Raw genomic sequence first — 58,892 nt, 5'->3', positions numbered from 1 at the left:
CTTTCAGCAGCTATGCGGTCTAAAATGGTGATGGAGACAAATGGAGATAAGGGTCATTGCCAGCTGCCAAATTAGAAAAATCCCAAGTGCTGTATATTTCTTTTTTTGTCGATACGATAATTTTTATCCTACACCCATTCCTATTCTACATTAAGAAAAAATGATGAATTCAGATGAGTTAATTAAAGATTCGAAGAAGACTGAAGCAACGCCGAACCTCCAGAGCAGGTTCTCCAAGCCCAACGTACAACGTACATGGGCATGGAGAACTTTTGACAAGAAGGTTTAAGTTGTGTACATATTTTGTGATAATAACTAGGGAGGACGGATTAGTCGGGCGCCGGACTCGGGTCGCAGGGGATTAGTCGGATCCCGTAAGGATTGACCCGGATACCCATATATAAAAAAAAAAAAAAAAAACTAGGGAGGACGGCGGAATGGATTAGTCCTCTAGGGGTATAAAATAGTAGGTTTAATTGGTATTGCCAGAGACTCTTGATTTTTGATGCCTGAAAACTGCAGCCAACTTTCGGCAAAAGAAGCAAAGGAGCCTGTACTAAGATTCTAATTAGCATCTCTCCACCAATTATTTTTCGTATTCCAGCTTTGGAAAAGAAGTTTTTAATTGTCCTGTTTAGAAGATGGGACGAGAGATAGAAAATGGGAAGCAGTGGAGTACATTGAAATTTTCTACTAGGCCAATTAAATATTGGATAAAGAAGATATAAGAAGGTGGGGACAAGGATGATTACCTACCCTAGTATGATTTCGACATAAAAACAGCCCGCTAGGAAAAGATTGAAGACCAAAACAGCGAAAAGGACTTTTGCAAGTTGCGCAGATAAATAGACAAAGGGATAATTTCAAAAACTTCTACTGAGATTTCTGATTATTTCATTGGCCTCCCTTCAAGTTTTAAAAATTATACTAATCTCCATTGAGGTTAATTATCTTGTAATATTTAGATCCAATCAACAATTAAATAGTGACATTAGGAGAGCAAAAATAATCTAATTTTATTGTTGCTCCTCATCTACTACATTATTTAATTAATTTAATACTAACCCACACAATTTTATCATTAAGGATTAAATCACATATAGTATATCATTTTATACATTTACTTACTATAAGATCCAAATTACTCTTTTTAGCTACATATTCATTATCAAACACGATCAACAACAAATCATCAAAAAAATTTGTAACCAAATATTACATATAACAAACTTTAACATCATAAATATTTTTGTCAACATATTAAAGTTAGTTGCTAAGATTTTTATGGTATTAAAATTTGCTCTTTGTAATATTTTTGTTATAGATTTTTTTGGTCATTTGTTGTTGATCTTGTTTGACAGTGAGTTTATAACTAAAAAGAGCAATTTGGATCTTACATTATGTTAAATATATATATATAATGATATACTATTTTTGATGCCATATGTAATTTAATCCCTGATGATAAATAGCAAATTTTAGTATTTTCTTTAATCTTTAGACTGGTATTAGATTAATTAAACAATTGAGTAAATAACGGGTAATGATGGAATAATATTATCTTCTCTCTTCTCATATCACTTTTTAATTATTAGTTGGACATATATGTTATAAAATAATACATTTTAAAGGAGGTTAACATAATTTTTAAAATCTGGTGAGAAGCCAGTGAAATAGTCAAAAATCTCCTGTAAGGTTTATGAAATTATCCCATAGATAAATGTAGTGAACGGCTACCAAAAAGTGCATGAATTGGAAAACAACATAAGAAACAAACAACTATTGCCTCATTGCAAAATTTTGGTATAAAATTTGCGAGATGGCCGTATGTGATTATGTCAATAATGGGATGAACAGCCCAACATTCTTGTAAGTACATTAGATCGAGGGTGGTTTGTTGTTTTGGGGGATAGGCTTTCATCTTTCTTATTCAAGTTTTAGAAAGCCAAAATCACCGTGAAGAGTAATTTTACATTCTTATGTTGAGGATAACACGTTAAGGTTAAGCACAATTAAAGACAGATGCCGCCAATTTTAAACAAGTCATCAAACCCATAATCAACATTTCAGCCTAATTTGGGAGCTTAAGAGAGAAAAAGAGAAAAATAAAAAGAAAAAGAAAAGGGAAAAGGGAAAAGAGAAAAAGTAAGGTTGTGAGACAAAAGAAAAGTTTCGAAAGGAAATAGCAGAATATGATTTGTTTCTGCTTTTAGTTTTTTCTTTCTGTTTAAGGTAAATTAGAATTTTCTAGAAGCATTTTTAAATTGACTTTTAGTTTTCACTCCACTTCTCTCCAACATCTTTTTTTTTTTTTTTTTTTTGAAGAAACTGGGAATTTCATTATATGATAAAATGTATTAGGACACCTGAATCTTATCTACCTTTAACAAAATTACATCATCAATAGAGACCGACAAATTATCTTAAAGAATAGGTCTAATATAAGACGGGTTTTTTGAATGTTAGACAAATACCGCAATCAAGAAAGACAATGAATGTATTTGGATAGGAGATTATTTAGGATAATTTTTTTGAAAAAAAGAGTATCATAACATTTTTTTGACATGATGAAAATAAAATTTGAAAAATAAAAAATGTGCTAATAAATTTACGTAGATAATCTGAAATGATGGTTCAGATTACTTGTCATTCCGAGAATAAATTTGGTGGTGATTTGACTTTGTCGGCAAGGATAATTTGCATCATATAGTAGATATCCAGTCTAAAATGGTACGAGGACAAAATTTATTATCATCCCGAATAAGTTGATTCCCTGCTTCCCAGTTCCCACATACTATCAAATAAGTTGATTCCTTAAAAGCCAATGGGCTGCCAATATCAAAGTTTGGATCCCGAGCAACAAAATATTACTATCAACCTACCCAAAAAGTGCATGGAAACAAACAACTATTGCCTCTGAGCAAAATTTCTGGTATAAAAATTTGCGACATGGCCAACGTCCTTGCAAGTCTGAAGATCGAGGGTGGTTTGTTGTTTAGGGGGTAGGCTTTCATCTTTCTTGTCTTCCCAAATAAGTTGATTCCTTGCTTCCCAACAAGAGAAATGCTTCCTGAACCAATCCTTAAAAGCCAGCCAATTGGCTACCAATATGAAAGTTTGGGTCCCCAAGCAACAATATTTTTTTAAGTATTGAACAACCTTCCAAAAATCTTCCATTTTAAGGTTCTTGCTTCATTAAACTCCCATACTATCTGAGACTGATCAGAGTATCTCCTGTACTTTTCTTTTCGTCCAAAGAAGATGTAAGGATAGATTGGTTCAACGGCCAAGAAGTAGAGATGGAGTTTGCCTAGTTTTGTTATTTCATAGCCCTCATGCTGACCATCAAGGGGTACCCTAATCTTTACCCCAGCCAATTCTGGTTCACTTGTGAACTCTGTATAAGCTGACCAATATAATTGCTAGGATATCAGTACATAAGATAGGAAGCAAATTAACGTTGCATTGCAGCAGATGCATCAACAAAAATCTACCAGAATCATGGTTCAAAGACTCAGGCCAAGTCGTCACCGAAACAGTGCCTTCCGTTCCGATACTGGGGTGAGATGATTCCGAGATAATGGATCACCGAGAACTTGGCCGAGACGTCTTCGAGACGAATAGAAACGGCCGAGTCGCCCCGAGTTATTTCGAATCAACTCGAATTTTTATTATTTTTGCTAATTTTTTTATTATTTTTGTTTATCATATTTTTTACAATTTTTAGAATGTTAAATGTTTCAAAAATTTGGATCTCGCCGAGTTGACAACCAATATGCCGAGATTGACCATAATCGTCAACTAAGTTACACAAAGTGATTGAATAATAGTAGTAGTTATGTGAATTGATGCCACTACTCACAGAAAGTAATTGGCTAAACAAACTTTCAAGAAATTGAAACATTTCCGCACTTTATTTGAATAAGTTAAAGTAGACGCTGTCTGATAGATTTCGTTCAATCAACTGGAATCCTGTGAATGGATCTGATTCTAGTATCATCTTCCTTGTTTATGCCTTGCTTGCCAAGCTAGTTTCAATCCAATCATTGGTGTCCAAAGTTTTCTGCGGCTATGTCGGTAGCATGTCATAGCAAATTCCCCGACTAGCAGCACCCTGATTCATCCCTAATCAGGCCTCCTGCCCCTGCATAATTTACCAGGATTTCCAATAGTAGCGCCATCTACATTTGGTTCTCATCACCAGCCATTTTTTGGTTTTTCCCAGCTGACTGTTAGGTTTCAATGCCTCCCGTGCTTGTTTAGCTCTCATTAGGAGCATTGCAGCACCAACTTGCAGCTTCTTTGCACTTACACAGAAGATGCTGTGATACCCAGCCATGCATTAAATGCTTCTACGTGCCATGTTTGATGTACTTGCTGCTATTAGTGCAGATATTGAAATGAAAATCATCCTTTTTTATGAAAGAAAAAAATCGTGTTCATAGTTTCATAATTTCGAGCAACTGGGGACCGTTGATGGATTGCTAGCCAATTTTGATGGAATATCATCATTTAAACGGCATGCCCTGTTAGTAGAAAAATCCGTTGGGTTGACAAAAACCTCAGAAAAATATAACTGCCAAACAAAGAGTAACAATAGGCCCAACCCTAAATTATGGTGCTGCTTTTATAACCTAATCATGAATTAAGTGTTAATAATGTAATTACTTACTGCACATATTGGTCATTTGATGGTATCTGTTCGAATTGATTAGCAATCCTTCAATTGTCCTTAATTGGTCGAAATTATGAAAGTACGAGAATAAATGTGTTTTAACTGAAATTTTAAGGATGAAATTGGCCCACACTGCAAACGTTAATTGGGCATAAAAAGTTGTATTTTTCCGTTGTAAGATAATGTGATCTAAAGAGCAATTTATGCCGGCTATATAATACAACAGCATGGTCTAATGCATCGGCAGCCCTATATGCGGCGGGATGCGTTCTTCTTGCCACGGTTGAGGTTTGACATTAAGCGACAAAATCGGATCCGTTTGATAAAACTGAATCTGAATTCTGAAGTCTGAATTCTAAAATCTGAATACTGAAACAATTAATTTGCTGAATTTTAAGCACTGAAAAAAATATATGAATGTCTGAATTTTAATGCTAAACCTATTTATACAATTTGATAAATATTTATAGATGAATGCTTAATAAGTTTAATTTGACAATTTTGCCCTTATATACTTTCATTCAAAAAAAAAAATAGAATCTATGATTTAATTAGTTTAAAATTGTTAGGTATGAAAATGACAATATTTATTTTTAAATCAAATTAATATAAAAGATTAAATATATTATATGAGGAGTATGGAGAATATGTGAAAGTCATTAAAAAGGGAGAAAAGAGAAACTAAAAATCGTTAGATAGAGAATATTATGTTGTTTAATTAGATAAGAATTATGAACATAATTAACAAACAAGGGTAGATTTGATAGATAAGATAAAATAGCTGAAGTAATTCTATTGATTCTTATCAGAATTAAGCATTCAATTAGGATTCTTGTGCTGAAAAAAATACACACAGGTTCAGCACTGCTTAACAAGTTCAGCAAATAGATTTTCATTTATCAAACACTCAAAACATCTGAATGTCTGAAAAAATTCAGATTCAGCACTTTTTTATGTTATCAAACAGACCCTAAATCCTCAACCCCCTCTCCCCCCCCCCCCTCCCAAAAAATGTTTATGACTAATTTAGCTAAAATGAAAGTCTAAGCAGGGAATACATTCTACTTAAAAAAATTAAACAAGTTTGGATACACACGTCTGAATTTGAAATTATGTTTTCCAAATATGTCTAGAGCAAGGAGTTTTGGAGGTTGCTAATTTGCCAATTTCGAGATCTAGAAATTTTGCTGACACAATTTATAATTTTACATTCTAGACATATTTTAAGCACACTTGTAGATTTTCTAGATAGATTATTGTAGCAAATTTTAAGGCTACAAGTTATTCCATAAAGGAGCTTCAAATAATAAACATCATATAGGAAAATTTGATCAAAATGATGGGAAATCTCTGTATATGAAGCTTGTGTAACTACTTATATTTGGAGTCAATAAGCTTGAGTATGATAGATAATAATAAAAAAGTTTCTAGAGGATAGGGACATAAGGTAGAAAATTAGAAATATTAGACCAACTTGAAAATTTTGATTAAGCCAACTAAACATTTCAAAAGGAAGATAGGAGGTGGAGACAAGGATAATAACTTACCCTATTATGATTTTGACATAAAATAGCCCATCAGGGAAAGATTGAAGACCAAAACAGTGAAAATGACTTCGACTTTGTACGAATAAAATAGATGAGTGTAGATTTCGTCTGAATTACGTGTTTTTAGACCCATTTTTCATAAATTCTACTGTAACGGTATATACGAAAAAATTATTGCATGAATTAGAAAAGAACAAAAGAAACAAGCAACTAGTGCCTCTGCACAAAATAGGATGAACAGCCCACAATTCTTTATATGTAATCGAGGGTTTTTGGTCTAAGGGAGTAGGCTTTCATTTTACTTGCTCATGTTCCACAAAGACAAAAATCACTGTGAAGAGTAATTTTACATTCTTATATACCAAAGACAATAATATATCTTGAGGCCAAGCACAACTAGCAATCTAAAGCCAATTTTAAACATGTTATCAAAACCATTTTTAGTTATCTAAGATGAACATTTCCTCTATTGTCTGGAAGTAAGAGAGGAAGAAAAAAAGAGAGAGAGGAGAGAACTAGTTCCTTTGCTTTAAATCCAAGGAAGCTGTTAAGGAGAGATATTAGTACAATGGCCAAAGAAACACAGATGGGACCAATCAGACCAACTAGTAAACTCTTGTAAAACCTTAACCTGAAGCATGGATTAAGTGCCTAAACTATGATGCATTCGAAAGTATTTGTTCCATTTCGAGAATGAACAATCTTCATGCATGCAATGTAAGCACATGATCTGTGAATTCTATCTAACAAAGTAATTTTTTTTCCCTTCTTGTGAAGCAGAAGGAGATCCACAAACTCATGCAACAGGTAAAGAATTCAAACAGTTTTTTAAGTGTCACAAAAGACAGTTGAAACCACAAACATTGCGCTTATTATTGTGATTCCAATATCAGAATGAAGAATAACAACGAATCTATGCACATAATTAACAGATTTCTTGACAAATTCCGTCAAAGAAATAACTCGATATTTTTTTTTCGGTCCCGGGGGGGGGGGAGGGGGGAGTCCTCTTCTAACTTTCAGCAAGGGAGAGAAACAAAACAAAATAATGGCAGCACAGTCATAGCAGCCATATTCTAAAACAGGGAAGAAGCTCTATCTACCATTGTAGCCTCTCAAAACTAACTTGAGTGTACAGCTATTAACTTTAAGAAACCTATACTTCATTGTACAAACAAGGCCCCTGGACTGCAGATCCACAAGAGCAACAATTTGCCTGGGATCCAGCACGGGTGCACAAAAATTTGAAATAGAAAGAACCAATTTGTACAGGTGAACGCCATTCACATGAAGTAGCTGAGGGACTTCTTTCTTCTGGAACCTCCTTCACCATACAGTTCATTCCACTGTAGAAGCTCATTCATGTTTATGGACTCCGATGAAACACTAGCACAAACCTATAACCAGAGTGGACTTAGAAAATCACTTCACAACACAACCAAGACGTTATTATGTATGTTACAGTTCTAGAGATAATCTCACCCTTTCATGAGCAAACTTGAAGTCTTCCATGTTCAAGGGCCGAATATCACCGCTGCTGCTCAAAGCTGGTGGAGGTTTACCTTCTGCCAATGCAGCAGCATGCTCCTGTGACCAGACCATAACCAATCAATTTCTTTTAAAAGATCAGCAAACATATCTTTACTTCCCAAAATCTAAATGGCCCCAGCATAACTCAATGTATCTAAGAAACAGGATTGAATCCTTGAAACTGATGAATCCTAGCAACATGTACCAGAAATAAGATAATATGATGTCAACCGCTACTGCATCAAGTTTCAACATCAGGAAGAAATTTCTGGTGTGAGCAATTTAAAAGGAACCGCTAAAAGTTCCTAAGCTAAGTCGGCAAGAGGTATCTTGCACAAGCCTGGACAAAATCTCATGTTTATAGCAGCAATAAGATAGAGAAATGCACCAGACCCAGTCAAAAAAGGACAAACCAAAAAGTTGAACTTCTCTAACACCAGAAAAGGACAAACCTTTTTCTCCTTTTCCAAAATCTCTCTAATAGGCCTATGTGCAGCTGCAACACATAGATTCTGCAATACATAGGTTTCAAGTTAAACATATCAGAGCCCTTGTAACCATCACACTGAAGTGCTGATTTTATTACATAAACTGGATAGAAAGAAAAACCTTGAGGTCACTTCCGGAATATCCATCAGTCATATTTGCAACTGCATCCAGATCAACATCAGGAGACAAATCTTCCTTGGCTAATATGACTTTAAGAATCTTTGCTCTGTTAGGAGCATCAGGCAAATTGACCATCAACCTGCAAAAAAAAAAAAAGAAAAAAGGAAAATCATTACTAGGTACACAAAGCATCAGAAACACCACAAGCTCATCAATATCAATAAACTGCAGAAGCTATAGATGATTAGTAGTTTACCTGCGCGGAAGCCTTCTTATAACTGCTTCATCCAGGTCAAAAGGCCTGTTTGTAGCAGCAAGAACGAGAACTCGTTCCGTGTCTTTTGTTCGCAGTCCATCCCAGTTGACCATAAATTCATTTTTCATCTTACGCATAGCCTCATGTTCTCCAGGGTTTTCCCTCCTCCCCAGCATGCTGTCAACCTATTCAAGCAATTCAAAATAGAAAAAGATCAGTAAGTTATCAAATTCTTAAAATTTGAAAAAATGCACCGTATAGCTTTTGTTGGAAACCTACTTCGTCGACAAAGACAACACTTGGTGCAATTTTACTAGCTAATGAGAAGACAGCCTTGACATATTTCTCACCCTCACCAAACCACTGCAAAATTAAAGAAGTGGAAACAATTAAAGATATAATATGCACAATGATAAATTGCAGTAGTTGCAAATTACAAGTTGCAGCTTGGACATTGAAAGTGAAAGCATTATCCAACAGTAAAATCATCAAAAATGACAACCATAAAAGTAGAGCATTTTAGTTTTAACCTTCGACGTAATGCTTGACATGGAAATATTGATGAAATTTGCACCAGCTTCAGTTGCAACAGCCTTTGCAAGCATAGTTTTTCCTGTACCAGGTGGCCCAAATAGAAGTATACCCTTGCAGGGCTGCAAATGAAACAATGAAGCAGCAGTTCATGAAATGAAAATGAAAATGTCCCCGAAGGCCCCAAAAAAAAAAAAGAACAGAAGATAGAAACTATTGTATTCACATAATTCACAAATAAAGGGCAAACAGAAGATAGAAACAGTGTTGTATTCTGCAACTTGCAAATAAAGAAAAGCTTGAATCAAACATTGTTATGGTTCATCAATCACAACTTCTACAGAACCAAACTAAGAATTTCTGGGGAGGTTAAATACACTAACAAATAATATGACCTCTCTGTCAGTAATGTGCGGCATGTGACACAGAGAGAGTCAGAGTCAATCACATCTAAAACTAAACTAAACTCCCAAATTCTCATTCAAATAAAAATTACGGCTAATAAAGGGTATGCAAATGAAACCTTGGTCAATTGACCCTTGCAGAATAGTTCAGGCCTTTGTAAAGGAAGCATCACCAACTCCTTCAGTGTATCCTTGACATTTTCTAGTGCTCCAATATCATCAAACGTCACTCCAATATCACTGGGAGGTATAACATCTGCTAGAAGTCTCTTCTCAAATTCATTCTCGGTCACAACATCCTATTATAGGAACAAATTTTAGTTCAAAAATTCCAAATGAATACCTTCTCAAGAGTACACAGCGAGAGCAGTACAGAATATTAGCACATCATGAGATTGTTTTTTCAGGCCTATTCCCTCATGCAAGGAGTTTGAAATAACAATTACCTTGAGTGACTTTTTCAAGCTCTTGGACTCATTCTGGATGGCTTGTAGAATTCCAATCCCATGCTGAATGCTGCTAGATTGGCCAAAACTGGTGTCACCCCATAATACAATGCCCCAAACAACAAATTAGAAAAGGCAAGTCATATTTCTGTCACCTCTCAGTTGAAAAAGCAAGCCTGGATTCTGAATCATTTTGTGTGTTCTGCATCAAATGATGGCTTAATGCCCATCCGACTATCTTCTCCGCACCTTCAGTAACAAGCCAAGATGAAATTTTAACACACATTTAACCTCATAATAAACTGACTCCATTGATAAGTTGATAAACACAAACATGCTTCGACTATTATATGCATAAATACATCTCCTGATAAAAGGGTTAAACAAAATACATACTCTCTATTGTCAGTGTTTGATCCTTGATGCACAGTGTCTCAAGTCCATCACAGTCCAATCCAGTCCGAGTCAAAACCTATACACACAAAAAGACTGTTAACTATAAATCTTATTAAATAGGCAAACAAAATATAATGATTAGAAGGTACAAGGATCAATGTTTGAGTATGTTGGGGGATGTGAGCAGATGGGAAAACTGCCAAAATTTGCCAATGTAGACTACGTCTATGACTGATTTTGGCACCAATCAAATCGCACAAATGTTAATCAGACAGGCAATTAATATTTTGATATGCTGCAAACAATCCATGAGAAAATTTGTTGTTCAATAGCAAATCATGGCCACTTAGCACAATAATATCTGTTTTAGGCAGGTTGACAAGTACACCAAGCACGGAATCTCAAGACACTTTCTATCACATTCTATTCAAGGCTTCAGAGATTTCTGAAAAGAAAAGTAGAAGAAAAAGTATTCAGCATTCAAGCAGCAATTGAAGCATTAAGACATTAAATTATTTATGCGATTCCACTTTCATTGGCCTGAATTGCACTGTATTAGAATCAACTTAAACACGTTTTCTCCATTTCCCTGAAGAAAGGGCAGTATCTGCCCATGCAAACCACAAACATTATTCATTTGGCCACGTTACTCTTCATGGCTTATTTTCTTAATTTCTTATCCATTTATCTGCAACAACTGAATCGGTAATAGTAACTCTTTCGTTTTTTGACTGGAAAAAGTAATAAATTTGAAGATTTCACAAGTTCCAAGGCACCATATCAGCATTTAAATATTCCTAGTTCCTCCCAACCTAATAATTGCAATTTCACCATCCAACTTGTACAAAGATGAAATCTGAGGTTTGCTGGAAATGGATGGATTCAATTACCAGGCTTGGATATTAAGAACCAACAAAACTTAAATAAACAAGGAGATACATAACTCCTTGTCTAGTATAGGTTCCAATGGTTCCAGCTAATCCTTAGTTAGCAGCACCAACAATACCTACTAAACAACTATAACGAATTATATATGTACAGATTAATAAACTATTTACAAATCATGAAACCATTTTATTCATATTGAAAGAGTAAAGGAGATCCATCAAACGCTATTGACCAAACAGAAAAGAAGATTTACAATTCATCAGAGGGATTCATGGCAGAACCAATTATTAGTCCAAAGAATTAGTGGCCAAGATTAACTATGTGTTAAGTTGATAGCTGGTAAAAAATCCACAATCTATAATATATAAGCAGAAAGTGTAAATGTTATCTTTCAGTTATGTACACTTTGATACTAGTGAATGTATAGGCACTGCATTAATGTACACAGACGTATACGCATAGGAACATGGGTTGGTCGTGCAAATTATTTTGAATAATCATTCAGATCCCAAGGATTTGAAGTTATAATTTTTAAAAGATGCAGGAGGTTTCACAACCAAACTTCTGAAAAACTATATCTACAAAATTATATCTTCTGAAAAACTTCTGAGAGAGCAATAGTTCTTTGCTTGAAAAGTAACTGCCAGAGAATCCATGATGGACAATGTGTCATAAGCATCACAACAATGATCCTATATCCGGTTCAAAACAAGATAAATCCAGACAAAGTTGGGTCTCTAGATTTACCAAAACCATGAGTTTTTTTGTTTAACGCTTTAGAATTTAAACAGCTTATCTGCAATAGGAAGTTTCACAAAAATTATGATATGATGAGCCAAGGCAGCAGTTGGTAAATATTTTATATAATCCTGGAAAATTTTCTCACTGTTCGCAAGTTGTTCAAGTTTGCTTTCATTTTGAGGGTTTCAGCATCTCGCTCCAATTGATGCTTCCAACTGGCTTGGAGAGCTTCATCCTACAATGGTTACACACAATCAGATTACACAAATTGAAAAGCAAAAGAATTATCTAAAGTTTTGGCCCAGACCTGAGGCATGTTAATGGTCACTTTGTTGGGGAAAAGTTTTGTCAGAAGCTTCGTTGCCTTGGGAACATCCTTCCCTCTGTCATGTAGCCTTCCAAAGTTATCCTGAGGTTATCAGAATTTTCATTTACATCAGATATAGCACTTATTTAGTAGGAAAAAAAAAAAAAGAAAACCTATAATATAAAAGTGCACACAAGCAATTCAGAAATTATATATAAAGCAGCACAAGATGAAAGGAATTATGGAAAGTCCAGTCCCAGGGTTCCAAAATGACGATCAGTTTGCATGCACATGACAACTAGTAGGAACATCGACCAAGGAACACAAATGCATAATACATCAATACTAACAACCAAAGGTGGAGTTTCAACTTTAAACAGAGAAAGGGTTCAGGAAATGCAAAAGACATCTATTGTAAATCAAAGGAGCAAAAATTCCAAAAAGCAGCCTAACAAATAATCATCTCCTAAAAAGCTTCTCTACAGATAATTTAATAGTAGGGTACAATTTGTTTACTAATTACTAGCTAGACGTACATGCGCACGCAAAAAAAAAAAAAAAAAAAAAAAAAACCTGCTTTCATAAGTGCACAAATTGCACCAATAAATGGTAAAATATATCCAAGTTTCTTTTTGCCATCTTAACTTCATTTTGTACCTCAAGATTTTTTACGTTGCAAAATGGTTCTTCTGCAGATATATGGTGTTCATGCAAACCTAGAATAGGCTTGTTTATGCTACTACAATTAGGATTTTCTATTTTCTTCATCTCTCATTTTACATTGTTCTCTTTTCATTATTCTTTGGCTTGTACTTTTTGTTCTCCATTCTTCTTCAATAGAACAGTATTCCAGAACCAAAGAGTTGGGATGACAACAATAAGCTGGTGCACTCAGGCAACTGACTTTTCTGCTACACATCTTCTCCCCTCGAAGCATATACTAGAAAGCATTATCAAAGACCAACAGGAAAAACCCAAGCCACTTCGTTCATTGGGGCATCACTATTCCTCAACTGAGATGACCCTAAACCACCAGTAAATTTGTTCAAGACACACAAACGTTATCAAAACAGGAACTCTCAAGTTTCAACAACAACCAATCTAGATCTCCATGTTTACCAGTACATTACAAGGCTTTGACACCATAAAATCCCATAAATCCAATATTATTCTTCTTTGAAGTACTGTCACCATAAAAGAGGTACAAAAGCCAACTGAGACCTCACTCTAAACGAGGTAATTATCAAGCAGTGGCTTATGTGACAAATACTTGGTGCTTCTCTAGTAAACTATCTGTCCTTTATATTGCATTACCATGATTTAAGTTTCCCATACCTTTCTGGCAGATGGAATAAATTATTACAAAATTGGCATTCAGAAAATAGGACACTAATGGCTGAAAGTATGCATCAGAGTGAATTCAAAACTTTACAAGGGAGACAGGAATAATAAAACCTCCAATAGAAGCTCTATTTGTAAATCTCAAATCCTTTTAATTTTTAAAAAGTTTAAGTTATTCCACTTTACATGCAAAGGAACAATCAGACCAAAGAAACTACAATTTAAAGCATGAAGCAACTTCAACTAACCCGAGCAACATTTTGAATGAATGATTATAATAAGCCAAAGATACATTCACAAAGCTTCAAATCCGAAAAATGTACATCTTACCGGAAACGCCAAATCAAGTAAAGCAGTTTGATTGCTCCCAAATTTTGTGAAAAGCAGACCTCCAGGATGTGACTGCAGGAGGTATAGAAGGTGAATATACAAAAAGAGAAAAGTTAAGCCCCATTCTCAACTATAAGCTAGTAAAGAAGCATAGACTGTTGACTCATCTAGGCAAGTAAATTAAGTTTCAACTCTGAGACACATGCGCACAAGCCAATAAAATCAGTCATAATAAAGGCTGCCTTTAGGCAATCAAAATCATTTTATTTTGCTGATAGGTAAGTGAGAATACATCGTCAAATGAAACACATGTTTATTGTACAACGAGATCATGCACCCTCGGCATCTAGAAAGATATCCTCTTTCTCACCACTAAACATCACTTAAGTCAACAAAACTGCAATTCTGCAATTGTTTTGAGATCAATTTCTTACTCTGTTTAGATACATATCTTTTTCAACTTTGCGGCAGAAATCATTAAGAACATTTCACACACCTCAAATTTACAAGGCTTACAAGGACTACCTTTACCACAACTTTCCAAGCAAGTAAGAGAGCATTTCCTCTTATAGCATCAACAAGGAAAATGATTCCCAAAGTTGAAAAGAAGCAAAGCAACAACCATGAGTCAAATTAAAACACAATACTACAGACGGAAATTGAATGGATCTACGAAACAATTTGTTTTTGTTCTACAGCCCCACTCCAAATGTCCAAAGGAATCCCAGGAAGCAACTGGAGAAAATGAAAGTTTTAAGAATGGATTTGCTAAAAGCCTAAATAGCAAACATTAACATGTTCTTATTTTTGTTTCATTTCCTCATTTCTAGTTGTTTGGCATGTCCTTCGCTTCCACAATTTAAGGCATAAACTTTTTAAGACAGAAGCGCTTAAATAACCAATAATCAGTTACTTGCACTCCTGTTCCTGATTGTAGGGGATTAATTATTGTTTAACTGTCATGTAATGTGCCTTTTTTATGTTCTCCATGACAGGAAATATCCTTTCTAAACAGAACTAAATTTCTGAACATAATGCCTGAAATGCTAGAAATTAAACTCAAATTTTCTTCTGCTATTTCTACCCTCTATCATTTCTTTGAATTTCTAAGTAATTCAATGCCCAAGAGAGATGTGATTTAAGTTAATATACCTACACATTCAACATTACAAATTATTACAAGAACAACAAAAGAAATAGAAAGGCAGAAAGAGATATGATCTATGGCAAAAGAACGACCATCTGTGTACATAATACACCTTCAAAACCTCTTCTAAAAGTCACTTTCAAGATCCCACACAGCTCACCCATATACTACCTTCTTTGTCTTATCAAAATTAAATTCATTGTAAAAGACTTTAAAAAAGTGAACCCAGCTAGCCCCACATAGTTTTCTCAGGAAAAAACACACAACCTAAGGGAAAAAAAAATCACTCCGGATGTCATGCTTCTTAACGGCATAATGCCTCAACAAGGCACTATGGCACATATAGGCCATTACAGTAACAAGTTGGATAAAAAAATACAGCCCATTGAAAGTCAGTACACGTAGTGACATCAGTACCTTTTCCTTACGATTGTCAGTATGTGTATGTGAACCAATAACAACAACATTGTTCGGAAGCTTCTCAAGCTTGGCTTTGAAAGTCGAGTATGACTCAGAATTCCCCACCATAGACTTCTCAGCATCTTTCATGAACAAAATGAAAGGGGAATTTCGGCTCTCACTAGAGACAGCCTAGCAAAACACAGACAATTTTCAGTGATGAAAAACTGTAAAAAGCGATATTACTAGAATCTGATTCACTTGATATCCATTTAATCCTACCTCAAATAATGTGATAATCAGTAACCTGTCCAGATCTTCTGAACCCGTGGCTTCCAAACGGAGTTCATTGGCTATAAGTAGGGAAAGACAGAGAGAGAGGGTAAGAATATTGTCAAAAACCAAATCTAGCTCGCACATTTTATGGAAATCAGGAGACATTGAAACTTGGGTTCATCTGTTAATGGGTATCAGTTCTAGTTGGACATACCATTGCAAAAGAATCCATGACCCATGTCGCAAAGACCTCCTAAGTCAACACCATCTGTTACAGGTTTATCAAATCTTACGCCAATTTTTGACAAGGGATTATCTTCAAAAGGCAACATAACCTTCCCACGCGTTCCAAAAACGGGGCCCCTAGAAATTAGGCCAAGAATTAATGGTCATATACAGCAAACGAGCAGAGATTGCATGCAGTAGAAACTTTAAAACGACACGACAGAGAAGGAACCAACATTAGCATAAATAAACACTCGTGACAAATCATATGAAAACCAATAGCAACATAATTACGCAATATAGAACTAGAAACAGAGATGCAAGAAATGCTAAGTAAGTTCATGGTTTACAATTTTGAAGCCAACTAGGCACAAAAAGGGAAAGAAAAATAAAAAATATATAATTGTTAGCTGCACTAGTATCCATTAAGTTCTGCAACAAATACAATTTTCATTTGGTTTAAAGAACCCAATTTGTCTCTCTGGTTTACATTTTTATAATTACACAATTCATTTTCAAACAAAAACTCTCTCCGCTGCTTGAAAGACAACAATTAAAATCTTTGGGCTCCACATGTCCAGAAAAGTTTGGCCTCACTTTTCAGAACTCTACTAGGCTGCATTTACATGTTAAGATAAACCATACTTTATTGATAGTCTTACGATCTTTCTTTCTGTCATTATTTATTGAATATATTTATATTGTCTAAAGCATCACTTCATATAATATGAGTGACAAAGCATATCTTCTTAACATAGCCAGATTAAAACCCCCAAATACTCCATATTAATCCAGCTTGCTGCAGCATCAGTATAATTAAACTCATCACTCATCACATATCTTGATAGAACTACACATTACTGGATTTGTAACGCCCAGGGCCCAAGACGTGGCCCAACAACCTTTGAACGGAATCCACGGGCTCAAAATGGTTTACCCAGGTTGTTAGATACCCCATGGGCTCAAACTAATATTGAAAGTCATTCCCCTCTATCCCACTGATGTGGGATATCACAGGACTACAGCCTGGAAAAAAATGATTCACCAAGCATGAGATTGAGAAACTATGAATTGAACTGTCAGACTCATCCTAGATTAGACTCCAGTATCAAACTCAAATGATAAAGAGCACTTTTATCACTAGAAATATCAAATAGAAGGCCAGAAGAGGAGAAAGAAAAGGAAAAAATGTGGTGGACAGAGTTCATAGCAAAACAAAGAATTAGGCTTGAACTTGGAAAATTCTAGTGGAGCTTCTTTTGGAGTAAATTGAACACCCAGTTGATGTCTAGCTTCCCTAATTGTCATCTTTGACAGCCAGCTATTTCATTTAGCCACAAAGTCATTACCACAAAAAGGAAAAGAAGATCACTGCTTTATAGAGACAGGCACATGTGAAGAGAAAAGTTCCCTGCAATCACAAAGAGGACCCTAAGCAGCCAAAAAACATAAAAAAATAAAACTTCGTTTAGATAAACAATCATATTGTACATAAGAGGAAAATATCTGGATCTAAACAGCGTTGTTTTTCCAACCAGAGCAACTTCTATAATTACAATCAAGTATATATCTAACAAAGACACCAGTCTAACAGAAAAGACAGAAACCTCAGTGAGCAGAACACCAATTAGTAAGAAACACCACCAATAAAGACAGACAAATCAAGGAATCCACTTAAACTAAATAATGAATCACTGAAACAATGTTTCTCATTTACTAAAAAACAGAAGACAATTTAGAGATGAATTACATGCTAAATTTACCTTGTAGGAGATGAATACAAGCTACCAGAAGTGGAACCAATAAATCTCACTTTATCACCTAGGAATCCAGATTTTCAGTTATGTCAGGTGAAAAATACAGAATAAGTCCTAAATTCACATGGTATTGCATAGCACATTAATATGGAACTAACTTATAAACCATAAACTAATATACCAATTCTAAACGATGGATTCTTAGATGTCCCAGCTAAGGTAGGTGAATTGTCGGTCTCTGACTTTAGTTGGGACTCCAAGCCAAGTGTTGTATCTACTTCACCAGATGAAGCCATGATGCCCTTGGTCAAGTCAGAGGTTCCAGAAAGTTTTTTCACAATATTGCAGATTTTGTCCACATTGTAACCCTCTTTCAGTAGTTCAGCTTCTTTAAAAGACAAACCCTAGAGAACAAAATAGGTTTAATCAATGACACCAAATGCATCTTCTCAGAATGCAGATGATAACAATATGAATGATATCAGGGACTAACTACTATAAAAAACTTTCAGTGTCCTGAAAGTTAAACTGATAATGTAAAAATATTGGAAAAACAAACTGTAGAAATCATTTATGAAAAGATCAAACCCGAAAAAAAAAATCTTATCTAAATAAATGTGTCTTACACCCAAAAACAAGTGGCTATCAAATATAAGCAATTTAGCCCCATAATAACGAGCAAGTGCCTTGGCCAACATCTCCTGGTATATTTCAGATCCTGATAAAGCAAATATAAATATAAGTTCCACGCTGACAAACAAACTTTGACGTGGCAGGAAAAAGAAGAATGTAACAAAAATAATCCGCAGAATATTGTAACAGACCTGCAGGACCAGAAAGTAAGATTCTTGGATTCACAGTTGGAAGCTCAGAGGTGTATTTAATTTGTTCCCTGTGCTTCAGCTGTATATATGTAGCTGCAATGAGCACATTTTTTGTACTCTCACTGCATGTTGAAAAAATTACCATAAACACAAATTAGAGATAAGCCGAAGATAGATGGAAGAATGGAGTCAACAGCAAGTGAAGTTTGTTTTACTTAGTAGCCCATGCACCATACGAAATAGACAGCAAGCAATCGTATATTAACATAAATCAATATCAAACAACAGATTCTAGCTTAGAACCAGGTTAGAAAAACTTAATTTATTTATAAAGTCATTTCTGTCCCTTTACAAAAGCTTTTATGTTTATACTATAGATGCAAGCATGACAAGGATCATAGCAAAACAAACAAAAAATAACCAAAAAAAAAGCGTGACAAGGACAGTAGATGCCCTTACTGCCAACTTTGAATGGTTAAGAAAAATAAAGTAATGACCACTAGCGGATCACTCAGGAACGTGCAGTTCCAGAATTCTTTAAAACTTGTAACGGACAAAAATGAAATCATGCAATTCCCCTCTATATGTTATTCCGTCTAATAATTTGTCCAGCATTCTGCTTAATTTTAAATTCCAAGTAACATTTGTCCCTACATAACAAAGACACTTATGTTAAGCCAGTACTGTTATCTTACCTAAACAGCGTCACCAGTCAGAAGGCCATGTAAGCTAATTTATCACTAGCAAAGGCATTTTCAGAGAAACTGTGTCACCAGTCTAAGCTCACTGAAGCTCAAAACAGGTTACATGTTAAACAAGAATTTTCCTCAGCAGTCATGCATATTATTGTGTACACAGATCAACATCAACATTCCTTCAAATTCTTTTTCCTCTAGTTTCTCCAAGCTTGATTACCAAACCCAATTTAAACATGACATTTGATATTATATTTGCCCAATATAACCACAATTATACATTTTAACTTGTAGAATGGAGACTCAAAGTGCCAAGGCAAGCTATGAAAGGCAGCAGACAGAGGGTGCGGAGTGTTTCAGGGGGATGGAACAAACAACTGATTCACCTATAAATGGTAGAAACCTTCTATATTACTTCTGGGAGCCTTTGAGCATGTAACCATGCTGCCTTCTATTGCCAAGCATAAGATATAGGCCTTCTTAGTAGAAACATCACAGCCCATTAAGGATAATAATATGGATAAGTTACCTTGTGCCTCCTTGGTTAAGAAACCCACATCACGACCACCCTATCATCTAAAAAGCTACCTCTTATCCAACATGTCAAGTGCCCCTACTTAACAATCACATAAGTAATTTCTGAATCTTCCAAGGCTTTATCAACAACAAAAATAAGAATGACTGAATGCAATCCAGCAGAAAGAACTAGAAATTAAGGAAAATTGACAATTCAAGCCTATAGTACGTTGAAGAAATGCAGGCATATGATATGTCAGAATGCCAACCTGAGATAATATGGGAAGTCATCAAATGAAACTTCAACGTCACGGCCATCAATTATACCAGCATGAATATCTTCTCTAAATACTGCACATCGTAAAGACATCCCTGATGTCGATGCTGGCATTGAATCCCTTGTCCACTCTCTATCATCCAATATCTGTTTTCACATTTCCTTGCTCAATTTTGTGTAATAAGCAAATTGGCTCATAGATAAATCAAAAGAAAATTTCCAGGAAGAAGTTTACATTGCCTGCCTCTATGATTGCATTGTTGGCCCCGCTTTCAGTAGCATTATCTCCTCTAACATTGGTAGCTGAATCAACTTCCAGGCCATCAAGCTCATCTTCATTTGCATTTGGAGAAGAAGCTAGGTCATTCCCCAGGTAGGATTTACCACTAGCCTGAGATGTAGTCTTCAAGCGTGAAATATCTTGCCGCAGACTAGAAAGCGAAGCCAATATAGAAGCACCAGCAACAATTGAAGCATCCCCAGCCCGTCTTTCAACATGCAATAGTTTTCCCACATTACTTTGAAGATCTGATGAGGGTGTCTTCCCTACAAGCTCACATGGAAGTTGCTGAAAAATCTATTTAGAGAAACATTAAGGATTTTCCACACTGTCAAAAAATAAATGCAATTTAAGAAGTGGAAATACTAAAAGACAAAACAATGGACTTGATGGAGGCTCTCATCCCAAAAGGCAAAAAGGATACATAAGCATGGTTTCCCGTATCACCAAAGACCACTTCATCCCCTGAGCTGAGAACACAACTAGTATTTTTCTTTATTGTCTTTCCATTGACTTGCACAGATCCTTTGCTTCCTCGGCTCTCAAGCAGAGCTACAGAACTCCCTGCACGCTGCTCATCCACAGATAACAAATATCATCTAGTATGTAAAGCAATACAGATTTCGTGCACAGAAATAAAGGAATACGCAAAAAGGATCCTAGTGGAACAAAAAATATGTCCAATTTATAAAAGAACTCATCCTTTGATTAATTGATTCAAAAGCCAGAGTCTTGGGATTCAGCCAAAATTGTCTCATAAAATCATGGGATTGTTAGTCAAAATATGTTAAACCGGCATTAGTTTGTACCAAAAAAAGGCAGTCCAAAATTCAGATTATTTGAGAAGAGAAAGATCATCTACTATTCAATCTAATATTCCTACACAATGCCTTGCAGCTCTGCTAGTTTTGATACCCAAGAAAGAGGGAAATGCTCTTTGTTAGCCTAGGCAAAAGGATAACCAAGCAACATGAATATCATGAAATTAATCTCATACAAACCTCAAGCTTCTATATCTACATTTCACAAAGTCACCCAATCCAGGTAATCTCAAACTAGTCCCTTCTTTAAATAACAGCCACGCATGAACATTCATCTTATCCAACCTGAAATTTTAGCCATGCAATAAATACTCCACTGAAACTAGAAGGTAGTACCTTTGAAAGCCTTATTGTACACCTAACGTTTTGATCCCTGATAAGAAGATTGGCATTCTTGCCTGGTCCGATCAAAAAATGTGTACGATTGACAGAGACAGTAGCGTTCTGCAAAAAAAACCCAAATATGGCAATTGGTCAGTTAAAAGTCCGAACCTTTTTCATATCTATAAATTTCCAGCAAAAGAATAGCAAATGCAGACCATTCAATCTCATTCAAAAATTTTTCTTCTTTTTTGTGCATCCATTTCAAGTTGCATAGAAAGAATCAAACTTGAGCTCAAAACAACAATTAAAAACAAGCACATTTCTAAGCAAAGGAATTGACCTGCTGATATTGTGATAGTAACCTACACCAGGGCGCTGGCATTTCATACCCCTGATGCTGCTTCCATGATGAAAATGAGCTTCTGGTCTTGTCCAAAATAACCGGGGTGGTCCCTATTGTAGCAAGAAAACCGAGAAATTAATCGATTTCTGACGGCAAAACTCAACAGCTTATTCAAGAAATGAACAGGAAATACAGATATAGGTACCTTCAGCAACAGGAGTGGCAAGGGATGCAGCAGGGACAGTAGCAGAAGGGTCAACTCTAGTGGGGTGGCTGACAACCTCAGCGCCGCCACATGCAGTAGCCGGAGGACCACCGCCTGTGAATCCAGGTGGATCAGTAGAGCACAATTCCTTAGAATTCTCCGCAGTTGATTTCTCAGATGCCTTTGCATTGCTACTTTCCCCCTAAAATTCAATCCAAAAAAATCAATCAAAATCAAAACTTTCAAGGACCCCTCAGAAAAATCAGGAAATGACAAGAACCCATTTCTTAAAACACTTCAAAAACTATAGAAATCCATCAAATCAATCCAGTAAACCCCGTAAAGAAAATTCACTCTCCCCCTGTCTATCTTTCTCCTTTATCTCTCTCTTGGGAAAAAAATTCATAAAAAAGGTGGGAGAAATGTTTGGGAGTACCTTGGGACGCTTTGGAGAGGGAGGGTTATTATCAGAGGAAGAAGATGATCTCTTGTTGCTGGTGTTGGACGGGAGGGATCCGCTTCTTCTCGTAGAAACCATGGCTGAGGCTTTGAGTTCTTTCTCTTCTCTGATAGAGCGAGAGCGACAGAGACAGAGACTTGCGGAGACAGAGAGAAAGGAAAAGAAAGAAAAAGATTGCAATAATTAAAAGCCAAAAAAATTATGAAACAAATGTAAACAAATGCAGAGCAGAAAAATATATTTTATAGTATTAGATTTTGGCGAAAGGTTTTCTGTTTTCTACTTTTGTTCTTTAGCTTTTTGGTTGGTGTGGGGATTTACTGGCTGTGGGTGTTGGGGGGTTTTTATATTGGGAAGATGAGTCAAGTGATGTTTCTGGGCATTGGATATACAATTACATACATGGTCAGGAGCTGAATAGCTAGCTACTAGTTTTGGTTCCTTTGTCCCTGAACTTTGCTGTACTCCAATAACAATTTTTAGTAATGGATGGCTAAATTATGCTGTAGTCAACTCCTAACATTCTTTTGCTGCTGATGATGAAGAATTTAATAGCAGGACAATGAGCTAAAATCAATATTATTTTCCTCATATAAATTTAGTGTCATATTTTGGTTATGGATAGTAATGATGCTTTTAGGTGCATGAGTTAAAGGTAAATGTTATATTTTGTTGTACAGATTTATTTTCATATTTTGGGCGTGACTATGCTTTTGGGTGTGGATTTTCACAATTAGGTGCATGTTAACTAAATTAAACTTTAATTGAATTACATTCTTTTCATTATAAATTTATCGACATGGGAATAATTTAAACTTAATAATATTTCCTTGTACAGGTGTATTTTCATATCTTGCATATGGAGTGATGCTTTTACAGATGGACTCACACGATGAAATGATACTTTTACAGATGGACTCACACGATGAAGCGGTCGTAATCTAAGTTAGTTATTTGTTGCCAAATTAAGCTCTAATTCATATATATTCTTTTCTTTGAGCATTTAACGACATTAAAATGAGTTAATTTTAATATTACTTTCCTTATGCAAATATATTTTCATGTTTTTGCTTTTATTTTGTTACTCTTGTTTGTGTTGTGAGACTTCAGGATGAGTTAAAGTGTGTCAAATAATCTCCTATACTAAAATTACTATTCCTACATTTGGTTTTTCTTTATATTACTCTTGTTTGAATTTTAAATGTTGATACAAGTTAAAAGTTAATTTTCTTATCCAAATTTATCATCTAATTTTTATTTTGTTTCTTTTGTTGTTTTCTCTCGTGTAAAAAGTAATATAGTGCACTGGTGCTTGCAATTTTGCCAAAACATGAGAAGAAGAAAATGTGCATTTTTTTAATACCTTTGAAAATTTTTGTGAAATAAGCAATAAGACGAGACTTTTTCTCCTTGAGTATTTTCTCTATTCAATAGGAGACTATGGTAAGTATCTTCACAGTGAATAATGGAGTATTAAACAACTTCAATAGATGCATGTAATGCGCATGTCACTTTGAAATTTAAAATAAAATTGGTGTGTGGTGTTTTCTCTTTTTTTTTTCTTATTTATCTTGTTTCAAAGCACAAACACTTTTTATATTCATTTATCGTATTTTTGTTTTTAAAAATCAAAAGGCATTAAGCAAATATGTCAAACTTGTAATTTTGCATTTTGTTATTAGTAGGGTTAAATATGAAAAACCGCTTTGTGGTTTTACCGAAAATTAACCAGACACCTTATGATTTTGAAATGTCCATATAACACTCTTATATTTTAAACTAACTTGAAATTTCACATGTAGCCTGTATGTGACATGCAAGTGATGTATTATCATTATTATTTAATTTTTTTTCCTTTATATTATTTTTCCTTTTATTTTTGATACTCAAATTCCTTTGACCTAACTATCACCGATGTTTTTACAAAATTTTAAAATTTTTAAAAATTATTCAGCCTCCGTCTTCTTCTTTCCTCTTTTTTTTTTTTTTTTTTTTGTCAACACAGGGGTGTCCGGGGGTGTCCGGGTCAAGACCCGAAGGCGGCCCGATTAATCCCCTACGCCTGGAGTAAGGCACCACCCCAACCGCACCCAGGCGTTAAGTGAGGTTCGACCCCACGACCTGTGAGTGCCGGAAGCAGTCACAGACCACGTGATCTAGCCCCGAGTGATCTTCTTCCCTCCCCACCCTCCACCTTTTACTACTACGCCCCACCACCCTCTTCTCCTCTCTCCCTCCTTTCCTACCTCTCACTCTCTTTTCCCCCTCCGCCTCCACCTCCGAACAAGTTGAAATAATGGCATCATATGTATATGCACTCCTAAAATTGAACAATGACAACTAACATTTATTGCTCAATGCAACAAAACTTTTCACAAAACTAATCCTTCAAAGTTACAATTATAATTCACCATCGTTCAACCAAGAAAAGGGAAAATCATAATTTACTATCTAATTTCCCAAGAGGCTTGTGGTTTTCAAGATACTCAATGAAGCTGTTGATAATATACCTACACCGTTCATGTATCTACTAAGCATATCTTTATCTCCAAACACACACTCAGCTCCTTTGCCTTATTCCTGAAAATCTAATCATCTTTACAAACCATTACTTTATTAACTAACTCGGTCACCGAGTCTCTAGTGAAAGAACCATCGTTTTCATCTCTAGGAATTTCTACAGCTACATTTGAATCGACTAGAATCCTTACATTCAAATCTTGATCAACGACTATTGGCAACATTATTAATGCACGCTCAAACCAAAATCCCCAATTACAGAACTCCAACCACAATGAGTCAAGAAACCACCCACCGAATCATGTCTCAGTATCTTGGGCAGGGAAGCCCAAGTTTCCTATTCCCTTGCCCTTTAACTCTCTCCAAAAACTCATTTGGTAGCGATTAGATCTCCTCTTCGGCAACCAAATCTGATCGTCAGGGAAGAGAGGAATAAAGGGAGAGGGGCAGAAAAGGGGAGAGAGGAAGGGAGGAAGAGTGGGAAAGGAGAAGGGAAAAGAGAAAGAGGAGGGAGGGAGAGAGGGTGGTGATGGGTGGTAGTAGCAAGTGACAGGAGGAAGATGGAGATAGCGGTGTAGCGGTAGTTGTGTGATAATAGAGGATGAAAGAAAGAGAAGGAAAAATAGAAAAGAAAAAGAAAAAAGAAAATCTATATTTAAATTTACTGGAAAAGATAGGAAAAAAATGATCTTTTAAAAAATTTTAAATTCTTTCAATTAATTTAGTTTTATTTCCCTACATTTAAACTCAACAAAACAACTAGACCCTTTCCTTTTCTCCTCAAAAACCATACAAACAACAAAAATCAAATCCTTTCAATTTCTCTCCTTTTCTTTTCCCCTATTCACTCAATCCAAACGATACTTTAATATAAGTGGGAGAACTCGAATTCGAAATCTATTATTTACACTCTCTTCCTCCAACCACCCAACCCATCATTTCCCTCATTTTATTACCACTCCTTATTGCTTCTTTCTTCCACAACCGAAGTTATCTCTTCCACAAATGAAGTTAATCCTAGCCTCAAACTATTGGCTTTGAAATCTATTTTGCATAATATGGCAATGCTCTATAAAGAAATACCACTTCTAGATTTACTTCACTATTAGGTTTAAATTCTCGTAGCACACGTAAAAAGCTTGCATGATGCAAATATGTATTTTTTCCATGCAGTAATTGGTATATAATTCATTAATGCATACATAAACAATGCTCGTCAAACAAGTTAATTACTCCTTATTTTTGGCTTATCTTTCCTTTACTCCCCGTCTATCCGAACACTAAATTAATTAAATATCATATTAGGCTTATATACATACTGATATTGCATCATATAAAAAAAAAGTTTTAAAATGTATTCATTCCAAAAGTATTAAACTCTATTTGAAAAAAACTTATTTGAAAAACTTTTATTTTTTGTCTCAGATATTAAAAGCATTTTTTTGTGATACGATGTATAAACAATACTCTCATTAATATTGATACATAAATAGTACTTAACGAAGGGGTCAAATACTCCTCAACTTTTTTTCCATTTTCTTTTGCCCCCAATAACTCGAGAACTAAGTAAGTAGACATTGGTCCCGTTTGGCAAGTGAGTTTTTTGGGTATTTGACTATTTGTCTAAAACTTTACTGTAATTTATTGTAGATGTTTTTAAAAAATTTTTGAAATGTATAGTTTAAAAACTTTAAAAAATTTTTTGAAGATGACTAAAGTTTTTAAAAAACTTGTAGCAGGCAAATTTGGCAAAAAACTTGTTTTCCAAACAAGGCCATTATTTTTACGAGGGTCAACATGCCGGTATATTGCATCATTTTGAAAACAACCAAAAAAAGCTTTGAAATGTAATAATTAAAAGTATTAATCTCCACTTGGCTTGAAGATTGTAATATATATATATATATATATATATATATATATATATATATATATATATAATTGAGTTGGAAAATATTAAAAGGTGGTATCCAGTGAATAATATAGAAAAATTCTTGCAAATATCAAATGATTTCCAAAGGACGAGGGAAGTCCAAACGTGTAATTCATCAAAACGGTAATAGTATAAAAAATCTTGGACATTTTTTCTGCTACCCCTTTCTTCTCCGTTGGCGTGCCGGCGTACCGGCGGGAACCTCACATTGAACTTCAGAACCGAAGTCGCGAAACAATAAGAGATGCCGAAGAGAACAACCCACACCTACTCGAGCGAAGACGCCGCCCCCGACGGGCCTGATTCTGACCTATTCGTTTACTATTGCAAGCACTGCAGCTCTCATGTCCTCATTACAGGTTTCGCCAACCGCCGTTTCTTATATACCCCGTCAATTTTGAATTTGATTGCTCAGTCAATTTTCCCTCAAAAAATACAGTAATAAAATACAAAATCCAGCCCAGAATGAATCGAAGTTTATTTTTCTGTTTTTGGTTTGTATCTCCAATATAACGTGTGTCGAGCCTAAAGAATGTGTATAGATACTCAATTGCAGAAGATACCAAAAAGGAAGACTGACAAAGCATATGTGTTGGACAAGAAGAAGTATCTTGCTAGGCTGAACATACAAGAGGCTGGAAAAGTTCTCTTAAAACGGTAAAAGCTTGTATCCTAGAGTTTCTGTTCTTGAGTATCTTTCACCAATTTATCTGAATAAGCGCAAGGGATAACGTGGAACTTGGAGTTTTAGTTGGAATGTGAGTGGCGTCGAGGTCTTTTGAACTCTCTTCTGCTGTTAAATAAGATGGATAGATTGATTTTGGTCGTTTCTTTGATTTTCTGAATGCCTTTAAAATGTTTCGATGGACTGCCACTATAACCTCTTGCCTTTTATCATCTCAATTGACTGTAAATATGTCGTGAATAGTTAAAATGTAAAGCTGACCCTATCAGACACTTTCAATTTGATCGAATTGTTAATAAGCTCCTGTCATAGAGGATTATGCTAACTGTGTGAGTATGGAATGCTTGCCTGGTGCTTTTGAATTGTATAACCAGCATCCCTCTGTCTGCCATTTGCTTTTGAAGATGTTATTTTGGTTTGTGATATGAAGTTATCATTTAGTGCAAGAACATGCACCAAAGTCTCCACTTTGACAAGTTATCCTAGGAGAGCACACCCAGTTCATAAATTCTGAAAATTGTGCATAAATTTACCTCTATAAATGTTTTGGGTTGTTTCAAGTGCTAGAATTAAGAACTTAGTTCTTCTGCTGGATGAACATTGCTGTGTGGCTTTTTCCAACTAACTTTTCCATTTATAAAATTGTTTTCAGCGGAGAGGGGAAATTGGAGAAGCAGTATCGCATGAATTGTGTTACTTGTGGGCTCTTTGTTTGCTATCGAGCAGAAGAAGATCTTGAATCTGCCTCTTTCATTTATGTCATTGACGGGGCACTCAGTTCAATAGCTGCTGAGACAAATCCACAGGTATGTGCTTAGGAAATTCTCATGGTACATTCTGTTTCTTGTTTTTAATTCACATTGAAGACCCTAGGAATTCCTCTTTTGGTGGATTGGATTTTCTGAAATTGAGCAAGTTAGAATTCTCCAGTCTTGATATTGGTTATTTTACCACTTCTGGTGATTGACACTCTGCGCAATGTTGTTGAACTGTTGTGTAGAGGCAATCTATATCTGAAACTGTATATTCTAAGATATCAATTTCATTGTTTGCGAGCACTTAGGATGCTCCTGTGCCACCATGCATATCACAGTTAGAAGGAGGCCTTGTTCAAGTAGCCATCGAAGTAGAAGATCGTGCACAGCGCTCTGCAATCACAAGTAAATTTATGAATTTATTAGATTATTACGTTCTATCTTTGACATACCTGAGGTTGTTGGCAAAGTTCTGATGCTCTGAAATCTCCAAGTCAGGAATCCTTGGTTGCACAAAAGCATGAATAGAATATTTAGAGCATATGGAACAGATGCTAACTAGGCTTTTTCCATTGTCATGCTGCTGGTTACTCGACTAATTTTTCTTTTTTGGCTAAAATGGTCATCTAATTATTCCAACTTAGACTTGTTGTCCATTCGCTCACTTATTAATATCAGTTTTGGCGCTTTGATTAAGTTAAAAGTTTTAAGGTCCTTACAAAGAAAAATGTTGAAAGAAGTGAAATCTAGGTTTTTGGCCTTTCATCTCCATAGGTCCACTTCCACGCTCCCTTCCTTCCTTTGTTGCCCCATTGCCACTTCCAAATCTTCAATTCCCTGCTCTGGCTGCCCTCCCTCCATACCCCCTAGCACAATTTGCAACAAAAGTCCCCCTTCAACCTTGTTTCTTTCTCTTTTGCATTCTCAAATACCGTGACGGCACTTTATATTCACCAAATTTTCTGTTGCTCTTTAAACGAAAAAAAACAACAAAAGTCTGGTTCTTTTTGTTTGTGAGAGTGAAAAAGGCCATTTTAGAAAAGAATTGGTGGTGAAATTGGCTGATAGGCTTCAGGTTAATATTGTCAGAACAGAGAAGGGTAATGAGGAATTAAAAGTTTGAGAGGGCACAGCTGATCCATCGAGGTTTGGGAAATTTTGGAGGAAACAGGGCATTTTAGAAGCTGGCTAAAGGATGCTTCTAGTTTTGTTTTGGTTCTTTTATTTTCATTGCAACGGGGATTCTATTGTGAAAATCGGGAAAGCTGTAGGAGTAGATATAACTTTTCCAAAGGGGGAAAAGAAAAAGAAGTGAAAAGGGAAGAGGGCTAATGTTTGTTGGAGCTTCGTTATTTGGAGAAATGCAGTCCTTCGGTTACCTGGTTCAATCCACAACTCCTACAAAGCAGAAGTCCATTCTGCAAGCCCTGTGTATACAGCCTCTAAATCTTGGTTAATTAACTCAAATTAGATCGGTTAGCTTTACTTTTTTATACCTTCCACAGAACTCTGGTGTGCATATTTGTTTTACATGACTTGTTTGATGATTATTTCTTGTGTTCTTCACCATAACAGAAGGAAAGGAAAGAAAAAAGAAATTTTTTGTCGTTTGAATTTTCAACAATGTGGATGAATATGCTTTTAACTGAAAACATGAGAGTTGATAATGTCGATAAGTGATTTAAGGTCCTTAGCCTTGTACAGATTAGCTATATAGTTCCTAGGCTATGCAGTCCTACAAAGAGGATAAGGGAAGAAAAAAGTAGAATCCTGGTGTCACAGGTTGATGTGGTACGACTTTGCAACTTTCTCACGTTTTCCTAGGTACCCTCTCATTTGATTTAGAGCATAAAAGGAATCAAATTAATAATTACTTCTGCCAAAAAGGTTCTTTTCCTTTCTTGTGATTTGATGCGGATTCGATATCATTTTTGTCATTTTAATCCCTTTCATGCATTTACTTCTATTGATAAGGAAGACCATAAGTTTGTGTTATTTGAAATTTATGAGGGTTATCAAGTCCTTCAAAACTTATTGTGATCAATAGGTCCTTCTCTTAAATACTTTTAAATAAAAATCAAAGTTCATTATTCTTATTTTGTGCTCGTTACCCATCAAAGATCACAGAGTTGGTTTTCAAGATGTTTAATGAGATGGCATGAATTTTGTGCTGCACCATCCAATGCTGAACCCAGGAAGTGCCCAATCAATAATCAGTTTCCAGGATGGAGAACTTTTCTTTTGTTTTTACCTTAAATTGTATATAGCATTTGTATCTTTATAAGAACCCAAATGATGTTAGATACTGCATTTTGATTTCACTAATAATAGTGAGCCTAATATGATTGTAGGAGTAAATGCTGATGATGTTCGGGTGACTGTAGCTGCAGCTGCAGCAAGAGGAGAGGCAAACAATGAGCTTCTAGAACACATGGGAAAGGTGCTTTTGAATTTTGCTGCCAGAAGTTTGATTTACTACTTCACTTTCTAGGCTGAGCCATTAACATTTGTTCTGTGGCAGGTGTTGGGATTAAAATTGAGCCAGATGACTCTTCAAAGGGGTTGGAATAGCAAATCAAAGCTTCTTGTGGTGAGTTGACATTCAGATTCCTGATGTGTCCATATATACATTTGTGCACGTCACACACACACATCTATGCGTACATACATATGTATAAATGGGGTTTTCAGAATTATTCGAGCTCAAATATTCTGTTATTTTATCCACTATGTTTTGCTGATAATTCAAGTAAAGTGTCTGATCTTTGAACTTTCTTCTGCATTATGCTCCTCCTGCAGAATTAGTTGACCAAATTGTTGATGATTAGTTCATGTTCTTGAGCCATATTCCAGTCAAGATATTTTAGAAACTAAATCTCTAGGAACAAGGCCTGTCTTTCATTGGACAAGGGACCCCTTCATGCTTTCTTCAAAACACTGCAAAAAAACAAAATCTATTTTCTATTATTGCCTATAGATTTCTCAGCTGTTAGCTTTTAGTTTCAAGCAATGTGTCTGCAGACAGATTACATGTTGTACTATTCAGACCTGCTAAAACTATCTTTAGAACTTAATGACTTTAGCCAAAGATTATGTTTGGCTTTATGTAGCAGCAAAGAGCTGGGTGCTGTGTGTAGAATTTTGTCCTATTTGAAAATTTCTTTTCTGTTCTCTTTTTCCCTTAGGAATTCACCATTCTAGAATGATCCTAGATCAGCACAGCCAAAATCACATTTTTACCACCGTTTGGCCACCATTGAAACCCTGGTAAATATGCATGCTTACCAAAATATGGTACCATTATCAACTTCTTGAAGAAGAGAAAAGTGAATTGCATCTTCTCCATTACATCATATTAAAAGAAGTATCCCGCCCCATACCACCAATGTGCAATTATTTAAAAAGGCTTTTGACACAAGAAGAAGCTGTTTCGCCAGCAGGCACTGTCCTCATTCAGTTTAATCAACATTAATGTCCAAGGGCTCCCTAAGTACCCCACATGCACTATTCCAGTAATTGAGAGACATGAGAATTTGTCGTGCCATACATCATTCATTTCCTGTAAGGCATGAACAGTCGTATACAGATCAAGTGTTGTACTTGGATCTTTTGAACAAGGTTGTTCATCAATGGCTTATGAAAGTGTGATTGTCTTGACTTTATTGATCTGGTGGAAACTGTTTCCCTAGGTAAAGTTTGCTTGTCGTTTAATTGGATTAAAGTACTTAGTTATGGTTCTTGAAACAGGTGGAGGATTTGACTGCTAGACAGGTATATGAGAAACTCCTGGAAGCTGCACAACCATGATGCTTGTTGGGGGAGGCATTTCACCCTTAAGTTGTAACTTTCTGTTTATTGTCTTCTCTCCCGTGTAACATGTTTCTTTAATTCTATCTTTCTGGATGTCATTTGGTATTCTTGTAATTCATTTCAGAAGTACCTAATTCATGTCATTCAGCTGTTGGGTTTGGACTTGTATTAGTTGAACTTGCACATTTACTGGGTGCACTGCTTTTACAGATCTGTTTGTGTTTGTAGATGCAATGTCTTCATGATTTCCAAGATGGATATATGCTGAAATGGAAATTTTAGTATGGGCTGATAGCTTTGTAGCTTCCTAACGAACTAGTTATTCATAGGAATTCGTTGTTCACCCGTGCATTTGCATGGGCACTTTTTATGCTCTAAAGTTTTTATTTTTTTTAACGAAAATTGGTATAAAATAACTAAAAATGCTATTTTATAAAATTTTATATACTAAGCATAAAACAAACATTTAAATTAAATCGATTAAAAATAGTTAATTCTTAACAACTTAATAATTTGTTTCAATCAAATCTTATCTCATGATTTAATTATGTTTAGTAATGGTGGTATGTCAATACACGAATAAACGAGATATAGCAGGAAGTAAATGCACTTAATGTTTTGATTCTTTTACACCTAAAAAGAATGTTGAAAAGCAAACTAATCGATAATTAACTTATTATTTGACCAAATCATTAAAAGCTAATGCAAAAAAGTAATTTGAGAAAACTTTTGCAATGCTGTGTTTACATGGATATCGTTTTAACCTAAATTGAATTCCAATGGAAAGAGAGCATAAAAATCAATAGAATTTTTTTTAAAAAAAAAATGACCATATTCTACAATTTAAGTGGATTTGTATGAGTAATATGCTAAAATTGATAAATATAAATTCATTGGAAAATGATCATTGTCAAAACTTTAGAATTACAAATAAATAATCAAGTCCAATAATAGAAATATATTCAACATAATTCAAGAAAATTTTAAAAAGATAATGTTGATTTATTAAAAAAAGAAAAGCATAATCAATGTGAACGTATATAAAATAGCGAATTAATAGTTTTAAACTTATTATAAATAAGGAAGTATTAGAATGATAGAAAAAAATGAAAGTTCATCCAAATTTTAGTAATGATAATAAATGATCAATTCAGTAATAGGAATAGAGAACGTGATTGTAAAGAATTAAAAAACAAAATAAAATAGGGCATAAATTATATAAATGTATATAAAGTATGTAATTGGTTGATTGTTTGACATTTACTATAAATAAGAAAGTAATAAAGAACTATAATTAATCATTAGCAAAAAAAGAATAAAATCCACCAAGAAACATAAGCAAAAAATCAGAATACCCAACTTTTTTTTTTGGCATAGCCCACTTGGTGATTTACCATGGGGAAAAACTATCTATGTGAGCATTAATATAGTATATTTTATCCAAATTTTAGTAATAATAATAATAAATAATCAAGCCAATAGCAGGAATAGAAAATGTGATTGAAGAGGATTAAAAGAAAAGACAAGAGTTGATTGACCAAAAAATAAAGAAGATACAATTAATACAAACTTGTATAAGGTAAGTCATTAATAGCTTGAGTGAAAGGATTTATATAATTAATTGTTACCAAAAAAAGAAAAGAATAAAATCCACAGAGATATAAACGAGCGCACTTTTTCTTTTAACTTAATTTTTTACGTGTGGTACGAAGATAAAATGTCAACTTGACAAAATATGAGAATAGCCAGCTTGGCAAAAAAAAAAAAAAAAGGTTTCCGACTTTCCTTCTTGGAATTTATTTCTTAATTTTTTCTTGGCTTTTTGGACCGTGAAAGTAACTCTTGGGAATGATCATACCAAATTATTGGCATGGGGATACAGGTAGGAATAGGATGATGCGATTTTCTTCAACAAAAAAAAAAAATGCTCAATATAGGTTATAAATTAGAAAAAAAAAAACTATATTTATAGGATGATAATATACTTTACATTTTATTTTCCTTATTTTACATACTCTCATTCCAGAAATTTTCATTTCGGCCTCTTTGGAATGGGATCTTGGGAAATCATACTCCAACCTCTCTACATTAATTTATGTGAACAAAACAACACAACTACTGTGTCTTAATTAATAAGCTGCAGTAATGTCTGTCGGGATATCAGTTCAAGCAAATCTATATATGAATTGAACCGGACAGCACATTTTGGTTCCACCAAACCTTCGCTTTCTCACAAAATCACAAGCCCGGTTGGTTGAGGCGGTGAATCCTAACTTTGAGCCCACCAGCCATAAAGGCAGTCAAGAGAGGAACAAAAATAGGCTGATTATCATCAACTTTCTTGATCTCATATCTCCTTAGAATTGAAGCCACAACATACTTCATTTGAATGAAAGCCATTTCCTTCCCAAGACAAACTCTTGGACCTGCCTGAAACACTGGAAACTTGTAAGGATCAACCATTTTCAGCATCCCATTTTCATCAAACCACCTATCTGGTCTGAACTCAAAACAATCCTTTCCCCACAATTCCTCTATCCTCCCCATCCCATATTGGAAATAGGTCACCCTATTTCCCTTGTAAACAATTGTTCCATCAGGCAAGATGTCGTCATTCTCAGCATGCTTGGAGTCCCAAACTACTGGAGGATATAGTCTCATTGACTCACACAAGCATGCCTTTATGTACCTCATTTCTTTCAAATCCTCTACATCCAATGGCTTTTCTTTAAGGTTGAGGATTTCCAACTCATTCATGACGTTCTCTTTGACAGCATGGTGTTTAGAAAGAAGCCAGAACAACCATGTCAATGCAGAAGAAGTTGTATCCCTTCCTGCCATGAGGAAACTTATCACCATATCTCTAACCATTTCATCATCAAGACCAGCTAATAACAGCCTCGACAAAAGATCGTTATTGCTGGTTTTTTTATCAGCACTCTCATTGAGTTTCGTTTTTTTGGTTTGGATAATATCATCAACACAGCCATGAACAAGATCAACTGCTTCTTTGAGCTCCTTCTCAGACCCTAAATTAAGGGCTCTCCTCATTTTCCAGACTGCAGGGATTGGAGCAACACCGCGTCTCGCGCAGATCTCTGATGCTTTGTCGAATGCTATGGCAAGAGGAGGGACAGGTTGAGAAATGTCTAGACAACGAGGATCCATCCCCAGTGAGACCTTGCAAATTGTGTCAAATGCAAACCTCCTAAGCACATCCTGTAAATCCAAGACTATGTTCTTTTCCACAGCCATTTCAAGCACTGGGAAAAGCTTGTTTTGAACTTGTTCCTCGAGAGTTTTGACAACAAATTCTCTCAAGGACTTTGCACTGAATTCATGGCTTGCGAGTTTGCGCTGAACCTGCCAGAGATGGCCATCAGCATTGAATATTCCTCGACCGAGGAAATCGCCTAAGATTTCGGTGAAGGGCTTGCCTTTAGGGTAGTTGTTGAAGTTGGTTTTCAGGATATACTCAACATTTTGCGGATTGGCTGTGACGATGGTTCTAGGTGCACCAAACCTCTTGATCACCATTGTTTGAGAAGGTGATTGAGAGAGGATTTCAGTGTACCAGTCTAAAAGACGATGGCGATTTTGGTAGAATGCAACGAGGCAACCGATGATTGGGTAGGACTTAGGGCCATGAGAGAAGCTGAGTTTTCCGGATTTGAGATCAAGAAATCTTTGAAACAATGAAGGAAGGTAGGGGGAAAGAAGAAGTGAAGTAGCAACAAGAAGAAGAAGAAAGGAAAACATTATGGTTTTTGCCAACTGCTAAGAGGGTTGTGGGGTTAGGACTCTGGAAAGTGGAGGAAAGCAGATATTGCAATTTAGAAGTTGAGGAAAATGAGTGAAGAATGGTGACTATATATACAACACATGGACAGGGTCTGAGAGGGAGGGTGAATGCTGAATAGAAGTGGGAAGAGAGATGGGACAGTTGCATGTATGCACTAACATTCGAATCTTTTTAAGCACATGATTCTCAAGCTCCACATCAAAAACTGTATTCCAAGACAACTGAGATATCACAATTTTGAACCACTAAGCTTTGGTTCAATGGCCACCAAAAATGACTAAATCTCTTTTGGCTGTAGGTCGGGGATTCGAACTCCACTTGCAATGAAAAAAATTCAAAGGAGATGTTAGAGCACTCGTTTGATGTACTCAGGTACATATACATATTAGCCACTTATACACAGTCTCTTTAGACTCTCCTCCCTCTAAATTGAGATAGATTAGGTTATAGATTTGTTATCGTTACTGTAAAAAAAAAAAAAAAAAGATATCACAATTTTGAGCTTTAATCATGAAAATATTTAGGGAATAATTTTCAATACTCCAATAATATATTCTTGACACACTAATGGGTTTGGTTGTACGTTAATTGTAAGTAAACTTTTCGATTTAAAATTTGCATATATAACATATATTCAATCCTATTAATTTATACATTGTAAGTGTGTAAAAAATTGATTATATAAATTAATAGGTTTGAAGTCGGCAACCTCATCTTTCAAGGGTGGCATTGGCACATGAGTAATAGACTGCGTCAATTGAATAGTGCCAACTAAATATAGATGACTAAGATGAATGATGTGGCTCAACATAAGCCACCAACAACTGTGCATAAATGAGTCCATTGAATTTCTTTTGTCAAACATGTAGGTAGTTTTTGTCAAACTGGACATTATCTTTAGCAGAGGAGGAACGACCCTAGCCGAGAGAAAAGAGAAAATACAATGGGGATTAAAGTATAGATCATATATATGAGCCTCAATATTCCTACATTCTTGAAGCAAATTAATCTAGGCTCAATTTTCTGATGTGAAAAGTTTGATTTTGTACACTGGCCCCTTGATCCCAGTATTCAGTCTACTTCAGCTTTAAAATGCAAAAGTGCCAATTGTAACATGAAAAGATTTTTACGCATTCTCACATTGACAAATATGTCTATTGCAACTTTCCATATACGGCACTAATGAAACTTGCACAAACTTGGGTTAACTGCCTTTCTGCTTCAAGAATTCTACGGCTAAATGGCACAACAAAATTTAGTGAGACTTGATCATTTTACTGATTGTTGTTATATGGAGAAAAATTTTGAGCCTTTTTGTGCTTATTATGGAGATGCTAGTAAGGAATTTGGCAAAGAATGCTTTATATTTCAAATTAATATTCCAACTATATAAAACTATTCTGGTAATTCTGAAAATGAATTCTTCCATTTTGTGCCTAACAAAAGGTGATTCCGGTGTCAGTTTATCAGCAAAATTTAAAATTTTTATGCTAAAATGTACGAGACAGGCAATTCAGAAAAATAGCATATGAGAATATTCTACTATTGGAGAACTTTGTTTTGTTCTTCTTTTTGAAGCTCCTTGTCCACATACATTTAACTACAGGTGAACATGCACTGCTTTCCCATTATCATTATATAGAAAAATCATGTAATTTTGTTTTGAAGATAATTCAAATAGGAAAGCCATGAATTAATTAAGGAAAAAAAATGAAGTAAGAAATAATGTCGTAATTTATTCAAATATGTGTAAGACAGGCTATTATTAGATTGATAGAAATTTATCATGAATAAGAAAGTCAAGAAAGGGTTGTAATAAATTATTATTAGAAGAAAGAACGAGGGTAATAAATGATTAAACTAATCGCAGCATGTCAGAATATGATTAAATTTAATTAAAATATGAAAGTTATGAGTTGATTTTTAAGAAAAAAAAAAAAAAGAGAGAATGGCATAACTAATAGTGGATCATCAATGGAAACACGATTATAATCAATTGGTATCAGAAAAAAAAAATTAGAACAGCTAAATCAGGAGCCTACTATATAGAAAAAATGAAAGATAGCTAGTATTTAGAAACTCAAATGTGACTAAATTGTACAGTAGGAGAAGTAATTTTCAAACCACAGCTCCTCTTGGCATAGAATGCAAATTGTTCTTTTCCATTCTAAGAGTGAACAAAAAAGAATCCTGTGCGTATTTGTGTCGTAATCATCTTCTCTTAGTAATAATTTGTTGGGCTGCGGTCCGGATCCAACCCGAAGCTATAGATGCATGTGAGTTGCTGTCGGCTTTTCAGCACGTTTTCTATGCCCCATTTCCCAGTGCAGTAGTGGACTGGGTAGGGTACTACAATATCATGGAAGTTTGAAACTTACTAACGGAAATTATTTGGACATATGCCATTTTCGGCGCGGCGCAGCCGGCAGTCACGTTACTAAAAATTCGACCGGCCGTATCATCAGACGATACGATGATAACTACCAATCTTTGGACTGGTGGCCATCATCAAGCCTTTAAAGTTTGGTGGGGTCGAAGGCTCCCACTAATTATCACAGGCCCAGTTGGATCCCCCTAGAATGGGTTAGAACTTAAAGTAGGAGTAGAAGTAAATGTATAATAGACTATTATCGAGCGTCGAAAAAAAATATCATCAAATGATGATAAGACTAAACAAAAGGATAATAAATGCGAGTGTGTAGGTAATCAGGGCAATAAATTAAATGTAATTCAGTCGTGCTGTGCTAACGAGCGATCATAAAAAATTAAAAAGAAAATAATTACTTCTTCTATTAATTTGGAGTTTTTTTTTTTTGAAGGATCTATTAATATAGGGTTAATGCAAAAGTCGTCCAAAAAATACGGTCTCAATTTTGTGAGGATTATACTTCTTTTTATGTCATGAGCATAATTTAGCTGCTACATCTATAGTTGCTAATTTTTAGGGCATTTGAAAAATTAGTACGTGTGAATCGGAGAATTTTGTTAAATTTTTTAATGCATAAAATATTTACTTATACTATTTTATAGTATGTCATTGTATTTGTTGTTCCTATTCTAAATCTTGTTCTATGCTTTCTTTAATCAACTTAATAATATAATTAGTGTGTTTGAATAACAAATTATTTACATAAATTTATCTGTTTGCATCATAAACATATTTTTCATTCACCTTTTTCTTTTACATACATCACATAAAAAAAGTGCTACAGTATTTTTTTCAAAAATTATCCCAAATAATTTCTTATCCAAACACAGTATTTTTTTTCTTTTCACATGTTTGAAAAATTAGATAAATAAATAGTACATTCAATGTATCGTGTTTTAATAGGATTGAACTTATAAACAAACTGCTAAAATCCTAGAATACACTAGAAAAGACTAGCCCACGAATGTAGAAAGCTCCAAATTGGTTAATTCAAAGATAACAAGTCCCAAAGCTTACATTGGCATTTTGAGCCATCCAATCCTTGTCTTACCACTGCTAATTAATCGTGAGTGTGTATATTCTTAGGATTTTACTTCTTTTAATTGGGTGTTTATAAAAAATTCAAAGTGAAAATAGTTATTTCTTTTAACCTAGGTTTAATTAGTCTAACACATATGGCCACAATTTACTATCTAACACACTCCTTTTTGTAACATATACATCATACAAAAAAAAAATTACAGTATTTTTTTAAGAAATTATTCCAAATAATTTACTATCTAAACACACTCCTTACTTTAAAAAGTAGAAATTATCATCATAATGCATCTTAGGGCTTGTCCTTTAACATCAGCATAAACAGTCAAATTCAACCTTAAAAGCAACAGGGAAAAACAACTGAAAAAATCGAAACAATGATTTCTTTTCAGAAGAAATCAAGATGTGACAAGACAAAACAGAGCAGACGTCTTCCATATCCAATATTTTCTCTCAAGATCCAGCTTGAAAACTGCGGCGCCGTTTTGTGGCGCAGCCTTACAGGCTTAAGATAGGGCGAGAATATGGGCCTTAGCTTCTTACGTGTCCGTTCCCGCAGCCAATTGCAGTCCATATTGCATCGAGCGCCGTCCAAAAGTGGTGGCCCAGTTATCATTTCCCCTCTGCTTTTACCGACGTCTTTTTTTAAACCTTAATTTGCTTACTTTTCCGTCAAACTAAATCATTTAGTTTATAATTTTTTAGGCATTATTCAATTATTTCGGTTGCTTTTTAATTTTTATTGCGACAATATCTGAACAAATAAAGTTATGTATTGATATTTTTTTCTCCAAGAAATTTTTATATTTTACATAAACATATTTTTGATTTTTTTATTTCACGTACATCAAATCACTGTGTTACATTTTTTTTATAAAAATTTCAGAAAATACCAATCTAAACGGGTTCTTAATTTAAAATTTTTTAAAATCACTTTTGGAGGTATTTTTATTTTTATACGAATTTGAATTTGAAATGACTTGTTAAAATATATCTCATATAATTACATCAAATGTTGCAAAGAGAATTTCTTTTAAAAAAAATTTTCACTTTTATTGAATGGTTTTCAGAAAGGATAATGCAAACCTGCTGTGTCGGTAATATTTTGTGGCTATTATTTTTCTTCTTTGGCTGCAGTCTCAAGTAACGAAAGCCATCTCCTGGCGTGACATGACATCTGTCCCTTCTACAACTTTCATGCAGGCTACTTATAAGAGCTGATGAATCACGTGCTCTTAAGGAGGTTACTGTTAAAAATTCTGCTTGAAATCAAGAAAAATAGAAAAGAGAAAGAAAATGTGCAGTAATTCTTTAGTGGCTGTCTCTAGTCTTGTCTTGTCACTTGTGTCAACGAGTCTGCATTTCTTCAGAGGCCAAATTGAACAGTGAACACTTTGTTTTGTCTATCAATGGAAGAGGTAAATAGAGTGTTAGAGTGACGTTTTCTCATTCACTTAAAAAAAAAAAAAAAAAAAGGCAGATGTTTTTGTCCTCTGTAAAGACTAGTAAGCTAAGAGGAAGATTAGGAATTAAATCCATTGAGTTAAGAGTTCGAGCTCGAGCTCTTTTCTTCGGGTCATAAGATAAATATTAATAGAGGAATTAGAAATTTGGTCTTGTATGTGTACGTTCCTTTTCTTATTAAAAACGTGTGTTTGGATGGGAGATTATATAGAATAATTTTTTAAAAATAATATCATAACACTTTTTATAGTGCGATATATGTAAAATAGAAAGATGATTTAAAAAATGAGTTATAATGCAATCAAAAATTTTTTTTTTTTGCAGATTAAAACATACCAAAATATAAGCTTTTCTTGAGGTTTTAGCTCAGTCAAAATTGTGTTTTTTTTTGGGGAGACTTTGAAAAAATATTATTATAATATGTAGTATATAATTGATATATGCGTAATGAAAAGATGAGGAGAAAATGTGTTTGGAGATTTTTTAAAATCTAAAAAGAAGTATTTGACTAAGTGCAAAATCCAATAGTTGAACCCCTTTCGGTTCTTCGATCATTTTTGCAAGTCTTTTATTTCAATTATTTCACGAATCGCTTTTTCAAGTTGATTTCTCTTCTTTTTCTATTTCTATATATTTTAAGGGCACAGTATTATGCTGATGCCGACTTCGTTATGCCTTATCTCTTTGCTTTTCTTCATATACCTAACTCTCAACCAAATGCTACATTTCGTCTTCATTTTCAAAAAAGAAAAAAGAAAAAATGCTGCTTTTGAAGATCATCCTTTCTTGAAATTCTTGCACACATCTTTTCTGCCTTCATTCAGTTTTAATTTGCAATAACAGCCAAATTAGAAGCCAATTTTGACTAAGTAACGTACTTAAGGTCAAATCCAAAAAATGGACGTAAAAGAATTTCATAATCTCTGTCCAGTCTCCAAACTTGCCGACTTACGCCGCTGCTCTTTCAGCCAGCCTTCGTAAACCAAAAGTTGCAGGCCATTACTCAACCAAAGTCAAAAAAGCATTAGGATCTTACCACTTTAAATAAAAAAGACAAGATTTAGGGGAATTTAAGACTGGTTGACTGTTTCATATGAATGTCAAACAATCGATTCTTGGAGCTGATGAATCAACCAACTGCCGTTGACTTTTTCTATTGGAAACTCCACTATAGTTAGACATTTGTACCCGGGGATAATTTGACAATTTCACTAACCTCCCTATAGTAAAATGATTATAATATCATTCACTTATAAATAATTTTTACAAACAAAAAAACTCTACAATTACAACTAATTTTTTATTTTAAAGCAACTGCTGCCACACAAACTAAACTCTTGTTCTATCTCTCCAACTCTTTCTCTTATCTTCTTTCTCCTACGTCTCATAAACCACTATTTTTTTGCAAATAGACATACTCTTTTTTTTGTATTCTTTTTTTTTTATAAGTATTATTGAATCGAAATTACAAAATGACAAGTTGTCGGATTATATTTGTTGTCAAAATAAATGAAGGTGCAAAAGATGCAGGTGATACTGAGTACATACAAAAAAATAAAAATGATAGCTAAAAAGGGAACGTGGATTAAAGAAGGTTGCGGTATTATGCCCAATTGAGTAAAAAAGAATTTTGAGATATAAAAACTACAATCAGATTTGCCTAGAGACATGGGATGTGGTTTCTAGTGTTACTTTTGGTTGCTCCATGTTGGTATTTTTGGTAGGTTACATTATTTTAGTAAGGGTTAAAAACAAAAAAGCCCCCTGTGATAAACCTAATACACAGAAAAGCCCCCCATGGTTTCAAAATATACAACACGACCCCTCATGCTTTGAACTAAATTGTAAAGGTGACGGAATCCGTTAAATTTAACGGAAATGACATATTGGAACCTAAAAAAAATTTTTTATACCTAATTTTTATCAAATATACCTATTCTACCCCTTAACTCTCAATTCTCTCTACTTAGAAAATAAAATAAATGATTTTTTGAGCTATTTTTTTGTTGAATTATATCAGGGTATTTTGGTCATTTTGACCATTTCCGTTAAGTTTAACGGATTCCGTCACCTTTACAATTTAATTCAAAGCATGAGGGGTCGTGTTGTATATTTTGAAACCATGGGGGGTTTTTCTGTGTATTAGGTTTATCACAGGGGGCTTTTTTGTTTTTTACCCTTTTAGTAACAACAAGATTGAATAGTAATATTGGTCAATTCAAACATTGAATTTAGGCAAAAAAAAGGCTAAATATTAGGTTGAATGCAAACTTTAATTATCACAGTTGATTTGCAAGGGAAGCTTTGGGGTGGCAATAGTAGGCTGTCAAAATTGTAAGAATATTGGAATTAAAGTGAAGTGGTTCATTAAATTCGTTAGAGTGGTGGTTATGTCGTTTACAATAGTTGCAATATGAAAGAAATTTATTAGTTTGTTTTTCCCCTTTCTAAGTAACAAAGGGGTATTTTAGGATTTTTGAGGAGAAAGTTAGCATATTGGGTTTATATTGTTACTGAAATACTAATAATAGGGGAGGTAGGTGTAATTTTTTAAATTAGAAGCGAGCTTCCTGCAATAGTCAGAAACCTCTCCTGAGGTTTCTGAAATTATCCCTTGTACACGTAAGAACCCAACAAACCCTTTTGAGATCGCAATATTAATAAGAAATCAAGGATAGCCTTGACCAGCATAAGGGCCAAAATTGTCGACAACTTTGCTAAATCGATGGTGCATCGTTGGGGGTTGGCGGGTAGCATTCACATTAGACATGGAATGATACTCAAGCAATCAATTTCTAGTGTTCTTCCAACGTTCCTTTTATAGTTTTATGTGTGCTTCAGGCATTGCTCGATGAAGCCCGGAAGCATCATGCAGAGCAAACCCAGAACCCAATGAGACTTCATAGGAATGGAAACTTTAGGAAGGGCAAACAACACTAAAGCGCTATAAATATTACTACTTGCTTGGAAGAAGAGCTATAAATATTACTACTTGCTTGGAAGAATTCGATCAATGACAATGATATTACAATGATATAGTACAAAGTCTTAAAATTACTTGGAATCGTATTTGAAATAATTACCATCGCATCTTTGTGATATGATACATGCGAGATAAGAAGTTGTGTTGAAAGACGAGATGCGTTTGTGATATAAGCAAATAATTTTTGGTCAAATAGTTGCTATCCAAACACACCTCTAGCACTGACTCAATTGTCTAAAATCTATCCAATTAGGAGGGCACAGTAAACTAGTTATATTATTTCTCTTTTCACTCTTCATTTCCCTATTTTTCCCTGTTCGGGTAAGGGATCCTTTTCTTTTGCCCCCTACACCAGGCAATGCGGATTATGAAATTCAAACGGATAGAACATGAGGGCGATTTATTTGCAGGCCGTAGACTACAGCCATGATCAACCTATGTGAACAGATGACAAACTTTAATAGCACTTGATCGACAAGTCTAAGCAATACCTGGCAAACAAAAAGGAAGAGGGTGAACCTAAAAGGGATGTCACCATCAACTGCGGCAAGGATGATAAACCCACCATGTTACATTGGTCAAAGTTGAGATATCTACTACCAAGCATCCCACTCCACAATTATGAGAGTTCCATGATAATACAACACACGGAGGCAGTCAAAGCGGGCAATTGCAAGTTGCATCACGACATCTCTTTCAAAATTAGTCCAGAGTATAAGAAAGTTACAACAAAACCTAGATTCTGCCAGCAAAAGTTGGTACATGTAGGTGCGGTCACCTTCCCAGCTTTGAAAAATCATGCATTACTCATTTGCGCCTTTCAAGCGGGAAATCAACTCATCCTGTACAGATAGATAATCACAAATCAAGCAAACATGCAAGAGAGATTTCCAGACAACAATAAGCAAGCTATTTGGCTACTAATCCACACAGCCCAACTTCCAAAAACCCAAAATTTCAAGTCGCAAAGCAGAATATCCATAGATTGCATCATTACTATTTCTAGAACGAAATCGTGTTTGTTTTCTCACAAACAAAAGTGGTAGAGCTATGCCCATTTTGAGGTGATATCTAAGACACAGAGTGGATATCCAAACTCAAATAACTACACTACATACATGTGCCTACTCACTGTGCTATGGCTTGGAATGAACATGACTTTATCTTCTACAGTCACTAGTCGAACATTTATCTCTACTTCAGTATTAGCATCTAGTATTCCGATAATCATTCAGAATCTAAACTTCAAAAACAGGTCTCTCAACCAAAATGCAAGAGATGGACGATGGAGATGACACTGAATTCTAGGCGAGTCAGACTTTATTTCAATCAAAAGTAAAAGGATACTTGCCTTTCTTCCTTTCAGGGAGAGACCTCTCTCCTTCAGAAGAGCACGAATTCTCTCAACCGTTAAACTCTGCAGATCCCTCTCAGGCAAGCGTGATTTTGATCCCTCTACAAGCTCACACAAGATAAGGTTCATCAAATGTCTAACATGAACCAAATAAAAGAGCAAAAACCCAGCCTTTGTATAACCTTCTTACAAGTGAATAATAATAAGAATACTAATGACACCAACAACGATAATAAGGATGGTAGAGTACAACATGACAAATAGCTTTGCAGAAGGCATATTCCGTAATTGACACATGCCTTCATCTTCTAAACAATGAAAGAGAAATAATGGGCACATCTGCTAAAGGAACGTGACACTCTTGCTTAATAAAATACATACGCTCTGAAGACAATAAACATGTCTGTTAAAGGAAAACCTAGTGTGGACGTTTGGTGCATTCAGTGATGCTAAAAAAGCCGAGGCTCTTGGACTGCAAGGCAGACCAAAAATGCAGTCTTTATTCTTGATCACTGAATTCCTCAGGGAAAAGGGAGCACAAACGCAGCCACTAAGCCTATCACCAAAATGGTGACCATTTTTCACTCGCAACTTCATTTACTGCCAAACAATTTCGTAAGTGCATTGTACCAGCAGAACATTCTCATTCTGTAGAAGTTATCTTCTGGTCCTGCATTTTGCTAAAGATAATAAGCAACTGAACAATTCGTACTCACCTTGCCGAGAAGCAACCTGACTGATGGTCATTGCCCTTTTAGCCCTGCTGTCTAACGCTCTATCAGCAGTCCTGAAATTAGAGATCGCGTAAATACTGTGACAAACATTGTAACCATGAAGTGATTAAAACACCAAGGAGCAACCGCTAGATTTTATCCAGAGGAAGAAAAAAAAAGCAACTGCAATTGTTATAACTGCAAAGCAACTAACAAAATCCTGAGAGAGGAAAAGAGTTAACCTTTTTCTAGAAGATTCATTTGATGCATTAGCCTTTCCATCTTTTGAACCGGAATCACCCTTTTGTTTCTTCAGCATTAATGACCTAATTAATATGTTTGTTTGGTTTGTCTTTATGAGTTGCTCCGCTGCATACATAGTAGTAACAGAGTCAACAATTCGGTTATACTTATATGGCTCAGAAAGCACAACTATAACAATGAAATCATGCAAAGCCTTTTCGAACACCATCTAGTGTCTAATATAATTAAAGTGGAAAACCAATGCAGCAGCTTCTCATAAAATGAAAGAAGCTATGTCCTTGACTAAGATACGTAACAATCGAATCTTCATGCACCACACAGAATCTTGTCTTCACATGCAAATTATGTAATAAAGAGTGAACTTTGTGTTAAATTTGAATCAAGATCTAGGCTTCCTGAACATATAAACTCAACTTAGCTAAGGAAGCTACAATCCTTTAAGTGTCCACACCAAAGTTAGGTTAGCCTAAAAGTTCCTTACTCACAATGCAAACAAGGCGAGCAGAGGAAAATCCATTGGACAAGATATTGAATCTTCTAGTAGTTTAAAGATACATCATGTACCCATAACAGAATATTTGTCACTTTCTACCACTTTCATTCCCCTATTTTGTTTGTACACAAGGCTTAAATCACCTAATTCATCACAATCTTCTACAAATATTTCTGTTTTTTGGTTCACAAGTAATACCATAAACTAATAGTCACTCTCCCTTAGAAAGTCAGACAGTATCGGTACTCCTTCCATGAAGTAAGAGTATTAGCCATCTAACTGGGCAAAAAGACCATGGTGTAGTTTCAACAGCTAATATAGATAAGCTAAATTCAACAAACCCTCAAGGAAACTGTCATGCGAGTCATATTTCTTGCTCTAACCTTTCTAGTGTAACATCAACTATGGCCAAAACTGTCACATCATCTTATCTACACGATAATTTGGTTTTTGAATCCTGATATATATGCATTTTTTAAATAAGAAAGCAGAAGTCCATCTCATCTTAATAGTCCACTGCACCAGCTTTCAAAAGTAATAAACCAAATACATTCTATATAGTTAACGAAGAGGACCTGGTGGTGCTGTATCATGATCGCATATGTAGACTCGCATGCCACCCTGCACAAGTTTCTTACAAAAGTAAATAGTAGAGTTTAAACTGAAAAGGAGAATACAGAATACGGATGCATATTAACATTGTAGAACTGCATGTCTCATGTCTGGACGTCTACAAAATTGTAAACTACTGGATATGGATATTCAAAATGTGATATACCAACAATTAAAGCATAAATGTAACAATTCTTCCTGCAATGTTTAACTTTTGAATGAGTAAACAACCTTGACTTTAAAGCTGAATCATCTATTACAACCATACATAGTAAAATACTTCAATTTTACTCTGCCAAGAGCCTCTCAAAAATTGTTAACAAACCCCTAAGTTGCAGTCCTATCAGCGCATATCAGAATTGCAGTATCATCAGTTAAAACAACAGTGTGAAATACTTCAATTTTACTCCGCCAAGAACCTCTCAAATATTGTTAACAAACCAACACTACCTAAATTGCAGTCCTATCAGTGCAGATCAGACTTGAAGTATCATCAGCTAAAACAAAAGCGTGAAAACAAAGTCCATCCTTCTTGTTCTCATAAAACACGCCACACTACTTAAGACAACCTCTATTACCATAAACAAGGTAAGAATCACAATAACACAATTATTTAAGCACACAAGGCCATGAATTAGGTTCACTACCAACTAAAAACACCATAAAAATGGCCGCTAAATACCAATGTTGTGAATCAAATTCAAACCATGAAATTAAAAAAAAAATCCCTTTTTTTCCCCTCCAACACTGATTAAAGAAAAGCACGTAATCAAAATCCCCCACAACATCAAACACAAATAGCATACTCTTCAAACCTGAATAGCAAACAGTTAGCATCTAATTAACCTCCCCAAACCCTTAACGTCAATGGTTACCGTCCCTTCTTAACTCCATTTTCACCAACTAATTCTCACATTAGCAAATGCTATACAATTTTCCAGACTTATACGAACTTAAGCAATTTTACTACATTATACATTTAACTTTAGTACCTTAAATTACAAATTTTTCCAATCCAAAAAAAAAAAAAGAGAAAAATCAAATGCTTAAAAAGGGAAAACTTATGACGAAAAATTGAAGTACCGGATTGGAAGAGAGGACAGTGGAGGAGAAGAGGCCGCGAGAAGGAAGGTTGGAGAGAAATTCGGCGGCTCCGCCCGTCGGATTTTGATTGTTGGAATCGGACGGCAGAGCTGAAGAGCCCTCCATTTATGGAACCAGGAAAAACTACCAGATGAATTAAATCAAACCTTCCTGCAGAAACTAAAATTAAAATTAAGGGGAAATAGACATATATGAAGGGGAGGGGCAGAGCCGAGGGTTAGCAGACAAGAGTCATTATGTGTTTACTATAGAAGACGACGATGATATGTGGAAAGACTATTTTACCCCTTTAGATGCATGTTGCCAACTCATCAAAGATTGGCATGTTGGATAGTTGACATGGTGGTGGGGACTTCTCTCTGATGATGTGGCAGTGGATGACATGGATGTGGGCCAACCTGAAAACATCATAATTGGGCCGGGAAATAATATTAGAATGACAATTTAATTCATCTAGTATTCGATTCGATTTGCTTGTATAGGTTTTGAGATGAAAATAATATTAGTTACATGTGAATTAGGTGGTCGCATTTCAATTTCTTTTGTTGTTAGACAGTTTAACAAAAGAATGAAAGAGAACTCTTAATTTAAAACTTAAATAATATGATTGAAAAATTGAATGTAAGCATATGATACATATGAGCGATATATTTTTTAAGAACATTAATACGAGTTAAAGAGTTTTTAGATTCTATTTAGGGAAAATGACCTGTTTCATTCCTCACATTTCGTAAAAATATTCTTTTCGTCTCTCACATTTAAAACGAAGCAAATTGGTCTTTCACATTTAAAAATCCAAGTTTTTACATCATAGAAATAAACTCTCAGTTGTGAATCAAACCATCTAACAACCCGATTACAAATTTTGAAGGCAGAATTGGTAGATCACTCGCAAAAACATATTTCCAACAAATAAATTAAAGCAATTAAAAAATCTTAATTAAAACCCATTTGTTTCTTCAAAAGAACGAAATAGTGCTAAAGCTCTCAAGCACTAAACCCTTACTGCAACAAAACTGAGGAATATGTCTAAGGGTTTAGTGCTTGAGAGCTTTAGCACTATTTCGTTCTTTTGAAGAAGCAAATGGGTTTTAATTAAGATTTTTTAATTGCTTTAATTTATTTGTTTGAAATATGTTTTTGCAAGTGATCTATCAATTCTATCCCCAAAATTTGTAACCGGGTTGTTAGATGGTTTGATTCACAACTGAGAGTTTATTTTTAGGATGTAAAAGTTTGGGTTTTTAAATGTGAAGGACCAATTTGATTCGTTTTAAATGTGAGGGACGAAAGAATATTTTTACAAAATGTGAGGGATGAAACATGTCATTTTCTCTTCTATTTAATTTTAAACTTGCTTTATATAGACAATGTATAGGCCAATTATCAATTTGATAACCTTTTTTTTATTTAATGCACAAACTAATAAGCCTCTCGTTTATCTTTTGACAGTATATTCGAACCAAAAAAAAAAAAACTCACATTGTATCTAAAATTTTGCACATTCAAGGGCTTCGCCCAAGGGGCTGTTAAGTCCAACCCTTACTTACCTCTTTAAGTGTCTAGTTGGGCTCCTTGTAATTAAGATCACATGGCTTGCTAATCACTTGGGTTTAACTAGGATAAGTTGTTAGGCTAGTTGTGCTCAATAAGAAGAAATTACATTTGTTTAGGGCTCACAGAAGATGTATGTACATAACGTATTTATGATCTTATATGTTTCAAATAAGCTTTTTTATGTCAATTGTTATCTCAACCCGCAAATTCACCATGTGATGATAGGAGAATTTTTGTGTACATTTACTGCAAACTCAACTATGCACATAAATCTTGCCAAGTTTGGAATGATAGAGCCTTGGGTCATTCTAATAAGGTTTACACATCAAGAATGATCATAGTTATTAAACTCGGCTTGGAGCTCACCTTGAAAAGGTGATTGAGTCATCGGTTCAACCGTAGGTTGCATAATAATTATATTATATAATATAATAATATAATTTAAATTATAAAAATAGTAAAATTTTTAGTTGGCGGTTCAATTGGAGGTTTTTTCTCAGTTCATTGTTTGAACCGATGAATCATTGATTGATCAATGAGTTTATTGTTTAACTAGTTTAATTAGCAATCCAATCCGATCTTATGATTGGTTCACTGAATTAATTGGTTCACCCACCAGATCGAACCAAATTTTATAACTATGGGAATGATAATTTGATCATAACCTAAATGACCTCAAATAATATTTGGGTAGATTTGATATACATGCTACATTATAATTCATATGGTACATTCAAGAGTCACATATTTAGGATGATGTACGATGATATAAGAAGAATGAATGATCGTAAGTGATTAGTAAAGTATGATGATACAAAAAAAAATTATAATGACTTTTGAATATATCACATGATCTACAAGTGATCCCTATATCTTATACAGAATTTTCCTAAACTTATAATCTTGTTGGAAGTTTGAGTCAATGCTCTTTATTAACTAAATCTAGCTCGAACAACAACATTTCTTTACAAGATATCATCGACAGAAATCAAGGTCGAGACAATGATCTGAGTCGACTTCATGCATATCAGCTCAAATGATGTTGGTACCAAGCGTGAACTAGCAAAGTCTACAAAGATATTTTTGCATACACATCAACTTAGAATAGATATATATATATATACGTATATAATACACATGTCCTAAGAAGAAAAGAATTAACTTAGTGCCACAAGAGGAGTGGACATGATGCAAATCCGGATAAGTCGTGGCTTTAAAGTTTAAACTAGTAATACCGTGGGTGGTATGGATAAGAAGAAGCCGAGTAGGACTGGGGAAATTATAAGTGAACTTTGACCATACAACTCCATCACAAGTCATGGATCTTGGTATCAGATTTTCAACACGTGTAACCATATGAAATGATGAACGTCCGAGATTTTACTTCAAGTTCTAATCCTTGATCTGAACTCGTGTGAGTTGCGCAGGATTCAGGAACGTTCCTTTTTGTCTTAAGTCTCATCATTATTTTATGCAATTATTGTCACTACTCAATACCTATGCTACGAAATGTGTCAATGTTCCATGAAAGTAACAAGTATCTAATTCTTGTCTGTAACTATCTGATTGCTCTGCGGAGTTTGCAAGAATTGATAGATTAAGAGGAAAAGAGGAGGGTTGTGGGTGTGTTTTAGTGAAGATTAAGGAAAGATGATGATTGAAGAAGGTAGTTCAACTCCAAGAAGCCCAGAAGCCAAGGTGGGGATGCAAGTGGAGGATTTATGGGATGTTCAAGAACCTCAGTTGAGTCCTACTGAGAAGCTTAATGCTTGTTTTGAGAGCATCCCAGTTTCTGATTTTCCTCCTGCTCCATCTTCCCAAGGTGATCTCAAACTCCCCTCTGATTAATAAAGAAGTGAACTTTATAGTCGGGTACAAATTTGAGAATTGTCTGTGCAAACATTGAGGTCCTTAGAAAAGTGTTGATATGAGTGGTTTTTCGTTGTTCTTTGATCCCTTTTGGATTAAAGACAGAAACTTGTAGCATGATCTCTAAGTTTACCGTTAATTTTTGAATTTCAGGATCAGGGTCTTTGATCTCATGCTAATGACTGTTGTCTGATCGATTGAATAAGTGGAAATTGTTGTATGTGAGAGGTAGTAGTTTTTTCCTTAGGTTAATTCTCGTTTATCTGGTTTGGTTTCTAAGTCAAAAATGGGATTGAATTGATCAATAAAGGAATTGGAACTGATTGTGTTGTTTGTTATGTATTCTCAGTTGGTATTCATCTGTTTTATGCTACTTTGTTGAACAAAGGTATGAGGTAATGTTTGAAAATCTACACAGGGTCATGTTTCTTTTTTGGTTGCAAGATGATTGTTTATCACACTAACAGAATACCTAATATAATTACAAGAGCAAGATTGAGAGTTGGAATGCATTGCTTTTAGCAGCAGTGAATGCAGGTCCTCCAATCAACCTCATTTAATATTTATATTGAGGAAACTCAAAGGTTGCACCTTCTGTGCAATACTGGCTTAATCCATAATGTCCTTGGAGATCCAGTGATTTTATGTTTACTTCCATTACATGCCCACACTCTGCACCAGGCTCTAATAATGAGCATTTTTTCAAGAAAATGAATGTGAGAAAGAAAAGTAGGTGGCACTACACCTGTTCGACTTATGTCTTTATGCACTTATCTGCCTTTAAAAATGCTTAGATAAACAAGAATACCCCACATTTGATGGATGCCAAATTATTATGCTTGTGCTAATAATGTATGTTATCCACCAAAGCATAAAAGAAAGCAATTTGAATGATCAATTAATTCTCCATAACCCACTTCCAGGTCATCTATAGTCCTCCTAACCATGCTTGATTTCAGAATACTAGTTAAATACTTGAAATGTCGAAGAGCTTTAACCCAAAAAGAAGATGGAACATAAAAAGATATTTTGTAGGTTTCTCAAGTAAATCAATAATTTTAAAATATTTATGATCATGATAATAGAGATCAATTTCCACATTCAGTAACTTGTTATTGTAAAGATAAGTATGAAATTCATCACTTTTTATAACCAGGTGCTCTTTGAGACTGAAGAAATGACATTGCTTGGATGATGGAAAAATAGACACCATACAACCCCAATAGTTGTATATAGAAAGGTTTTTTTTTTGTTTGGAGGGGGGGGGGGGGAAGTGGACGTTATTTTTAATGTTCTAGATTATGCCCAATCTCCTTCCATTATGGTGCATCCACCATACAATTTGATGGCTGCTTTAGAAGCCATTGTCTCCCATCAAAGCACTTACATTATCTGTTTCATATTTGCGTATTTGTGATGGTCCCAGCTTGGTTTGACTTTATCAGCCTAAGGGCTAAGATTTTTTTCTCCTTCTTGTTTAGTTGTTGAGATAAACTCAGATTCCAGCTTGGCTGAAGTGGTCAAGTTACTAGCCCAACATAAAATCCTGAGTGCACCTGTCGTGGATGTTAAAGCTCCAGAGGATGCGAGTTGGATTGATAGATATATCGGAATTGTTGAGTTTGCTGGGATTGTTGTATCGATCCTACATCAGGTTTGTATTTGTAGTCAAATTGCCTCTATTATGAAATCATATGTTTCTGCAAACAACTTAGGTTTGGTGTTTCAATGGAATTTATCATAGTCAGTTTTATCGAGCCACTAATTCTTAGGAAATGGAGTTGTGGACTTAATTATCATTCAGATTTTGGAAAGTTGTCACTCTTAGACCTTTAAACTTTTCTCTTGGAATAATCAAAATCCTCAGTTTGTCTCTTGGTTTAGTTTATCATTCTGAGGCATGACTCAAGAAAGGGCGGAATCATTTTCTTTGAACCAGTAATTTTCTGTGAACTGTTCCATGTCGTTCTCAGATAATAGGTTTAACCAATTTCTTGGTTTTCCAACACATTAAATACTACAATAATGAGCTTGTCTAATGGTAATAGTAGCAATTATCCCCAAAAAGAATAAAAAATTCAAGATAGACAGAGTTCTTCAGTTACTGGAGTTAAAATTTGTTGTTTCTTTTTTCTTTTTGTGTGTGTGTGTGGGGGGGTTGGGGGGGGGGAGAATGGGGTGAAATCATTGTTTCTTGACGTTGTGCAATATAATTCAATCTTTTTCACCAGAAAGTAAGGCTTTTTGGGGATTTGGCGGTGTTGTTAAGTGTTTTGGTGATCTTGGGTCCTCTGGCTCCGCTAATCTGATTTGCCCCTGTGCCTTGAGCAAAACTGCAGATTTTAACTTTCAGAAATTTTTCTTTCCATGGAATATTTTATTATATTTAGCAATGAGCTACTGGAAAATTTTTCCAACTGGATTGTTCTTCAATTTGATCTTTTTATTCCCTTTGATGTTCAATAATGTTTCCGTAAATTATTGTCACCTGTGGGGCATAAGTTAAAAGATGTATGGTCTGCGCTTCTTTCTGCAGTCAGAAAAAATGGATGGATCTGCTGCATTAGCTTTTGAGCTGTTCAGTGAATCTGAGGATGGCATTGGTCCTGCTGTTGCTGCGGCGGCTAATGGAATGTCTTCCCCAAGATATAGAAGTTTGCACCCTGAATCTCCTACTGCAACTTCTGGGGACTTTTTTGAGACCTTGACTTCTTCTGACTTCTATAAGAACACAAAGGTTGTTTTTCCTTCTTATTTGAAGTTGAATCTTTCAGCTATTATTGATTATAGTGTAGTTCTCAAAGCTTTTGGTGTTATTCTTCTTGAGACATTTCTACTTGCATTAACTGATGATTTCGCAGGTTGGAGACATATCAGGGTCATTCCGCTGGGCTCCATTTCTCGCCCTGCAAAAATCGAACTCTTTCTTGACAATGCTTTTGCTGCTATCCAAGTACAGGATGAAGAGTGTTCCTGTGGTTGACCCAGGGGAACAAAAGATTGATAACATCATTACTCAATCAGCTGTCATTCACATGCTTGAAGAATGTGCTGGCCTTCATTGGTTTGAGAGCTGGGGTTCAAAGAAACTATCTGAACTTGGTCTCCCTCTAATGAAGCCCAGCCACATTATTAAGGTACCAGACTTGGTTACTTTACTCGATGACATCTAGCAGTATATAGTTTTTGTCAAGATAGTTGATATTTTCTTTCCCAGTATGTGTGTATATATATACATATAGCAATTCCAGATTCGGCAAGGAACAACAATGTATTTATGAATCTTAACATTTTTATTCAACATATATCTTCGAGTAAGTTGTCCTTTTGCAACATACCTGCTGCTTCTTCCACTGTGCAGCACAAGAATTTAAAAGGAAACAAGATATAGGTTTTAGCAATGTGGAATTGGTTTGGTGTATCTGAGAAGAATAATAATTTGGACTGTATTAACTTTCTTAATTTTTGTTCTCTTTGGTTTCTTTCAATTCCAAACGATGACATTTTTGGCATCTAGACATGGATGCATGGTTGGCAATAAGAATACAAGCTAAATCAGACCATTGTCTGTTTGAATTTCTCTTTAAAGTTCACCTTTGCGTAATTTGAACAAGAGATCTTTTTTTATTCATTTTTTCTTTGGCCACAGACATTACATTTGGTACTTTTTGAATTGCTTTTTCTGGTTTACTTCATCTGGACTGAAACTTGGACTCGCTCTCCTTTCTTCATCTTATTTTGATGAAATTAGTTGTATTTCTAATTTTCCCACATTAGTTTCTCCCTTATAGATGACAAGCTAAGGTCACGTTCTAGTTGCACTACCCAAAACTCATAGTAAAAGAAGATTTATGCCTCGCTTTTCAAAGTTTTTCTTCGTCTTCAATGACAAACATCCAGTTTTGTGCAAATATATGGTGCTATCTTTTACGTACATTTTTCCTCCTCTTTTTGTAGGTCTATGAGGATGAACCAGTGCTTCAGGCTTTTAAATTAATGAGACAAAAAGGAGTTGGTGGGATTCCTGTTGTTGCAAGTAATGGAAGAAAGGCTATTGGTAACATAAGCATCAGAGATATTCAGTTCCTTCTACTTGCACCAGAGATATACAAAGAATTCAGGTCTGTGAACAATTTAGTGCGTTTTCTCTTTACAATGTTCATGTTCTTTATTGCCTGAATTCTCAGAAAAATTATAAGATGGGGAGAAATTGTGAGGTCTGGAGTTAATTTTAGAACATGTATGGCAGTACAAACTTGCTTTTGTTTTGTATGCTTCAGTAAATGGAAAGTGTAGAGGCTGTAATAGAGCCGAGACTTTGGGCAGGTTGGCAACTTTGGTCTAGCTTAAATATTTCTACTAGATATATTGGCATCTTTGTAGTGCATTTACCCCATAGTTCAAAATTTGAGAACCTATACAAAGTAAAAACATATACACACATTAGTAAATTGAGGTTGAATAAAAGGTTCATGTATCACTATTTCTGAGGAAATGACTAAATTTAAAAGCTGTACGGGGCGTCTACTTGTTCATGGAGCGAAGCTTCAAATAACATGAGACTGAAGATCTACTTCAATTCTGCTTTCATATACCGTAAGTTAGCAGTTTGGTCTTAAAAGTGTACTCTACTAAGCAATCAAAACTATTGGACATTCAGTTTTTGCTTTTTGGTTTGGTTTATTAATATTTGAGGGACTTTACTGGGTGCTTTTCCTGTTCAAGTGTTGGTACACAAGTGACTTTACCCCTATTTATCAAATACTGATAGTGTATGTGCTATTCCATTTACAGATCTATCACGGCCAAGAACTTCCTGACAGCAGTTCGAAGCTATCTGGAGGAGCATCAAAAGGATTCCCCACTCTTGAAGAACATGGTAACATGCACAAGAGACAGTACACTTAAAGATGTTATTATGAAGCTTGATTCCATGAAAATCCATCGGATATACGTCGTTGATGATCTGGGAAATCTAGAGGGGGTGATCACGCTAAGAGACATCATTTCAAAGCTAGTGCATGAGCCCCGTGGTTACTTCGGGGATTTCTTTGATGGTGTCTTACCATTGCCAGCAAACAGCAGGGTTTAACATCAGGAAATTCACTGGCAATTCCTCGATGGTGATACCTGTCTCTCTTATGGAGGATTTCAGAATCTAACATCCTTTGGCATGTTCATTTTCTGTGCTTTTGTTGCTCAAAAGCGGCTGCTGAAAGTGATGTTTCCTTTTAGACGAGTTTCATGTAGTTAGTGACACCTTTATTTCTCTCTGACGTGTTGCATAGATGACTTCCAGCGACTATCTTTTCTTAATAAATTGAGGAAAGATTTTTAAGTATATTTTGAGTACCAGATTTTTCTTCAACACATCTTCCTTTTTCATATTTTCATCAGATTAACATACCAAGTAGCCTACAGGCATATCAACATCAAGTAGTTTTACCTGTTGTAGTTTTATCTCCATAATAATCACCATACCATGTGAAGTAGAGGCATATTACCCAAGCCCTGGAATTTTATCGCCTTATCTGTAGAACAAGGTGTTGCTGCTGTGGTAAGCAATTGTGTGGGAAAGAATAGCTATCCAAGTATAGGCATTCTTCAAACATCACTGTGATTTTCAATTTGAAGGGCGTGTTTTCTTTTTCAAGAACAAACAGAACAGTACCTTTTAATGACATGTTTAATAGTTAGCAGTTTAACCATACTGCGTGGAAAATAAAACTGTAAATTGAAAAGTATGACAATGAGGAGATGATTGCTGCAGTTGATACAACTTGAGTTTATGAAAGCAATGACTGAAAAAGATTAGTACAAACCAAAGTTAGTCTATGGATTAAGAGTAAATTATAGTAGCTGGCATGCTTGAGAGAGAGAATTTCTTTAAGGATTTGGGTCAAGTGTTTGCCCCAAAGGTAAGAAATAAGAACTATAGATGTTCCTACGAGTTGGCAAAAAATGCCCACAATATTCGAACAAATCCAATCTGAAAACTAGGGTTCGTGATTGGCGCACTATTTGATCGGATCAAAAGAGGGTCACGTACCGGCTTATATACAGAGCAAGTTGGGGTCAAAAAGAATTAAGAACCTACGGGTATCCAACCTGCCCCACACATATATATTTTTTATATTTATACACATACTACAAAATAATATTTTTAAAACTAACTAAATAATTTGATAGAAAAAATTGCGCTACAAATATGAGAGGCTATAGTTTGCTTAGAAGATTTATTTGTAGATGTCATGATCTAATATTTTTTAGAAAAGAGTTTAATTGCGGGTCAAAAAGAATTAAGAACCTACGGGTATCCAACCTGCCCCACACATATATATTTTTTATATTTATACACATACTACAAAATAATATTTTTAAAGCTAACTAAATAATTTGATAGAAAAAATTGCGCTACAAATATGAGAGGCTATAGTTTGCTTAGAAGATTTATTTGTAGATGTCATGATCTAATATTTTTTAGAAAAGAGTTTAATTGCTATGAAATGTATATTTAAGAAAAAAGGTACTACTTATTTCAAATTTTCATTGATTTTGAATTTTTTAATTTTTTTTCTTTTTCTTGTAGTCTTTTTACTTGTTTGTTTCTCAATAAGAGACCATTTTTTTTTTAGAAAAAATCTATGTTGAATTTTAGATGAATATATAAAATACAAAATTAAATTAGTATAAATTATTTTTTAAAAACATTAAATGATGAGTAGGAGAGCAGATACCCATTGACCTGACTCTCTTTCCGTGAATATCCGATAATCGAGTAGTCACTGATATATGAGACGAATAAAGATCAAAAAATAACTAACCTGCCAAGTGCGAATTCGGTCAGCCAAATGGTGCACGGAACTAATATCCAACCGTGCATACCCCAAAGATGTTCTTGAAAGACTTCCACACTACACGTTATTGAATTGCCTCACACTTGGATACACTCGGTTTT

The 58,892-nt window shown here is 35.0% G+C and overlaps 5 protein-coding genes across 7 annotated transcripts; 2 read left to right on the top strand and 3 right to left on the bottom strand.

Annotated features, from left to right (window-relative positions):
• Positions 1-7,070: 7,070 nt before the first annotated feature.
• LOC113698341 (uncharacterized) lies at positions 7,071-22,861 on the bottom strand. Of its 2 annotated transcripts, none has more exons than XM_027218128.2 (28): positions 22,527-22,861; positions 22,091-22,292; positions 21,883-21,995; positions 21,555-21,662; positions 20,822-20,968; positions 20,353-20,694; positions 20,110-20,264; positions 18,630-18,751; positions 18,432-18,523; positions 17,987-18,209; positions 17,812-17,869; positions 16,038-16,186; positions 15,830-15,900; positions 15,566-15,739; positions 14,002-14,073; positions 12,331-12,432; positions 12,169-12,258; positions 10,395-10,470; positions 10,154-10,247; positions 9,999-10,068; positions 9,672-9,851; positions 9,148-9,270; positions 8,897-8,980; positions 8,618-8,802; positions 8,362-8,500; positions 8,205-8,264; positions 7,705-7,809; positions 7,071-7,619 (listed from the first exon to the last, which is right to left on the bottom strand). In XM_027218128.2, exons 1-28 carry the CDS (start codon positions 22,626-22,628, stop codon positions 7,506-7,508), a joined length of 3,552 nt encoding a protein of 1,183 aa, XP_027073929.1. In that variant the 5' UTR covers positions 22,629-22,861; the 3' UTR covers positions 7,071-7,505. The 2 variants fall into 2 exon arrangements, with proteins under 2 accessions (XP_027073929.1, XP_071903608.1); XM_072047507.1 differs by having other exon boundaries at positions 20,362-20,694; positions 22,527-22,767.
• Positions 22,862-27,048: 4,187 nt separating this feature from the next.
• On the top strand, positions 27,049-32,537 carry LOC113697916 (UPF0235 protein At5g63440). 2 transcript variants are annotated; one of them, XM_027217532.2, is made up of 7 exons: positions 27,049-27,362; positions 27,560-27,660; positions 28,341-28,494; positions 28,752-28,848; positions 30,795-30,883; positions 30,965-31,033; positions 32,191-32,537. In XM_027217532.2, exons 1-7 carry the CDS (start codon positions 27,348-27,350, stop codon positions 32,248-32,250), a joined length of 585 nt encoding a protein of 194 aa, XP_027073333.1. In that variant the 5' UTR covers positions 27,049-27,347; the 3' UTR covers positions 32,251-32,537. The 2 variants fall into 2 exon arrangements, with proteins under 2 accessions (XP_027073333.1, XP_027073332.1); XM_027217531.2 differs by having other exon boundaries at positions 27,050-27,362; positions 27,546-27,660.
• Positions 32,538-34,223: 1,686 nt separating this feature from the next.
• LOC113699432 (cytochrome P450 94B3) lies at positions 34,224-36,060 on the bottom strand. Its single transcript, XM_027219807.2, has one exon. It carries the CDS (start codon positions 36,010-36,012, stop codon positions 34,492-34,494), a length of 1,521 nt encoding a protein of 506 aa, XP_027075608.1. The 5' UTR covers positions 36,013-36,060; the 3' UTR covers positions 34,224-34,491.
• Positions 36,061-44,482: 8,422 nt separating this feature from the next.
• LOC113697753 (protein LOWER TEMPERATURE 1-like) lies at positions 44,483-48,757 on the bottom strand. Its single transcript, XM_027217332.2, has 6 exons — positions 48,488-48,757; positions 47,368-47,413; positions 46,278-46,404; positions 46,039-46,109; positions 45,320-45,423; positions 44,483-44,810 (listed from the first exon to the last, which is right to left on the bottom strand). Exons 1-6 carry the CDS (start codon positions 48,611-48,613, stop codon positions 44,772-44,774), a joined length of 513 nt encoding a protein of 170 aa, XP_027073133.1. The 5' UTR covers positions 48,614-48,757; the 3' UTR covers positions 44,483-44,771.
• Positions 48,758-51,378: 2,621 nt separating this feature from the next.
• LOC113699162 (SNF1-related protein kinase regulatory subunit gamma-1) lies at positions 51,379-57,275 on the top strand. The gene is made up of 6 exons (XM_027219304.2): positions 51,379-51,887; positions 53,416-53,588; positions 54,471-54,671; positions 54,796-55,071; positions 55,892-56,055; positions 56,729-57,275. The coding sequence occupies exons 1-6, from the start codon at positions 51,716-51,718 to the stop codon at positions 57,024-57,026; spliced, it is 1,284 nt and encodes a 427-aa protein (XP_027075105.1). The 5' UTR covers positions 51,379-51,715; the 3' UTR covers positions 57,027-57,275.
• Positions 57,276-58,892: the final 1,617 nt, after the last annotated feature.

The sequence above is a fragment of the Coffea arabica genome, chromosome 4e, assembly GCF_036785885.1.
Source record: "Coffea arabica cultivar ET-39 chromosome 4e, Coffea Arabica ET-39 HiFi, whole genome shotgun sequence".
NCBI lineage: Eukaryota > Viridiplantae > Streptophyta > Magnoliopsida > Gentianales > Rubiaceae > Coffea > Coffea arabica.
The sequence above is the reverse complement of the archived record's forward strand: the minus strand, read 5'-3'. Positions and strand labels throughout refer to the sequence as shown.

What these genes read in the sequence shown, in the direction of transcription:
- LOC113699432 (XM_027219807.2), bottom strand. Translation starts at nt 36,012, where the DNA reads ATGTTTTCCTTTCTTCTTCTTCTTGTTGCTACTTCACTTCTTCTTTCC.
- LOC113699162 (XM_027219304.2), top strand. Translation starts at nt 51,716, where the DNA reads ATGATGATTGAAGAAGGTAGTTCAACTCCAAGAAGCCCAGAAGCCAAG. An exon ending in AGCCCAGCCACATTATTAAG is followed by an intron (nt 55,072 to 55,891) that starts GTACCAGACTTG and finishes CTCTTTTTGTAG; the next exon opens with GTCTATGAGGATGAACCAGT. An exon ending in GAGATATACAAAGAATTCAG is followed by an intron (nt 56,056 to 56,728) that starts GTCTGTGAACAA and finishes TTCCATTTACAG; the next exon opens with ATCTATCACGGCCAAGAACT.
- LOC113698341 (XM_027218128.2), bottom strand. Translation starts at nt 22,628, where the DNA reads ATGGTTTCTACGAGAAGAAGCGGATCCCTCCCGTCCAACACCAGCAAC. An exon ending in GCTTGAAAAAGTCACTCAAG is followed by an intron (nt 9,852 to 9,998) that starts GTAATTGTTATT and finishes TTCCTATAATAG; the next exon opens with GATGTTGTGACCGAGAATGA. An exon ending in TGTCAAGCATTACGTCGAAG is followed by an intron (nt 8,981 to 9,147) that starts GTTAAAACTAAA and finishes TTAATTTTGCAG; the next exon opens with TGGTTTGGTGAGGGTGAGAA.
- LOC113697753 (XM_027217332.2), bottom strand. Translation starts at nt 48,613, where the DNA reads ATGGAGGGCTCTTCAGCTCTGCCGTCCGATTCCAACAATCAAAATCCG. An exon ending in TCAGGTTGCTTCTCGGCAAG is followed by an intron (nt 45,424 to 46,038) that starts GTGAGTACGAAT and finishes GTGAGCTTGTAG; the next exon opens with AGGGATCAAAATCACGCTTG. An exon ending in TCTCCCTGAAAGGAAGAAAG is followed by an intron (nt 44,811 to 45,319) that starts GCAAGTATCCTT and finishes CTATCTGTACAG; the next exon opens with GATGAGTTGATTTCCCGCTT.
- LOC113697916 (XM_027217531.2), top strand. Translation starts at nt 27,248, where the DNA reads ATGCCGAAGAGAACAACCCACACCTACTCGAGCGAAGACGCCGCCCCC. An exon ending in GGAAAAGTTCTCTTAAAACG is followed by an intron (nt 27,661 to 28,340) that starts GTAAAAGCTTGT and finishes AATTGTTTTCAG; the next exon opens with CGGAGAGGGGAAATTGGAGA. An exon ending in GCAAATCAAAGCTTCTTGTG is followed by an intron (nt 31,034 to 32,190) that starts GTGAGTTGACAT and finishes TTCTTGAAACAG; the next exon opens with GTGGAGGATTTGACTGCTAG.